This window comes from Tympanuchus pallidicinctus, unplaced genomic scaffold (genome assembly GCF_026119805.1).
Source record: "Tympanuchus pallidicinctus isolate F22 unplaced genomic scaffold, pur_lepc_1.0 scaffold8, whole genome shotgun sequence".
Classification (NCBI taxonomy): domain Eukaryota; kingdom Metazoa; phylum Chordata; class Aves; order Galliformes; family Phasianidae; genus Tympanuchus; species Tympanuchus pallidicinctus.
In genome coordinates, this window is record NW_026294802.1 from 46,169,367 (window position 1) to 46,241,455 (window position 72,089).

Below are 72,089 nucleotides of genomic sequence, written 5' to 3' on the forward strand. Positions count from 1 at the left end.
TAATAGGAAATGGGGCCCTGGGCAGTCTGGTCTTGTATTGAGCGTGGAGGTTGGTGTCCCTGCATGTGACAGGGGGGTTGAAGATTCATGATCCTTGAGGTCCCTTCCAACCCTGGCCATTCTGTGATTCTGTGACTTTGTGGCTAAGGGTAGCCATTACCGCTTCCTCAGCCTTGACTTAATGAGACATTTAGATATGCATAGCTACTTCCATTTTGCAGTAACTTCTTAACTCTCGCACTTCAGATATTTCTGTCAAATCTTTGTTTTTAAGTCACATTTTTTTTTAGTAGAAATGCTTATTATACTAGATCTTCTAAACAAAAAGAAGAAGCTAGACATGATTTACTTCAGCGAATAATTCATTCTTTCTTTAAAATTAGTAAACTGGTATGCAGTTTAAGTATTCTTTTATTTTTGGAAACTAAACTTAATGTTCAAGCATTTTTTGATGTAATAATCAAATTAAGAAGTAGAAGTCATAGTGTGAGTGTAGAATTTCACATACTCACCTAAAGAAAAGAAAGTTATAAGGAAGTCTTGATTTTATCAGAATAGTGTGACAAAAATTTCTGTTTCACTGTGGGGATATTCAAAGTGGGAAGCATGGTCTTAAACCAAAGCCACATGAACCCATTAATTGTGCTTCTGTTGAGATCTAAATAGTAATACAAATCAGTCCTTAATTTTTTAGTGGCTTAGGAAATATGAATTGGTTTTGAGCACTGAAGTCCTAAAAAATAAATAATACTGTCATTAGATGCTACTGACCGTATAAGCATGTAAAATAATTTTAAACTAAACAAAGGATGATACAAAGGCAAATTATTAGGTGCTGCTTTCCCATGGAGAACAGTTGCTAACATTAAAAAAATAACCTCACAGTTCTTAAAAGGATAACAGCAGCCCCTAAGCCATCCTGAAAGTGAAGTACTAAAAGCAGTTTTCTCTTTTTAAAATTAATATCAATTGTTCATTTGGCCTTAAAGTCTTCCTGGACTTTTTAAGCCTATAAGCCACTTTCTATTTTTTCAGTCAGTGAGAAGAAAAGTAATTCTTGTCAGAAATAGTAAACTCATATTAATCACAATTACAAGCAGTAATGTCTGATTATAATTTTTAATCAATCATTTTATTCTATGGTTAATTCACTAATGTTGGGACCACTAGAGTGGACAGCCATCTGTGCCTCTATAAAATTAGAAGTATGATGAATTATAGCTACTAGTAGATTGAGGCTGTCCCATGAATACGAATCATTAGTAGTACAATTTTAACATACTACCAAATAAATAAATAGTAAGAGCTGCATTTTTACCTCTTCTTATCTTGAAAAAAATTGTACCTAGACAAGAATCTGCATTTCACTCATCAGCTTTTCATAATGATTTACAGTAAATGAGAAGACAAAGTTTTAACTTTTTATTTACTTGGAGCAAATCATTTTAGTCATAGTCTGTGCTAAAGTCTAAAGATCACCTATTTTGCCCTTTTTTGAGCTGTTCACTATCTAGAATACATATATTAACTTCTGGAAGTCTCAAATAACATCTTTCTCAAGTATTAAGTTCGGTGGAGGTACTTCATATGCATGACTAGTACATCTGAGAGCAGAAACAGATCCCTCAGGAATAGCTGCATTAACTGATTTGCCAAAATGATACATTTTGGCCAGTAAGAGAATAAAATGGTAACTCCTTTGAAATTGAAAATAAAACATGACAAATTCCTTACAAAATTGATAGCAACATATGCACTTTAAATGTATCAAAACATGGATTTTCTGGATATACTTATATAATCAGAGCAATAATGCAGAATTTTATTTTTATGCTAAATAGCTTATTTTTTGTTTGTTTGTTTGTTATTAACAGGGAAATTTATTCACACTTTATAAAAATAAAAATAAATAAAAGTAATAAATACAAAAGAAAAAAAGAACCCTTAAAAAACAACCATAACAAGTAAAAAAAAAAAAAGTAAATAATATAAAAAAAAGACTTTTATCTTAATAATTCCATATAAAAGTTGTGTTCACCCTTATGTTTAGGCTTATTTTATATATCAGCCATTTATGTGCTATTCACAAGGATAGAAGAATAAGATTCCCAAGATTTCCAGTCCAAGCACATGCTCAAAGCACAGCCAGCTGTAGGTTCAGACATGATTGTTCAAAGCTTCGTGATTCCATGAATGGCGATGGGGTGCACACTCCTACGGGCAGCCTGTATCACTGATTGTTTTCATGGGGAAAAAAAAAAATAATAATAATAAAAAAATTCTGTGAGAATCTCTCTTGGTTCCCTCTATTCTCTGAATGGCATCCCTTCCTTCCACTGTGTCAACCGTACCACTCACTTTGGTGTCATCAGCAAACTTGCTGAGGGTAATACATTCCAAGATGCAAAAGCCTTTTCTCGTACTAAACCAAATACCTGTTCACAATGTGTATAAATACCTGTGGTTTAAGTTTTCAAATTCATGCAGTCATGCAGAACCATATAATAAAAAACTACGGTGTTTTTATCCGTCAGTCTTCTCCTCAAAACAAAGGCATTACCTTATTCCTTTCCAGACCACTGTGATTTTTATTTTTTTATTTTTTTTTTTGTCCATATTCTCTTGATTATGTGAATTTCTTGAGTAACTAATCTACTTTAAAAGCTCACTTTAAATACATGTATAAAATAGGTACGGAAGGCGAAGATGCAATGAAGAGACTTTCTCCATCTATATTGTTTCAATTCATTGGTTAAATGTCATTCTCTTGTAACAGATTGGCAATAATCTATGGATCACCTGGTTGTTTGTGTGTGTACAACCCAAAATGGTGGCTTTACCTGAAGTGTTAAATGTTCCTGTTATTAGCAGAAGCCACAGCCAATACTGCTTTTCAGAATAAGACTCCTAAGCATCACTGTTCCTGACATAAACAATGGTTCTCTTTGAAGCTTTTAGGATGATAGAACCAAAAAGAGTTGGAAATGTGTGATTTTGTGCTATATGAGAAAAGACTGGGTTTGGCTAAAAGTTAGTAACCAAAGAAGAACAACTCCAGTCTTCGCTCTGTGAGTAAACTGATCTGTTAATAGAGATCTTTGGTCTAAACATATCTGGTGTTGGAGACATTACCATTTAAATCCAGATTTGGTTCCAATCCTCATGCTGTTCAGTTAGGTTGATATATCAATACAAAGGGGGAAAACGGGAAAAAAGCATTTATTTTGAAATAATTCTTCAATGATTCTTATTTATTTGACATTTTAAGAAACAAAGTAACAGAAATGACATCTTAGTTCTTAGTAGGACTTGCATATTATATTGTCTTTGTTTTCCTGAAGTATCTTATAGCAACTTCATGGTAAGCATAAGGAATCACAATACATGTGTGCTGTGAGAATACATGAAAGGAGCAACAAAACAATAAAAGAGCCTAAACCTTTGTCATCACTGTTTTTAAAGCCTTGCCTCCTACTATGAAGAAAGACGTTTTATTTGCAGGCTGTGTCATGTTTCACTATAATGAGCACCAAAAAAAATGCAAATATGTATTGATTTTATACAGAGGTCAGTACCAGTGACAAGCAATCTGTGAAAAAGTTAGCTGTTCTAAGTAAGAAAAGTAATTAGAAAGATGACTATAACCTTTCTTTAATGAATAGCAATAATAAATGACTTCCACAGTGTTCTTGTGACCCTGTCAAGTTAGCAAGGTGGTCTTTCCTCAGTCAATTCTGTGTTTCGATCCCTTTTGTAATCACATTCTCACAGCAGTAGAAAATAGCGTCATTCATTAATTGATCGCTGATTATTTGTATGTGTCGTGGGAAAGCAGCATTCAGGTTCATCTTCCTCTGAACTAAAGGGTTATTGGGAACAAAAATGTGTAACATTTATCATCCTTATGTCTTCAAAGTTCTTATTTATTTTTTGTATTGTTGCTTGAATCGTTCACTTGTCAGTGTCACAGTAGTGATCGAGAAGATACAGCTTTTTAGCAACTGGCTCTGATGCATGAAACACATGGAAAGTATCCTCTCAAAACTAGCACTGGTATTTAGAATGTCATTAAAACCATAATTCAGTGAAATATATATTTATTAAAACATACTTGTGTGCATGAATTTGAGGTTTTGCTTCCTATCACAAGCATCTTGTATGAAGAAAAACCACTGATTAGTAAACATTAATTGGCATGTAGTATTCTGAGGCTCTTTGTTCTTGATCTCTGTGATTCAAAATTCTTTCCTGGGTATGGAAGAGGAAGTTTCTTATTCCTGTGAGACAAAATCAAACAGCTATTTTAACACTTCATTGAAGAGTAAGCATAAAGGAGTCAAAAGCCACTTTCAATTTACTTTTAAGCAGTACATACACTGAGGTAGTATCTGAGAGGAGCCTATGAGTTACCACTTCTGATAGATGAATTTAGCTATCATGATTTCCATAGGAATACTTGTCTATGGATGATTATGTAGAAACTTTTATAAATAGATTTCTTGACTATGTCTCCTAGGCATGCCTACAGTTAACCTCCCTCATAAGTTTTTATGGCAGTTCTTTTTCTTGGCATTAATAACAGTATGAATGCCTATAGCTGTGTTGGAGTAGCTAAACAAACAGAAAACACCTGAGAAATTTCAGAAATCCGAAAATCCTTTTTTTTTTTAAAATTAAAAAAAAAAAAAAAAAAAAACCAAAAAATTAACAAAACAAAATGTTTCCACTGAATATTCATTTTGAAACATGATTTATGTAGCAACATTATACATTTTCAAAAATGTCTCCCTTAGAATATAGAAGTGGTACAACAGCTTCTGAATCTGAGATCATATCTCTGCTTGCATTCAAAACCAATATACTCTGAGGATTATATATTCATACTATAGTTCTAACATACTAATAATGATTGGACTGTTATCCATGAAAACTCACTTAATAACTGTCAGTGATTACTGGAGGAAGCCTTCAGTTCCACTTATCTTTCTGAAAATAACTTCAACAAACAGATTTTCAAAAACCTATACTATATGTATATACTGTTTTTCTTTAAATAAAACTTTATATTGATCACTAGCTACTACTCTATTTTCTGATATTATTCTGATACTGTTTGTATCTGAAATCAACACTTACAAATATTTATTTTTCAGGTGACATTGAATGTAAAAGATTTCCACTACTTAGAGACAAAGTTTCAGATGAACAACTCCTGAGACTAATTTGGAAAGAAACTGAAGTGCCATTCCTGTAGAGAAATTAATTCAGATTCAAATAGTTCCCCATTTGGTTCTCCCCAGCTTTCAAGATGGGACAGGAAAATCTAAATCAAATTCTAGGTTTGTATAAGGAAGAAATTGTGTAGACTTTAAGTGTAGTGTCTTCCCACTCTCAAATTTTTTATTAAAAAAATGTATATAGGAAGATGAATTGAAAGATGTGTTTCTCCTCAAGCCAGATCCTCGGCCAAATAATGACTAAAATGCTGAGTCAGATAAACATCTTTATTGTAGGCTCTGTGAATGACCTGTAATAACAGCCCTTCAAAATACAACTGTTAAATACTGTAAACATCAGGGGACTGAGAATCTAGATTACCACTTATCATATGGGTAGAGTCCAGAAGCCCATCGAAGATGTAGTATTTGTGTTCAAAGAGTTGCCAAAATATAATTAAAATTCTTGAATACTTTTATGTAGCACATTTGAAAAAAAAATAATCATAAAAGGATATGCAATTTATCACACTAAAATAAGTATGCTAAAGATATGTGGGTCCAATTTTAGAGAGACATTGCCAACAGTCATGTCTATTCTTCTGATAGTTTAATCTCACGCATTAATCTCATGCACATTTTCTTTTCTTTCCCTTCCCTTTTTTTTTTTTTTTTTTCCTGAAAAATATTTAAGAATGTAGTAGATGTGTGTGGAAACAAGCAGAGAAGAAACAGAAGAAAAGTGTAATGACATTATCTCATTTTGCTTCACACATTCTGACACTGGGAACATAGGAATACACACAGCAATATTCCATCACCCAGACCATTCTGGAAATCTTGAATAGTTTACTGTTTTGTTTATCTACTGTGGTCAGAAAGACTGTATATAACTGCTGTATGTTCCTAGCCAAATAGAAATTATTTCCACTGTCATAAAAATTGCATTTTGAAGATAAAAGTTAAGAAATATTCACCTAATATTACACAGCTTCGTCTTTGATTTCTGTAAAAGAAGGTTTAAGGTCTACCCAAGAGACTTGGGTGACCTTAAACCTAGTAGAGTTGGGTAGAGGCATTATCATTTTTGTCCTCTAATTATTTTATTCATGCCATTTACATTGTCAGTCAACAAAAAGCTGCCTAGTTTAAGTCTAGCCTAGTCTCTGACTATAGTAAGGAATAAAGACTTCCATATAGCATTTCATTTAAGCAATAGGAAGGATATATTTCTTTTGTAACACATCTTTGTTCAGCAACTACAGTACTTTGAAGTGGTTGACTGGAATCTCTGAAATAGGAAAAGTAACGAAGAAAGCCTAGATAAATATTTAGAAAAAGTCTGTGAGAAACATATCAGTATTCCACGCTTTTAAAATACGGCACTTAACTGTTTTGAAAATAATAATAATAATAATAATAATAATAATAAAGTTTAAAAAAATGCAGTAGCATTCCTTTGTGGCTTTGTTGTTTTTTTCCTTTGGTAGAAAACTTAATATGTACATGGTATTATCAGAATAATTGCATTTGTATCAGTCTGGAGTTTACACTTTCCTTTTCTGCTAGAATCAGAGGTTGGGCTATTGCTATCTTTTAACAAGAATAATGATCAATATTTTTTCCAGAAAAAACTCCCAAGAACCAGCAGAAAAGACCAAGCTATTAATTAAATCTGCCAAGCTTTCTGACGCTGGTCCAACTAACCAACATTCCTAAATAAATGCTCAAGCTTGAAGTGTTCTGTCTCTCTGTCTTTCTCTCTCTCTCCATGATTTACATGACTTCCTACCTTGATCTAGATGTAGATCATTCAGATCTACTTCAGTCATCTAAATAGTCAAATACTGAATGTTTCTTACAGTGTAAGCTCATTGTGCCCTAAAAGAAAATAATTTTAAAAATGCAAATGTATTTTGGTTGTATATAGTTTACCATTTAGGAGTCCAAGCTAACCTTTGCAAAAGATCAGACATGAATCAATTGCTGGAAGTGATAAAAAAAAGTCATGGTATGCTTTTGTTTTGGCAATAGTTCCTCTCACAGCAGCAATCCCTCTATGATTGGCACTGGTGATTAAAGAACGGACAGTGTGATAAAGCCATTGGATTTTTCCAGAGCACCTATCATTAATTACTCTGACAATGCTAGTTCTATTCCTAGTGGCAATGATGACAACTTTAAAGTTTCTGTCTCTAGCCAGAATACTTGCAGGCTACCCTAGATGTTTAAAGAAAAGTTTCTTTTGTTGAAGAGGAACAAATTAGTAAGGCTGATACATGGTTCTCCTTGGTAGCACTGAAAGTTGGCAGAATAACTAGGAGAGAAAGAAGACAATTGGAGCAGATTACAGATGCAGCAACAGCAACAACGTTGTAAGCAATTATTCCACTGAGCTGTCAGTGCATGACAGGAGATGCATAACAGAGAATCTCTGTTAATCTCAGTATACTGAATGACAACTTTGACATTCTTTCTTGAAGTTGTTTCTAAGGGGGAAAAAAAGAAGTATAGATGATCAAGAACATGTGGCTTTCCAACAAATGTAAACGTTTGTGTGCATGTATATTCATTAAATGAAACTAAATCAGTATATTGCATAATGGATTTGTCTTGTTTTAATGAAAATATGATCACAATAAAATCCATCTTCTTGTCTATAATCTGTTCAATTTGTGGTGAAGTGTTTGATATAAGAGACCACTAAAAAAATAAACTAAAATAGAGAATAAAAGATGTTGTCTCCCTTACGGATGTTATGAAAGGCCTATTCTTTTTCTGGTAGGGAACATTTCATAGGGAATAGGTTTGCATAAAAAAATAATACATAGAAGTTTTAAAATCTGATAAATGATCCAAGAGATCCAAAGGATTCAATTTTTACCTACAAAGCTGGGGCTGTTCAGCCTGGAGTAGAGAAGGTTTGAGGGAGACCTGAGAGTGAACTTTCAGTGTCTAAAGGTTGTGACAGAACTAAGAGAAATGTATTCATACTAAAAGAGGACAGACTTAGATTGGATATAAGGAAAAAGTTTTTTACAATAAGGGGGGTGAGGCACTGGAACACATTGCCCAGAGAGGTGGTGGATGCCTCATCCCTGGAGACATTCAAGGTCGGGCGAATTAGGCTCTGAGCAACCTGATCAGCTGTACGTATCATTACAGGGGAGTTGGACTAGATGACCTTTAAAGATCCCTTCCAATTCAAACAGTTCTATGATTCCATCATTACATCAGATTTAAATATAATGGCCTGTCTAATGTGTGGGGGTGTTTTGTTGGTTTCACTTGGTTCTGTTCAGTTTTATTGCATATATGGCCATTTATGAAGTACCACTAGTTCTCACTGAGAATATGTAGAGGTATCAGACTTTTTGTACTTATTCAGTGTGGAAGATTTGTACATATGAGGAAAGGTCACAGACAAATTTGTTGCAAATATACAACTTCCACAGCACTTTTTTGGTTAAATTACATCATATTTACCTATCACTCACTGGAAGATACCATTTTTTAACTTAAAAATATTGCATGTAAAACAGACAGTCTTTAAATATCGCTGAATATTCCTCAATCTATTATGAGGAAATTTTTTTTTCCAAAAACTTTAAGTACATTGATTTTTAATTTCACTGAATATCCTTGGGTTTGGTACTGTCAGAAGTAAAAGCAGAATGCAATTTGCTTTGTCGGTAGTTTTCTATAATTTGTATTTTTCCAGCACAACCAGCATTGCTTCACCAAAAGCATTCACAGTCTTATCTTACATAACATCTTCAGCTTCCAGAAATACATATATTTTATAAATACTTTTATTCATCTATAAACTAAACTATTCTACTTCATCAGAAAGTAACAGGCACTTTGTAGAGCATAGTGCATTTAGCTATAAAGAAGGCAGCTGAATGATATCATGAGAAGTGCTTATTTCCTTCTGCTGACTAAAAACTAGAATAAATTGACTAGCTTAGAAATACGCGATCAGAGTTTGAGTGGATTTATTCTGCTTTTTCAGCAAAATACAGGAGAGTTCTACTTGTCTTTGGATTTTAATACTGAGGTATGCAATACCCAATGTATTGACATCCTAAAGGGCAGTAATGTTTGGCTGTCATTGCTCGTGGGTTGTTTTGCTACTTTATGCTTCTTTAATAAATCAACAAAGAATGACAGTGAACCGAAGGATGGAGTAATTTGATGCCTGTATTTAATAACAAAAAAATACTCCTTCCAGAGGGTAGCATACCTGGTGGTCTTTCTGCACTGACATGGTTGGTTGGTTGAACCACTTGAACACAAAAATATTGTTAATTTGAAGATCTGTGGTAATGGCTGTACATGGGTCCATTTCAGAGGAAGACGGAGATAGAGAGGGTGATTTTTTTGTTTTGTTGTGTTTTTTTTTTCCCCATACAATTCCATCCATCAGAAAATGACAGGATAAATGAACCTTCACTGAAATATAGTATACAGAAAATTCTTAATAAATTACTGCAGGAACACACAAGTGTGTAAGTTTCTATTTTCCTGTGTTTCTGATAAGATTATCCAAGAAAAGCTCCACCAATCCAGTAGCACTGTTCTTACACTACTAAAGTTAGTAGATTACATTAATTGAAAGATTTCAGTTCACAGAAAATGTCTGTAGATCTGCTGTAATTCCCACAGTATGCACATTTAAGTAGCAGCTTTTATCAAGGAAGCTCTTGAATTCAGTATTTATTTTTTCATGAGAAACATCTAGATAAATAAGGCTTTCATGAAAGCATATATTCATCCAATGAAAGATTAGAAATGAGTATTTCAATAAGAAATGTCAAGGCCAGAGACTATCTTTCTGAACACTGCAGATAAGCAAGGAATAAAACAAATGAAACAAATAATGCTAGAATAATTAGCATGATTTTTAAAATATGCAAAACATGAAAAAAGTAGATCTCTAAAGCAAGTAAAAGAAGGAAAAATTGTTGTAAACACTATAAGTATAATGTAGCTTTTTATAAAATTTTATTATATTCTGAACATGTGAGTACTCTGGATTAGAGAAAGAGAAGTGGAAATAGAACAGTAAAATTTCTACTTTCATCTATGCTAGATGACCAGGAAAAAAAGAAGAAAGCCATATACCTCATTCTTCCTGCTTTTTTAGTTACTGAATATGGTAGAGTAACACTCCCAAAAATATGCTGTTTTTCTTATCTCCTCAGTAAACATGCAGTGTCAAAAGCATTGCTAGCCTGAATACATTCCTGATAGCTAGCCCAAGACTGATGTTATTCAAATGTGGAAATATATGGGAAATGTGAATAAGACAATAAAAAGAGACCTCCGAGGATCAGCATCTGACAAGAAATTTATTTACTTTCCTGTTATTTGATTACCCTGAAAAGTCATAATATATTTTTAGCATTTTGTGAAGTTTGAAGATGCTGATAAAGCAGTGATAAAGTGGTTGTAGACTATAGCACTAAAACTACTAAGGGTAGAATAGAAAAACACATCTGGGATTATTAAAGATTCAGCCTCCTCATGTCTCCTGGCAGCAAACTTGAAATTTCTCTAAGAGCAGTACATACTGGAAGTAAAGTCCTATTCCATATTGATAAGCCATTAATTTCATTTTTTCTTCAAAGAAAAAGCATGAGTAAACAAGATAAAATCTTTGAGTGAGCTGCATAAAAATGCTACATGATGTACTAATGGGGAAAGTCAAGCAATATCGTGGCTGGAAGTAGTGATAAATTGAGGTAGTTTGAATTATGCTGATGTGTCTATTCCACTTTTTTTAGCAGAATATGAGCAGCATAATCAGATTGTTTTTGCTCTGCATCCAAGGGGCATTCATTCCATGTGTCCTTCTTTCTTACAGAAAATATCTGGGAGTGATATCCTCTGATACTAATACTGTCACTGGAAAATGAAATTTTGACGTGCTTTCAGCCTGAATACAACTTCTCTCAAATAAAGTCAGTCAAAACGCCTAAATACTCATAATGATTTCAGCTATCCAATCAGTTAAAGGTATTGGTCTCAGTATTCCTTCCACAAATACCAGACAATACTTTTCATTCTATTGTCATTCTATTTTATTAATAATTTTTATTCTATTTTATTTTCAGTATCAATGTATTACAAGGTTTAGTTTAGAGATTACTCAGCTGTCACAGGACAAAAGAACAGCTTCAAAAAAACCAATTTTAAATCAAATACACTTATTTTAAATCAAATACAATAGCACTGGCACACTATTGTGAAACCCCTATTTGAAAAAAATAAAATAACAGAGGCTTAGTCTTTGAAAATGACAGGATTGATTTAGGTGCCTGAAGATCTGTGTTGAGGATAATTTGAGATGTTATAATGCGTAACACACAGTTCCAAGATGACAGTCCAGAAAGCTGCAGGTTTTCCAATGGCCCCAAGTTGAGTTTCAAGGATCAACTTAAATTTCAGATATCTAATCTACAGTATTGGCTTGAAGGTGTCTGCAAAAGAGCTAGCTGATAAGAGATCTACTCAAGTTAACCAACATAGTCTGAAAACCTATACAAGTGACAAGCCGTTATGGTATGGGTTAGTTATCTACATCTTGTGCTCCCTAGAGTACCTGAGATAGTTACATGTAAAGTAGAATATAGAACAAATGAAAAACTCATTCCCGTCTCAAGGTCGGACAAAGTACATTCTGATACTATGGCTGGCATTAGATGACAGTGTTTACTCAACAAATGGTGTTCTGGAATTCTACTTTAGTGACATCTGACTCATTTGATATGCTCCACTGATTGTATTTACTAGATGTAGTACAATTGGTGTGAGAACTTGCAAACTTCCCTTCAGGTATCTGCATGAAGACAAAATGTACAGGTTTCTTTTGTTTGAGCTGAATCGATTCCAGAAGGATGTTCAACCACTTTTAATACTGACATGTTACTATTGAAACTTGACAAATACTTGTCACTTCTCTGTTAAGAGCTTAATCACTAAGTAATTGGTTCAAATATGCCTGAGAAATTTACTTAACTGGTGAACTTTTACTTAAAAGAAAACAAAGTTCAGTCACATTTTCTACTGGATAAGTGGGTCAGATGATGTGCAGAAAAATCTGGAATGATTTTTTTCAATGAAAAAAGTAATCAGAATAAAAATTGGTTGCAAAATTCAAGGAATAATGGTCTAAGATTTTAGGATACCTTTCATGTTTTACCATAACTAGTATAGATTATAACTGCTGTCTCTCTTCAACAAGTCAGCTTCATAAAATGAAACCATTTTCGACCTTGGGAATAATAATGCACAAAATGATGTGTGTCTGAAAAAAAAGGTAAAAATGTTTGACTGCTACTCATGTACAGGTGTGTGTACAGGTACATGTGACATGTGCTGAGAGAAGTATTTCTTTTCAAGGAAACAGAAATTCACCATGTGAGAAAACTCTTAACTTTTAGAGACTCTATTCCAAACAAAACACTGGAAGTGATTCCAGCAATAATTTACAAATCCTTAACAGATACACAATGTATTAACTTTTATATGTACATATATATATTACATCTTTTCAGGATTTGCAGATATGGCAGTGTTTTGATTGTGTTACTGACTATTTTGATTACATTGTTAAAAAACTTAGTTTGACTATAAACATAATGAAAAAAATAGTTCTGTTCCAGCTTCCAGCCATGATCTAGAAGAAAACCTGTCAAGGCCAGCATCAAATACTTGTGGTAAAAAAAACGCTCTCTGCCAATAAATTCTGCTGCTATGACCCCGCCTGTTTCAAAATTCTGGGACTGATGAGAAAATCACCCAAAATAAACAACAGTGAAGCTTTTGAGGAGATAAAAATATCTTCTCCAAAGAAGGTACAACTCAAAGCAAAAATAAATGTGCATTATACAGAAGGGCTTTCCATTCTTTCACACAGCTAACTTGAACAATTTGTTGCTGTATTAAGCTCCTCAGTTAATTCTAAATACTCCTTTTTTGTTGTTTTTTGTTTCTCTGCACTTCCAGATATTAAATTACAGATTAAGATCCAAGATCCTCAGGCCTTAAAGCACTATTTCCCTTTGTGTAATGCTTCTGCAGGTCAGCTACATAGCTTTGGGCATACAGTGGGTATTTTGATAAAAGATTGCCCAAAACTATTCTGTACAAAAAGTTAAAATATGGTAAATGACTGAAAGGCAGGAAGAGGAAATGTTTCAGACACCCACAAGACATATCTTTAACTCTTGTGTTTGTTCTGCAATGGGGAATCTTGCAGCAAGAGATGATCTGCCTAGAGAAGATGCATCAAAGTCTGTGATTAAAATATGTGAAACCATAAAAGGCACCAGAGCAATGTGTGTGACCAAGACACCTGTGGTCACAGCAAAAAGCTGATTTCCCGGAGGTGAGAAAGTTGACTACTTGTAAACTGAGCTGATGAGAGGCTATCATTTACAATGAAGTATTTTCATTATCAAAACAAACTTTAGACTGTAGGACTCTGGTTTAATTTGCAAAGAGCACTTACCATAAATATACAGTACAGTGATATCATATTAAGGCAGAAATATGCAAATAATTTGGAGTTTTGTTAAAGTTCATCTTAAAACAGTGTAGCCTGATATACCTCTTCTGGAATCAAATCTAAGGAGAAATGAGGCTATGAAAGACAAAATCTGCTGTAGAACTTGTATTTGATATTGCAGTTGTTATATAGAATTATCCTATTTTGATATATTTTAATGTTTCATATATATTTACAGCTTTAAGATTTTTCACTAGCTTTGCAAGCTGGGATATAATATGAAGCAAGTTTGCAATATTGTTTATTGGTATCTTGACATGTAATGCAGCACTGGGGTTTTGATTCCTGTTACCACATTCTAAGAATTTCTGAAAAATAATACAGTGAGCATATGGATTTAGGAAGTTTGAAGATATTGAGAGTTCAGATGTATTCACTTTCATCTGTTTATTCCTTCCCATTAGAACTGCAGCATCTCAACATCTTGTATACTGGCACAAATAGAGGTGGGAAATTTCGTACCAAGATATTGTGATGAAGATATTGTAGTGCCTCATTGCACTCTACAACTTCCTGAAGGGAGGTTGTGGTGCAAAAGGGTCTGGCCTCTTCTCCCAGGCAAATAGTAGAACCCGAGGAAACAGCCAGAAGTTATACCAGAGGAGGTTTAGGTTGGATATTAGGAGAAACTTTTTCTCTCAAAGGGTGGTCAGGCACTGGAATGGCTGCCCAGGGAGGTGGTGGAGTCGCCGTCCCTGGTAGTGTTCAAGAGGCGCCTGGATGAGGAGCTACGAGATGTGGTTTAGTGCTTGTGGTACTGATAGGAATGGGAGGGTGGTTGGACTAGATGATCTTGCAGGTCGTTTCCAACCTTGTGATTCTGTGATTCTGTGATAGTACTATAAGTAATAGATCATTCTTGGAATATTGGTATTATCAACTTGAAACACTGAATGAAAAAAAACACAAGCTCTTTCAAAACAGTAGTGTATGACGATCAAATTAATAAACACTAGAAAACACATAATACATAAATTAATATACCTAAATTACAGTTACCCAGGCAGCTAGATTTTTTTATTCTAGATTCTCAGTGTTTGATTTCACAATGTTTGGTTGTTTTCCAAACTGTATCTGGCGTGCAAACTTATGTAAGTCAATTATATCTGATACTAACAATGATTCCTGGCTCTGGTCATGTACGGATATTTACCATACACAATGTCAGAGTTCTGATGAAGGTAGGGTTCCTGTCTTCTATCTACAAGATCCTTGTAAAACTTCTTTAAGAATCTAGTCCCATAAAATAACTTCTGGTATTTAGCAAGCACTGAACTAGTTGTTTTATCTTTTTGCAATTAAAATTAGTAACCATTTTCCTACGAAGAGGAAATCTTTGATTCCACCTCATCTTATTTCCCAAAAGTATGCAGCACCTCCGGAAGTAGAGTGTGTACACAGCTCAATTATGGGGCATCAGAAATGAAAATAAGACTAAATTTATGTAAATATGTCGTTTCTTGCCTCCTACAGAGAAATAAAAATGATGGTGTTTATTCTTAGAGCTGAAAGTGTTAACAGCTCCACTTAAAATATCTTGGAACTTTCTTCAGTTGATGGATTGCCTGTTCATAGGAATATATTTTTTTCTAGACAGGTACTTCAGAGCTTTCCACAGAAACGTCAAAGCTCTGTTTCTGTCCTAGTGTTACAATGGTTAAGCAGGGGGTCATACAGACTATGACAGTTTGCTAAGAGCTACTGTTTTGAATTTTTTACAGTTACGTTTAGTGAGACAGAGCTGAAACTGCAAGAAGACTTGTATCACATCACTGTACACTGCAGAGCCTGAGCATTTTTGCTTAGAGGAATCCCAGAGCCTGGAGTTATGCAATCAGGTTCTCTAAACAGCACCTAAAGAAACACAGGCAGCTCAAAGATAAATCTACGCTGCAGTAACTAGTGTGACTGCAACTTATGTAAACAGTCAGGAGTTAGCTTTAGAGAAACTTGAGCACATACAAGACTGTAGCCATGGCAGCACAGAAGTCAGGGGTTGCTTCTGCATTGTGAATTTAAAAACTATTGGATAAAATTAATAAGTAATATTATGAACACAAATTAGAACCAAAATCTCCCTTCCCAGAATGTTATTTGATATCTGAGCCATGGAATCATGCTCCCATTTGCTTCTTCATTCATACTCTGCTCTTTGAAATTTGCATTCTGCGATACTAATGTGTAACATGAACAGAATAGTACTTACCTTTCTTCCAGCCTGTTATCACATACTATGCTGAGAGGTAGGAGAAATGTGGGGCAGTTCACAACATGGAGAGATTTTTCACTTCCTTAACGAGTATTTTAACAATTAAGCAATTGAATCATGTACATATATAAAAGGTGGATGCTCACTTAACTCCTCTAGCTATGCGTAGAGAAAAAAAATTGAGTCTGGTTTTGGATAACTTACACAGACACTTTGACTAATGTCAGTAAAGCATCTAAGTCCAAAAGGGAAGTAGTACTTATCTTCTGCTATTTCTAAAAGTACTGTTATCTCCCACTATTGATTATATTACGATCTATGAAAATCTTAATACAAAACTGAAAAAAAGAGTTATTTCCTAAAGTGAATGCTAGTGACAGCAGGAAAATTTCATTATAATAAAGTGTACGTAATCTGCTGTGAGTTAGCTTAACATAGCCCTGTTGATGTTCTGGGCATTTCAAATCCCTCTCTCATGTTGACAAGCAGGACTTAGTAATTATATTTACAGACAAAATTATTGATATGAAATGACTAAGAATTAGAAATAGCAGATATTGATCTACTCAAATGCATGGGTGGACCTGGACCTATCCTTCTGAATCTAGGCTTCTGGAAAGAGAAAATTGTGGTAATGTTTCAACAACTAGACAAGGAAACAAAGTGCATGAATATTGTCCCTCCTATCAGTCCTGTTTTAGTTCTCCAGACAAGAATAACAGAAGCCTTAGGGCACCGCTCATGCTCTTTGTGCAAGGGCTCATGTCAGTGTGTTCAGACTGTTGTAAGAACATACTCTTGCACAGGCTGAAGTAGTTAGCTGGATTGTCACAGAGTAACTTCAGCACAGAACAAATGGGAACAGACAGTGGCAATTTGCATCTTGCTGTACACAGCAGTCTGCTGCCCCATGTCCAGGGCAAAGCTACAGTCATGCCAAAGGCAAACAGCATTTCCAAGTAAGGGATGTTCTTTACAGTCCTGACAAGCAACATACAAGAGAGTTGAGGTCACTGACAGGTAGCTTAGCTAAAAATGAAAGTAACTTACAAAATCTACAACCAACAGAAGATTTTTCCTACAATCACTTGGTAAAACTGGGTGAAGCTATTCATACTTCAGTCACTTAAAGGTACAGAAATCATGGAGTTGTACTGTGGGTATGTTGAACTAACAAGCTAGCCATATATTTGAACATATATTAGAAGAAAACGTTAAACAGTACAACTTCCCTAAAAATCCATTTTGTTCCATGTTTCAATTTAGAAGATTGCCCTTTAGGATCATGTTTGAAGTCATCAATTACATGCCATGTTACATTTAGTGTCTGAAGACACATACAAGCTAACAGTCTTCTGTCTATTCACTATAGTCATAAGTAATTTCAGTAAAAGTATCCATTGATTTTCTCCTTCACAATCACACTTTGCAGGGGTTTTTTAATCTTTTTTTTTTTTCTTTTTTCAGGGATGATCAGGCAATCCTGTTTATAAACTTTATTTTTATAATGTGGTGTTCTAGTGAGAGAAAAAAAAACAACAAAGTTAACATCTTTTAAAAAAGAAAAGTTTCACTTCTATCTTATAGTTGCAGGAAAGAGAAAGCAATTTTTTGTTGTTTTTTTAATCAATCAAGTGTCTAGTAGATTGCTGAATAGGAGCTGAAAAAGCAAAATTTTAGTAAAATTGTCAGTACATATTAGTGATTATTGTGTTACTGTTTTAAGAAAAATCTTTATCCTTAGTGATATTAAGATAAATAATATCCTTTGTTTATTATTACAATTTTACTTTGTGAATTTATTCAAGCAAATTATTATATTCATTAATACAATGAATCAGTGTGAACTGAAGAGGTAATTATCAACTGTAGGAGAAATGAGGGAAGAACATGTCCTGTTAGTCAGAGATTCAGTGCAGGTGGTCACCTTTGTTTAAGTTAAACAAGTATCTCCAGAAGTCATAACATTTCCTGAACTAGGAAAGAAACCTTACTTACTGAGATTCAATCTACAACTTGACATAGAATTCAAGCTAGAACCTAGTTAAAAAGGCAAAACAGACAAGACAACTGCGAAAGAAGATAGTATTAAAAGACTAAATTCATGTTGCTGTAATCTGGGAAATTGTCACCAAGATGCATTTTTCATATTGTCTACAATTTCAGTTGCTTTCCATTTCTCTTTTCTAAAAGTAGAAGTCATACAGAAGCAAATGTAGGAAGCTATATGGAAGAATATTTTGTTCTGGGTGTCTAATTAATTTGAGTACATTTGACTAGTACATTTATGCAGAACACATAGAATAATGAATTAAATTTTAGAACTTTCTAAGTTCAAGTTGTTGAATAGTTTGCTACACCATGCTGACAATATTGAGTTTTCATTAGGTTTTGCAGGAGACAACTCAGACAGAATTAAATCAAAGAAAAATAGGCTGACCTCCTACTGCTTACACTAGCCTTCACTTTTGTTTCTGAACAGTGGGAGAAAATCCATTCTGAGTGCTTGGCTTTGCAACGGCCTGTTATATTATTTCATCTGTGCAACTGCTATTCAAACAGAGAGCTCTCTTCTCAAAACCAGGACGAAAGCACTTAAAATTGTCTGTGGGAAGCCCGATGAAAATTTACAGCCACCTCAACTTGGTCACAGAGATTTGCATGTTTACACAACATGAAAGGTGTTCTAAGCCAAGCTTCTACATTTGTCAATCCAGGATATATGCCCAGAAAAGATTTCTACTTCTCCTTTGAGGCCACAAGTTTGTGTGCAAAAAAGTCTAAAGAAAATTCTTATAATTGCAGTCACACTGATTAAAAGTTTATAACACTTCACAGGATGCCAGCTGTTTTTCTAGAAATCTTGTAGCCTTGTAAAGGCTGCTAGAAGCTTCCTGGTGTTTTATTGCTTTATTGAAATAGGCAAAAGTCTGAACTGATCTCCATAAATTCAACATTCATATATGATTTATTTTATTAAATGTTATTCTCAGCTCAGCTCACCTTTCCTGTCATGTCCACTTTGGAAACTCACTATGTCTTTAAATTCAATAACCATGCAGAATTAGAGCTGTGAGTGTCCTAGGCCAGTTACTTTGCTTCCCTCCTCCCCCAGAGACTCAGAAACTGCTCTCTTGACAATAGTTTCCTCTAGTCTTTCTAGTCTTTCCAACTCTTAACTAGCCCTTACAGATCTAAAGTCATACTACGCAAGCAAAAGCTATATTGCATACTAATAAAGCCTCTCAGCTAAACAAGTATGTATGTAATGTCAGAGAGTTAGCATTTCTTAGTTAATTTACTGGTAGCTCAGTAGCGTATGTCAGGCAGAACACAAACTACAGGATATGTTAAGATACAGTAAAAAAGAAAACTGTTGGCCAATTGGGTCTATTGGGATGCTAGGCCAATTTCTTCAAGCTGTCCATAAAAGTATGGGACTATGGTGCTTGATTAATTCCCAGGCAGAGTCCATATTAACTTATTTGTGAGGTACAGAGTGTTTTTTGCGTGATCTAGAGATTCCAGTAAGGGTCCTTAGAACTGAGTGTTGCCTACAAATAGTGGAGAATTTATCAGTCATTGCAGTTTCTTTCACTTTGTCATTTCTCCTCTATTACCCTATCTTTCCTCACACCAGAGAATTTTTCGCTTAAATGCTAACATAGCTTCTTTATTCTTCCAACAGCATCAAAGGATGAACCTCATCACTAAACTAAGGCAGCAGTGCTGGTCAGGCAAGCACTGAGATATGATATTTATCTTATTTGATATCAGACAGAATGGACAAGAAGATTCAATGTATCAGAGACTACTGACTTGGTCTAGCATTTATGGAGATACTCCTCTGTTACAGACTTATAGAAGATGCTTCTTCTTGTACATTCCCAGTAATCCTGTTGTTTTATGGCCTTTGTCTGCTTCTTGGTTTAAGGTCAGCAAAGTTTCTTTTTTTTTGTTGTTTTGTTTTGTTTTGTTTTGTTTGTTTGTTTGTTTGTTTTTGTTTTTTGTTTTTTGCTTTTTATTCCTGACAATATGTGATGCAAAATTTCCACAGTTTCCTGTTGAAAACATAAAGATTCCAGCCAGTACTTTTTAATGACTTAAAATGAAGTGATATAAGAGAGAACCCAGCTTCATTTATATGCAGGAAGCATGAATACAAGGCAACGCTACTAGTATTTTATAATGGATTTTGAATAGAAAATGGCAAAAGCTGTAGAGCTTAGTAGTGTATTGTGGGAAAATATTATGATGAGACGTTCTACTGGAGTTGGCTGGAAGTAACAAGTCTCTGGTATACAGCATAGCATGCTTCCTTCCTGCAGAGAGTTAATGGCCAAGATGCACACAGTATCAAAAGCCAAAGTTAGCATCACACAGCACTTGTGACCATCAAGTAAACTTGATCAAAAAACTACGACTGAAATCAGCATTTAGACATTTTTCTACAGTTACTCTATTTTTATATCTCATTTTTAAAAGGCAATTTGTTGTAAATCCCTTTGTAGCACAATTTCTAATTTTTTAGCCTCTTTAAGTACATTTCAAGAAAGTTTTTCTACTTTTCTTTTCTTAGACACACGCTGTTTAAGAAGTTATGAACAAAGACATCATAATAGTTGCCATATTAGATTAGATCAAATGTCAGTCCAGAAATTTTCTTTCCAACATAGAAGAGTGAGAACAAAGGAAATACACATTACAGTAGCACTTAAGACTCTTCTAACATAGAACTATTTACAGCAGTTATTTCCTGCACTTGCTGTTCAATCTCCCCATGAATCCACATAAACATCTAGGATACACAGCATATAGTATATAGGAGTTCCATAGGACTACTAGCTGGTGCACCTTTTCCTTTTAAGCTTAGTGTCTGCTAGCCTTTCACACCAGGGGACAATTACATGCTAGCAGAAAATTATTAATGGCAAGATTCACATCAGACAGACGTAAAGGAGTTCATAATGAGCATTTCAAGATTTTCCTATATAGCAACTATAATTCAGAAATGTATAATTCAGTGACTATAATTCTATAATTATAAGGCCATTAAATATAAATCAGTAACTAGAATTGCTATTCTTTTTCTGTATAAACAAAATGAGATGCAGATTTCTTTTCTTAAAAATCTTTATAATATTTCTCTCTCCAAGAAAAATAAAGGAGGAAAACCTTAAACATATCACAGAGAGATCTACATTATTGCATTTCAGAAATACAATGGATTGACAGTATTATGTTACCTGTGACGGATAATTCTGTTCTAACTCAAGGTAAATATAATATATGAAAGTAAATATAAAAGTTATTTACAAGCACAAACACGGAGTAATTGATAGTAATTATTTGAACACCATCCTTCATTTGTTTTTGGAATGATAATGAAGAAAATATAGTATGTTAAGAAGTATGAATGATTCCTTTGAAATTATATTTTTGTCAAAAGATTTATAAAGAAATAGACATATGCTCCAGTTTATCACACTTTATGAATAAAGTTAGTAGATGCAGCAAATGCAGTACAGTATTCTCCCAAAGATAAATGACAATAACAATATGAGCTTGTTTTCAGCATATTCCTTTCTTAGACAATTAGCTCTTTAAATTTTAGATGAAAAGATTATTTGCAAAAATTTAATGGAAGAAATGAATAGCATGAGTTATAACTTAACCTATGCACCTCCTGAAACCAACCAACCATTGAAAGAAAAAACAAAGTGAAGTATTAAGGTAAATAGTTTTGAACCTGAAACAATCATTCAACTGCAGTCAAAATGCTCTGATTTGCTCTATCAACTTTTACTGAGTACTTCTCTTCATGATTTTGGAACACAATTAATTTTGAACTTCAAGAGTTAGTAGGTGGAACTAGTCGTTGAAGTAAGCATAGAAAAGAAAGGACTAGAGACAAGGGTAAAAGTTCTTCACAGAAGTTAATTAAATGTTTTAGTCTACTGTATCCTAGAGTCCTGGAGAAATGCAGTTACAAAATACGTGCTCACAAATCATCAAAAAGATTAGGGGAATTTCTAACAAACTTGACATACGTTTGAGTACAATAAGGTGGCAAAACAGTTATTGCAAAGACCTGCATGATCTGTCATGTTGCAAACAGTTCTGTCTTCATGATGAAAGTTCTAAGGAACTGCTCTCAGTTCTTTCTTAATGACCTTTTTCTGAACCAGAAACTGGTTAGTTATCCAATGGAGATATTTGTGATACCAACTAGAAGCAAAAAATAAGATTATTATTGGAATTACTATACACATACCAAAATCTGAACAAAGATATACAGGCAGACCTTCCAGGGTGTTTGCAGAATAGCTGTGATGCATTGTCAGTCTCCAGGCAACATATAAGATAATTTGACTTTATATCAGTAAAAATTCCACCAAGTACAATGGTTATGAACCATTCTGCTTATCCAGCTCCATTTCTTTCTTCTTCCTTTCCCTAGCAGACTTTTACTCCTGTTGTTATTCAATAACAGAATCTTGGCTATACTAGCTATCCCATCCTGCAAATCTCTGTGCCTCTCAGAGTAAACAATTGCAGATATAAAAAATTGTTCAGTCCCTCCCATCTTGCAATAGTAAGTAGAGAACATTATTTACATGTAGTACAAATAGCCCCTCTCTTCTTCATCAGAAAATACATTGCCCAATCCATACACTCAAGATTTAATCTAATCTTAACACCCTGTTAAACAGCTTTGCCAGAATGAACGCAGTTTCTACCTGAACTGACTGTAGCTGGGATGAAGTTATTTTTCTTCATAGAAGCCTTTGTAATAAACATCCAATAACTTTAATAAATCAGAGGAAGTAACAACCTCTTAACAGGAAAGAGCAATACTTCAGCCTGTTTCTATAACAAAGTCTTCTTGCATTACCCTGTAGTCTACTTTCACTTCACTGTAGGCATGTGATTTTGGATCACATAAGGCTACCTAGAACTTGCACTTTGTTATAAGACGATGAAAGAATGGAAAACTTCCTAAAGAGGAAACACTTTGGAGAAAATGACATTATGACAATAATATTTTATTGCTACCAAGTTGTCTTTTTCCTCTTGAAAGATATAAGAAGACTTTGCTAGTCTCATAAAAGACTAGTAATAAAAAAGAAGTAAAATCTGAAAACTGCAGCCACAATAGTCCTGCACAGGAGCAGCACATAGCACTCAAATTTAGATACCAAAGTGTTCTCTGGTAACCTTGAAAAGTGCACCAAAAGCTAGCCAAGAAAAGTTGGCTTTGAAAACCACAGTTTTTTTTTCATTTTGGAGTAAGACATGAGCTTGGGACAGAGAAGCACATTGCTCGGGAACTGTGCAAACTCAAATATTAAATTGCCTTGTCAAGCAATAGAAAAAGAATCTGCTTCAGGTCTTTACCATTTGGGAGCTATGATAATAATTCATTTTTATCTGGATTGTGGGTCAGCATAACTGGGGAAGGAATATCGCATTTCACTTTTACTTCTCCACACTGGCCAAATTCAAGCATATATTTCCTGTCAGTTCAATCACTTTATCTTAAGATAATCATCTTTTTACATATTCTCCTGAGACCTCTGATACTGAATACTTTTAAAGAATGGATATGAAGCTAACTAAACTACAGACTTGCCTCAGAATAAGCATTTTACATGTCAGGGTAACGTGACTATTTTTGACTATTTGTAAACCAGATGCATACTAAGAAAGAAAAAAAAGAGAAGAGAGTTAGTATGTAGCATTCAGAGTAGTTAGAAGTACTAATTAGAAAGAATTGTTAGGAGGAAATGAAAATTGAATATCATGGGGATAGAGTTGCTATAACCACATGTAGCAGACTGCGTTTGTGAAGAGCTGGTGAAGTCCAATTACTTCCATTATGTTAAAACTAACTCAAATGAATACCCAAGGAAATACTCAAGGGAAAACTCTGTATAGGCATAAGGAAATGGACAAATCAGTAATTTTGAACTGTAATTTACAATCTTCAGCAATCTAGCAAATCAAATTGCATATTTATTTCATGGCATTATGTTACTAGAACTAGAAATCTCCAAGGTAAACAGTAAATAATCTACTATATACCATACTTTAAAAAAGGAGGGGAGAAGGGAGGAATGTTTGTCAAAACAATAAAAGCACTCCAGGTGGAGATCATTAGTAGGAGTTACAGTCTTATGCTAGAAATATGTTTTCAGCAATGCATAAATGAACAGGCTAGTCACATTCTGGGTGACATGCTAAAAGCTGTGCAAGTTATTCTATGCAACCTTCTTCAAAGTATTGTTGATTAAGTTAAAATTGGATTTCTGTTCAAACTGATTATCTAACATGATAGAAAAATGCACAGTCCACAAACAAATTTAGATTTCTTTGGAAAATTAAATGTAATGTGAGGCTATCCACTGAGGCATTAAATATAGCTGTATATAATTGTATCTGTAGATAACAACTGTGATATGAATGCCACTGCAACTGGCTTCCAGTGAGGACTTACAAGAAACATGTACACAAAGAATAGATACTTCCTTTGAAATATTAGGAGAGGATAATTGATTTTCACAGCACACTTTTCATAAACAAGCATTGTACTTGAAGCTGAAGAAGTACTTCAATTGTAAAAGTCTTTACCACTGAATAACAAAGGAAAAAAATTGTGTGTATGGTCATTTTTAGGAAAGAGAGAAACTTAAAAGCTGTAAGAAATTTGAGTAAACTTAATTCTATATAATTTAGAGCATTTCAACTTCATTTATTTATTTATTTAAATGGAAGATTGCCAAAATATATTATTTTAGAAGCATAATCTTTGCTTTCAGTCCAGATTAAAATTCATGTAAAACTTTGAAATTAAAATGTAGGGTAGTTTTTCATTTGTTCCACAACACAGTTAAGAAATATAATAGAATAAGTGATTAGCAACTCATATATAATTAATTTCTACTTATGAACAATTTAAAAATCTACACTGTATTTTTGATGTAATAGAAAATTGCAAGGATTTTGACTACGGATATGATTGACTGCAAGAAGTCTGCAGATGGACACTTTACTAGCTGTGTTAGTTCAAATTATTTTGTCTCTTCTTTTTTTCCTGCAATGGTGACCTCCCTAAATGCAGTGATGAGGTAGGCTCCAAATGAAATTTGGCCTCCTGACTCTTTACAAGAAAAAGACATGTAAAGAAGTATAGCAACCAAAAAACAGTGGTAGATCAAATCCATGAAATTTGCGCTCCTTATGAAATAGCCTTAATATGTTAAAGGAGTGGCCAAGGCAAGGATGCTATTTCTACCATAAAGTTGCAAGGTATCAGGGGATGTCATTTTGGCAGGACAGCTACCAAGCAAATTTCTAGACAAATGTGCAGTGTTTCAGCAAAGTTAGAATACCATTCAAAAGATTTATAATCCTAATTGTATACTCAGTGGCTAGGCAGATGAATGTTGATCTTCCTTTAGATATAATGTCCCTACACATCTTTCAATGTTTTCAGAAGTTACAAAACCCTTTAGCTATTAATGCACAGTTTATCATAAGTAAAGCTGTGTCACTCTTACTCTCTTAAGACATCTGTCTGTAGAATAACCTATCATGATGCAATACAACCATATACATAAAAAAAGCCCTTCAATGTGCTACACAAAGGGAAGAAAATAGGTGTTGGAAAGTGAACCATGTTCTGGATGCTTCATAAGTTTTCCAGAACAATTATCTTTTGCAGTAGAAAAATAAATTTAATTCTGTAATAATACTGTGTAGTTCAGTGATAATGTAAGGCAGAATCATAGAATGGCCTGGGTTGAAAATGACCACAACGATCATCTAGTTTCAACCCTCCTGCTACGTCAGGGTCGCCAATCAGCAGACCAAGCTATCCAAAGCCACATCCAGCCTGACCTTGAATGCATCAAGGGATGGGGCATCCACAGCCTCCATGCTGTTCCAGTGTGTCATCACCCTCTGAGTGAAAAACTTAATATCTAACGTAAATCCCCCATCTCAGTTTATAATCATTGTCCTATAGCTATCCACCCTCATAAACAGCCATTCCGCCTCCTGTCATACTTTTTTCATAGTATTATCAAAGTCCGTATGCTATGTAAAAGTAATGCCTACATCCCACAATATTTTGATATTAATATTGCAATTTTTGTAGATAACTACATAGATAGGTAATAATAAATAAATCGTTGTATGCCATTTTTTGTGAAAAAAAAAAAAACAAAAACCAACAACCTTTCTTTAAAGCACCCATGGAAAATTAAGTGAAATATCTTAAGACAAAACTCATATGGATTAGAGCCTGATTGCTGCTGAGTAAGTTGAAATGATATCATTGCTTTCATATTGTCATGTTTCAGACAGAAAATCTTGTTAACTTACAAATGACTCCTACCTTCTAAATCTTGAGTGGTGTTCCTGACCTTCAGTTGCTTGTGCAAGTCTTATCAGCTCTGTCAGACTACCTTTAGATTCAGGAATTTTAGTATCTCACCAACTACATTGGAGTTTTCCATGCTTTTCCTAAAATGGTAATGTAACTCAAACTCTTCACATTCATGGGAACTCTCATTTCCTATAAATGAAAAAAGAGTTCCTATATTTCAAATAAATCTTTAAAAAAAAACAAAACATGGAAATAATAAAGATGTACTGCATTTTTTTCATCTGTTCTCATTGAATAGCTTTAAACCATCAGAATATCCATGATATAGGAATAAAAAAGACCTTTCTCATTTATGATAAATTATACCATCCAAACTGCTTGATAGTTGTTATTTTTCTAAGAGAAAAGCTTTTTATGTGGCCACAGAAGACAAAAGTATTATAATTATTCTACTTAGACTTTATCTCCAATTTTTTTTTTTTTTTAAAGTTTTTGGACAATTTATATTTCATAAGTTGAATTACCTTGTTCTTCCCTATACTTTCAAGGATTTATCTCAGGCTATCTTAAGCATAATATAAAATTTTGCAGAATATCAAACAAATGAAAAATACTATATTAGAACAGATCTGATATGTCCACAAATGTGGGTCATTAAGCTATGCATATCTTATTTTGCTGCCATTCTTAGTTGCCTCACATCTGTACTGTGTGATTGTTTATTTTTAGGAATGGGTTTCATGGGAGGTCATCGACTGGAAAGGCTCAAGCTGATGTGGATTACAAGAACACAATATACAGAGTCTGGGCAAACTATGATCGCAACAATATGCAGTTGTTAGTTTAATACTATTTCTCAAATTCACTGCTTTTGTTAAATTATCAAGGATTTTGAAACACCTGGTCTGTTTTTGCTGTGATTTAACCTGGCAGGAATCTGAACACAGCCATTCACTCACCTTCACAAGGAACTTTCCCATACCCGTGTCAGTGAAATGGGAGAGCAAATCATGAAAAATATAAAGCTAATAGTTTAAGATGAAGATAGTTCAGTAGGGGAAAAAACAACAGCAGCAGTAACAACAACAGCAACAAAAAAACCACAAAATAAATGGTATACACTCAACTGATACTCAGCTAGGCCCTTGATAAGCAGCAGCAGCCCTCCAGACAGCTTCCCCAAATTTTATTGGTAAGCATTGCAGTGTCTGATGCACAGACTCAGATGTGAATGATCCAAATCGTTTATTACAAGTGCTCGCATCACCTATATTCCTTCACAAGTTTTCTTTTTCTAGCTTTCCCATCCACCCCTAAAACTTTTCCATCCACCTTTACATCTCAACAGAGCATTCTACAAAACACTCTTCAACCGTTCATGCAGGTGCTTATCCAGTTAGAGCTGTGAGATGTTCTTTCTTCTTCTAGGGGTGTCCTTGGTTCTCATGCTGCTTATGTTGCTCCACAGATGCTGCTCTGAACAGTTTCTCTTGTATTCCCACAAGCATGATGTCATATGGTATGGAATAAACTTTTGAACATTGTGGATCAACTGTATTGTAGCATCAGCTGCTTGTGCAATGCCAGCCTCCCCTCCCACAGGGCAACATGAGAAGGCAAAAAGTGCATGACTTAGTGTATGCACTGCCCAGCACTGCAAAACAAAAAACAGAGTGCTGTCATTTTCATCCTAAATCCAAAACACAGCACCATATCAGCCACTATAAAGAAAATTAATTAACTCAATCCCAGTCAAAACCAGGACAGTTCTATTGCAGAAAAGTTTTCATTACAAGTCAGATCACACTATGCCTTTGGACACTTATCCTAGATTTAAAATGATAGCAATGCTCTTAGTACTCTCAAAATCTTAATAGAGAAAACATTTTAATTAAAATATCCACATCTGCACATCTGCAAGACTGATGGGCATATTCTGTCAAGTCACAGCTCTTCTTTTTGGGAAATGTGGCAAATACTCGTTCAATTAAGGTATTGTGAGAATCCTTTGTTTTTTGGCTCACAGCTTGCTTCCTGAAGTATTTCTTGTGATAAGATTCTGATTGATTTGTTGAGGAGGCAAGTGATGGGTGCTACCGTGTGACAATCGACATCACTTTGTGGACATTTGAAAGCACCTTTCTCCAGAGCTGCTTGCCTCTGGAAGAGAGTGCTCAGGAGTGTTTACTGGCGGAAGATCTGGTGTGTGACTAAACAGCTCCAGTTTGGTATGGGAAAATTGCGGGATGATACCATCGTGTCCTGTGAAAAACAGGATGCAGGTCAGCATCCCTGCTCTTATCTGCTGGCAAGGCGCAGCAGATGGGAACAAAGGAGTTTCTGCTTAGATAGCAGAGCCAGAAGCTGCCACTCCAAGGAGAGCTGACTCAGCCACTTTGGATCTGAGCTGTCACTCCAAACACAGCTGACTCGACCACTTTGGAATGGAAAAGTTGCCATCCTCACATGGTCATCGTAGTCATCGGCAGAACAGCAATGCCCAATGGCCCACCACTACTGAAGATCAATGACTGAACGTCGCTGAACTACTCTGAATCCATGGTGGTGACTATCTCTCTCTTGCTTCCTATGCTCCCTCTTTTCTATCTTTTCTATCGCCCTCCTTCCCTTCCCCATTACCCTAATTCATAATAGTGTCCGTCCTCCCCTTCCCCATCTCCCTAATTAAGATTTGTAATAAACTGGCCGGATCAACATTTGAACCATTGTTTCTTAATCTCACGACAGGTATACAGATATTAAAAGAACCTCCTCTCCTTCCTATAAATTGGAGCAAGACAGGTATAAGTCTTGAGCTTAGTCTCTGGCCTGGTTCCCTTTCTCTGTTCTCTGTTACTTTAAAGCCATGTCATAGTGGGCTAAAAGCCTATGAGAGCTTTGTCAAGAACTTTACTGATCAATAACTTTCTGAAAATACATCTATTTTAAAGGGTAGTCTGAAATGATTAAACTGATACCAGGTCAGTCACACCAGATCAGTAATATAAATCATGAAACCCTGGAGTGGCTGCAATAATAGATGAAATAGTTAAGTGCTTCAAGTGGCATAAAATATGGTCTCACTGAAGAAAATTGTGAGCACTTTAAATATAGGATGACTTAATATATTTCTGCTTGAGGAGTAAGGGACTGGAACAAAGAGCGTTAACTTAGAAATTCTTAATTTTTATTTCTAAAGGAATTAATTCCAGATAAATCAAATAGTTAATCCAGGCTTGATGTTTCAATCTAGAGAGTTCAGATTGTGAGAATATCAGTCCAACCATATAAAGGAAGTCATGCTGTATGATAGGAAAACAAGTCAAAACAGAACACAGTACACTTAAAATAAATAAACAAATAAATATAAATGTTTCTCAAAACAAATTTAATCAAAAATCTAAAAGACTTATTTTCACCCAGGTACATATTATTCAAATTGAAGAATCTTACTTAGCAGAGGAATTATTTGGGATGAAAGCAGTCTGTTCAATTCAAAATAATACATAATCCTTACTGACAAAACATAAATAGAACAGCAGAAAAAAAGAGTAGCAAAAAATGGAATATGTTTTTTTATTAATGTTCTCAGCATACAAGGTACATTTATGATCAAAGTGAAGAAGTAACTACTAATGTAGTCATGGCTTTTCTTTTCAGACTTCTTATACAAGCCAGTAATTATACTAATGTTTAGCCTATTTTAAATATGGTTTATCTTCAGTCTGAATTTGTAAATAAATAATTTCTACATATACACGAATGTATGCGCGTATGTAAATTATTCTCCAAAAAGGGAGAACGTTATTTTTGATGGATGTTTTTCCACATAGTTTAGAACACCTGAACACTGTCATCCAGATCAATGCAGACAGACAGTGCTGCATTTAAAGAGAGCTGCAAGTGATTCTGATTTTTGTGCACCTTCCAAATTTGTGCATAAATATTCACTAGAAGGGAAGAGTGGAAATTATGAATAAGCTTATTTCACTTTCATGCAATTGAATTCCAGATAGATGGATGTCTGCTGGGACTTAGTTATTACAACTGATCAAGGCATGGAAAAGAAGTAATGACATTTAGGCAATGCTATAAATTTGAACAACCCCTCCAAATTAAGTACTATGCTTTCTGCAAACAATGTAAATACTGTAAAGTTCAGGAGGAATGGAAGAGAAACAAGCTCTATTATTCTCAATGTCACCTCAGAATTTGATCTAAAAACAACTATACATGAAAATATATTCTGCTCCATGAATATGAGCAGAGATAAGGATGTCCAGAAAAGACATTAAGCATTACATGCAATAATGAATCAATTTTCACATAATTTCTCTAAGATGTACAGTATTTATTATCACGTTTCCTTTTCTGTTCCCCTTACAGTATTTTAGATACAAAGCCATCTGGTTTTTCAAGATCTGCATTATCAGTTATTAATATTATAAATTTAATAAGAAGGGTTTGTTTTTTTTTTTTGTTTTTGTTTTTTTGTTTTTTTGTTTCTGTTTTTGTTTGCTTGTTTTCATGTGCAATTTAGGGAAATTTAGGAATGTTTGTAAACGTATTTGTAAACGTATTCCTAATGCATGGATTTTCAAATAGTTATTTCAAATTACAAACCTGTGCTTAGATAAATAAGAATACTACATTCTTCATACCATAACCTTATCAGCAACTGATTATTAGGAATCTCTCAAATAGATAAGCAGATTTAAATATGTTTTGAGCCTAATATTTCGGCCACCAAACAAAGCCACTACTTATTCCAGTTATATGTTGAAGTAGTGACTTAGCATGTTAAGTTAATGAATTCAAGTTCAGTTCCTTTTCTGAAAAAAAAGCTCTTCCGAATCTTGAAAGAATTTGTCCTATTATTGATTGAAGTCCATAAAATAGACGAGACTTTAAACACTTCCTATCAAAGTTACATTGTGTTTAAAATTCAGGAGTCAGATACAACCTGGATGAAAACCGAAGGTTTATATGTGCTAGGCTGAACAAAATTTCTAATTCTTTAAAGACTACAGTGTATACTAGTGTACACAGAAATGCATGACAGAGGATCAGATCTTGCATTTAAACTGCCTCTTCTCATGTGAATGAGTACCCAAAGTTTATGAAACTAAAGCGATTCAAGCTTTTTTGCTTTGCACTAACCACATCATCTTTTGCAGAAAACATCCAAAATGAGACAACAGGGAACGGTGAACTAACATCACCTAACAAAACCTACCATAAAAGGTAGAAGTGAAATCTCTTTTATTAAATATTTTCTGAAAGAAAGAATTGATCCTTGCTTTCAGGGGTAAGGAAAAGTACGGGAACACAACTTTAATCAATTTTCATTGATTAAAGGACCAAGGGAGAATGGTTATAAATTAAGACAGGGGAGATTTAGATAAATTTAGATATTAGGAGGAAGTTTTTCACTCAGATAGTGATGACGCATTAGAACAGGTTGCCAAAAGAGGTTGTGGATGCCCCATCCCTGTAGGTATTCAAGGCCAGACTGGATGTGGCCCTGGGTAGCTGGTCTGGTGGTTGGCAAAGCTGCACATAGCAGGGGGGTTGAAACTAGATGATCATTGTGGTCCTTTTCAATCCAGGCCATTCTATGATTCCATGATTCATTCTACATGATACAGAATGAGAATATTCATTTAAGTGTATCAAATATAAACTTTTGACAAAATACCGGTAATATTTTAAAAATTGTGTTAGACAAAGAAGAATTTCAATAGGAACTTAATATTAAAACAAATACTTTTCAAGATCTAGACCATGATGATTAAAATTCTCTCAGGGCATTATAATAATTATTCTTGTTTCTTATCAGTCATTTTCTTAATGCTTTTATTTAAATTAACTTTATCTTACAGGTTAAGATTGATTGTAAATAAACAATGGCCTTTTACTTAATGACCCTTCTTCTGAAAGATACCAGTTTCCTGATCCAGTACTCCTATATACAGCCAGTTGTTCATGATTCATTTTTCCTCATTTGATCGATTTTTAAGTTAGCATGTATTCCACATGAATTTGAAGCAAAATATGATTGTACAAAAAAAAAAATGTGTTATGTCCTTATGTACTGGATTAATGTTAGCCCAGCTTCATCTTATCTGAGGTAAGGTGCCATCTGAAAAATTCCTCTGTTTGACTATAGCTACATATACGTGTGTGTACATATTGGACCTTTGATTTCTTGATGTCTTGGATCATTTTTTAAAATAAGGTGGGATTTTTGCTCCTCAGGTTTTGTTGTAGAGTGCCAAACAGAATACGATTTAGCTGACTTTAAAAGCCTTCAAGATTCAGGACACTCAGAAAATAGCAAAGGACAAGATTCTCTCATAAATATTGTGCAGTCCATGGAGGAAACTCCAGTTTAATGGTTTATCTCTTTTCCTATTTTCTTTTACTTTGTATCTTATTCCATCTTGAAAATTTCAACTTCATCCTCCACTGATCTCTTATTCTGCAGTGTTCAAAATCTTTTTAGAAATGTGGTTAGCATTTCTTCATACACCTATCTATTTCAATTTTATTTTTCTTTTCTAATATCCTCTTTATCTGTTTTACTATTTTCCATTATTCTTCTTAGATTCTGTTCCATCTCTCTCTGCATTTATAATATTATGTCTTTCTTAACATTCTTTTCAGAGTCTGCAATTCACAATTCTCCTTTTCATTTCATAACTCTTAAAGGAAGATTTACCTAGTAATTTTAGAGAATGCTTATGTCTATTAACTTGATGCACGTGACATTAAATTGTTCAAAATAATCATGCAAACTTTTTGTAAACACTAAAATTTTCTTATTACTTAGTTCCTTCCTAAATACAATTACATTTCTATGTAAATATTTCCTTCAGACATGATCTCCTTGAAATCAAACATTCATTTTTGTAGTTACTCATGTCTAACTGTAAACAATTTCAATAAATAGTAATCCAGCGACAAGAGAACAATTTATCATTTCAACTATTGTTTTATAGACTACATTCCCTATGAAAGTGATAACCTTTACTTGTGTCAGTTTTCTGGTTTCCAGAGCATATCACCTTAGCCTTTTCTCTTCCTTCTAAAACTCCCAGTGTTAATATATCCATCATTCACTTTTTCATTTCATACTATGTCTATTTCAATAAATGTCTATACTTCTAAAATTGGTTGTAACCTAAACTGTATTATCTCTATAAACCATCAGTACTTATGTGAAGATATCATAGTCTTCTTTATATTTTATACTGCTCAATTCATAATTCACCTCCATTTGTCATTTATAAGTATGCCTGTTCTTTCTATGATACATTTCATAAAATTCTTCCCTATCATTCTGTCCATGTAACAGTTCTGCCTTTAGATCTTTAATAGACCAAAGTATAGCACTTGAAAATATTTTTTTTTGTATATATTATGGATATCTTTGTTAAATTTCTGTAGCTAACAAGATGTCCCTCTCTCACTACAGCTGTCAGTGCAACTTCTAAACCCTTCTGCAAATAGTTGTGCCAAGTCTTATTATGTTCATTTATTTCATCTGTATTTTTATTTTAAAAAATGATTGGTGTTTTTGTTCTCTCCACTTACAGTCCTTGATGACTTGGATCTGATCTGTACTCTCCAATTCTGAAGACTTACACATGTGCTTAATCATATATACAGTATGGATATTCACACTGAAACTAATGTATAAATCACATCAAAGGCTTTGCAGGATCAACAGCATAATTTTTAACATCAGGTGAAGGCCCTTCATGTGTTCTCATCTGCTTCTTTATACATTCTTTAGCCTTTTTCTAGTGATCTGATCTAAATGCAAATAATCACCGAGAGGCAACCAAGAGATGTGGAAGAGTGAAGGCCGTTTTGACTTAGATGATGATCATTCATTGCTCCTTCTACTGAGTTGCACTCTTTGTTTAGAATGTGCTCATTATCTAATTATATGCATTAAACCAGAGTAGTACACTTTTATTCATGAGTTAGCATAAGTGTTGTGGAGAATATATGGGAGTCAGTCTGAGTTCTTGAATGATAAGCTTTGTGTTTGTAGCCAATGTGAGAACATAAGGGAAAGGTTTAGATCTAGAGTTCCAGTTGAGAAGAAAGGACACTGTTCAAAGTGCTAGTTCTTAAATTTTTACCCAGTTTTGAAGTGATTGATACTCTGATAATGTTTCACAAGGCCATAAATATGGGCAAAAAAAACCATAAGATCTTCTCTGAAAATAATGCCTCCTATTTTGTAATGTTGGCCCACAACTTCAAAGGTAGATGTTGGTAATATGGCAGTAGAGGTTGAACCTTTCCACCAATATTCTGTTGCTTTGCAGAAGAGGAGTCTGACAAAATGTCATCTGATATGGAAGTGCATATCAAGCAAAGGTATGGAACTGAATTCTTTCATGTGGAAAAAATTACTTCCATTAACATCTATCAACATTTTCTGAATGCTTATGGAGACCTAGCAGGAGCAGAGTGTGAGCAGAGTGAGGCAGTGAATGGTGCACTTGAGCATCAGTGATAAAGACAGTGGGTCACTTCCACTGGTGCAAATTTTGTGAGCTTGACATTCAGACTCTTGTTCACCACTGGTGAAAATGAATAGTAATGGTGATGACTACATTAAAAAGAGTGTTTTGTAGCCAAGAATTTGCTATATCAGAAAGTGTTATTATGCTCTTTGTGTCTGTTGTAGTTTCCATGGATATAAATAGGAAGCATTACTTTCAGAGCAAATTACATATTAAATTATTAATGTTATTTTAGGTGGCTTCCCGAACCAATAGCAAATAAGGAAGTACAGAAAGGATCAGAATGTGGAAAGAGAGAAAGGAAAAGACTATAGGCTGGTTTTACTTTATCAACCTCTCCACTGTTGGCATCTTATTCCTTTAAGTGAATGCTGCCCTTAACCTTCATAGAGTGCAATTCATTTTTGCAAGAGCTGAGAAGCCTGTAAGTTGGTCTTTTCATGCATTGTTGTAAGAGGAAATAACAGAAGACTTAGTCCAGAATGCATCTGAGCAATAGAATGATATGATCACAGAAAGGCTGAGAGATCATCTAGTTCCAATCTTCTGTCATAGTACGGTTGCTAACCATGAGATCAGGGTGCCCAGGACTCCATCCAAACTGGTTGTGAACACTTCCAGGAACAGGACATCCACAGCCTATCTGGCCAGATAGTTCCAGTGCCTTATCACACTCTGAGTAAAGAATTTCCTCCTAACATCTAACCTAAATCTCTCTTTGTTTTGTATAAAGCCATTCACTTTTGTCTTATCACCACCAAACCATATAAAATTTCAGTCTCCCAGGAGATGCTTCAGGACTTCTCTGAATCCCGTAAGCAAGTCCTATATCTTAAAGGATCAGGTCAATGTTCATATAGTCAAAGCATATAAGCCCAAAGAACATCTAAATTCTCTGAGACTGAAAAAACGAGCTGGCAATATATTGCTCCAATTTGCCAACTATAGAGGAAGTATAAATAATTGATCTAGCCTAAGCATCTATTTTTTAAATTGCAAAAGCTGAATTAAATGAATACATCTAGCATAACTAAAAATCTTTGTTAATATCTTGTTTCTTCATGTTCATTTACAAGTGAGATAGGGGGAAAATAGGAAAAATTGGGGGAGCTAATAGTTGCTGATAAATGGCAGCAAATTGTAGGACCAACATTGGCCAGAAAATAAATAATATGCGAGATTAAATACCTTACATTTATTTTTCCTTTTTCCTCATGTATACATACTTCAAAAAATCATAGATCTAAAATGTACTTCAAAGGAATCAAACTTTCTGTAAAAATTCCCGACAGTCATATTTACTGAGGTATAGGGCTATTCTGACTGCATCTGGGTAGTTTTTCTTCAGACACTGTTTATGCCCAGCAAGCTCATCTCCATCAGAAACAAGTTTGTATACTTTATAAAGTGTATATACTTATATATACTTTATACTTAAATATACTTATATATACTTATATATACTTAGTATACTACATATATGTTTAACTCTTAAAGAATTAAAGAGTGGCAGGAAATACTTTCAGCTGGTGTCAAATGTACTTTTTTTCTGTACAAAAAGTCTATCTAGAATCAAGCGTCCACAAGCATGTTTTAATTTCCTCTTCTTACATGCTGTATCTCTGAAACTGAATTATTTCAACTGTTTAGTATGTTTACTCATTGATTTTTAATTCTGCCATTAGAGATTTCTAGTTATCATGTAGAACACAAATAGCAATATTAATACTTTTTCCTTGTTTAGTCTACTGTGAATGTGGCCTATGTCCGAATTTTCTATGTATATTTATTCTCCTTTCAAACAGGAAGAAACAAAAATACTATGTTATTCCAAAATATTTTGTTTTTTGCAGTGCAGGACATTTTGAAAGATTGTGTCTCATATGGAAATACCACTTTAAAACTCTACCCTCAACAAATACCTTAAGAAATTAGCCTCATTAACACTATACAAATGTTTCTTGGCTTCAGAAGGGGAAAAAAAAAAAAAAAGTTTGCCTTTGGAACCAATATGTATTTTAGTTATAAAGAATATTACATCAAATACTCTCTAGAAATGAGGCCTGTTTGATTAGTTAGCTAGCCCCAAGAGTACTTCATGAAAAATCCTAACCCTTTTTCAGTCCAAATAGTTTTCCAGGAATTCAGCGCAGTCTAAAATCCTAATGAGGTCTTGCTCTTCTTCCCTTATAATCCTATAAAAGCAACTACTCTTGGTGACTCAGGATGTCAGCATTTCCAAATTTAAGCATTAAACATCTCTGGAAGACAGGCTGCTCGTAGGTTTATTAACCTCTGCTCTGAAACTATCAAGGCCAGATACCTTTGTTGACTTAAATAAAAGACTAGGTTTATTAATCTATTGTATAGACAAAGATTAATTGCTGTTTTATGCTGAATCCTCTTGGAAACCAACATAAATTGATTTATTTAGGAATATATTAATATTTTGTGAGTGCTCTGTCTTATTTATGGTAAATCTATGCCAGGACAAAGAAAAAGTGTCAGTAGTCCCTGTCTACATACATGTTTACATAAATTGTGTAAGTAGTGCAATATACTAGAACAGCTTAATAAAATACGGGATATTTGGGAGATATGGTTTTTCAAACTGAATTGAACTCATCCTCAAATTTGAAATTTAAAAAAATCATTGCAACTCTACTGAAATAATGGATTATATTAGCAATCGTATTTGAACAGGCAACTTAAACTGGTTAAGATAAACCTGTTAAATGAAAAGGAAAATGAATGCAGACAGAAAAGGAAAATGCAGATGCTGAACAGTTATTGTGAGAATGGTGTCTTCTGTTTTAACATAAAAAGATAATCTTCCCTATCAAAAACATTTTCAGTTGCAATTGCAAAAAGAAAAGCAAAATAAACTACCTTATTCTGGGAGTGGTAAGGATGAAGCTGAATGAATGATTTGGTGATAAAGATGCAAGATAGAAGATAGTGATGCACATTACTACTGCAGCATTTAAAATCAACTTATACCCTTTGAGTTTTATTTATTCATAGATATGCTATTACAAAAGAGATGATACAGAAGAAAAAGACTGAAAGTGTTTAAGAGTTTAACATGATAATTACACTTAAAAGTTGAGAAAGTGCATTCTATTTGAGCAGTAGCAAGTGAGCATGTGATGAAAATTAAAACAGAATATTTATTATTGATCAAAGGACTGTACTTCATAAAAAGAACATGCTACTTGCTATTATTCAAAGTCATCACTGTGACAGTATGCTCCTCCAGGCCACCAGTTCCCTCCTTTGGCCTGGCTGCTAGCCCAGGGAATTGCTTAGGACTGATGATGCAGTCTTGCTAAACACTATGAGTCAAGCATCTTACCCTATGAAGACGGTGAAGCCCACGAGGCTCTTGAACTCTAATCCCCATAAGAAGGCCTCCTGCGATCTCTCCAATTCCTTCTAAATACTGGTGAAGCTTAAGTGACTGTAGTCTCAGCACAAATAATGTAGAATAATTATTGGAGATGACTTACTGAGATGTCCCCCCCCCTTAAGAGAAGTTACAGCATTGAGAAAGTCTTACAAGTGGAATGTGGTACATATGAAAGGAGTCTGTTCTCCAATAGCTCCCTAAGCAAAATAAGAACTTTAAATTTTAGATTGTAAGCAGCACTAGGGGAACTTGGTATGCTGACTATTAAAGATCAGCAGGGAGAATGGAGAGGTATGTAAACATTCTGGCCAGGTTCTGCAATAATTTCAGAGGGATGGGCACTTATTTGTACAGTAGCATTGATTAACTGCGTAATAGTCATGCTGAGTCAGAAGCTTTCAAATTTTCTGTCACACCAATCTTAACAAAGAGTCATTCAAGCTGCATTAGAAAGTAAGAAAAGAGTATAAAAATAAAACTTAAGAGAGAATATATTTGAGGGAAGATATTGTTGCACTGGTTTTTGGGACAAGCCAACAGGCTTTGCCTCTCTTTTCCCCTGCCACAGGGACAAATATTGGGTAAGATCTGCACAATCAGCTTTACTGAGTGCTCCTCAGGAAGCTTAGAAGTCTCTATTGAGTTATTCCATAATTTAATATATATGTGGTTAGTTGCATTATTCACATTACTGGTACTTGCACATAGTCTGGAAACAGTGTATTTATCACTGACAATCTAAAAGAATCTGTAATTGGTTGCTTCAGTTAAGAGCACTATTCATTAAGCAAGCCCAGATCATACTTGACAGGGCCACCTTAAGGGTGGCCATAAGAACCCATTTGAACACAATTAGACAAAGATACTTCACACTATGGATGAATCCATGATTTGTGAGAGTATATTGAGAGATTAATTCTATTGGTTTATTTTCAGTGGTAATTATTTTAGAAAAATAAATAAGAATCAGGAACCAAGCTATCTGGCATTTCAGGAATAACATATAATTCTACATATTAAAAAAATGGTCTAAAATAAATCAAACAATGAGCTTGCAGTTTTTGAACTCAGTTACTTAACTTCTCTGCTTCTATAAGTTTAATTTCATTAGGCTCTCAACTATATAATCAAAAATAAATCATTCCTTACTAAATTTATCTATTCACCCAAAGTTCTCTCTTCTGTCAAAGAAGACAGCTATCTTAGAAGATATCTTACATCTGCACTGTTGGATAAAACGGGGGTAGGAGGTAGAGTCAGCATTGAACTGCTGATCACCCATATTGTTTAACTGTTTTTATGCTCTCTGACAAATATTTGAGCCATTCCAATTAGGCTTTCCAAGATATTGCCTGAGCATGATTTAGGTTTTAACATATGCTAGGGATCATTTGCCATAGACAGTAGAGAGAAGTCTGCACCATCTGTCTTTTTATGCTCTACAAGGTATTTCAGTACCCACCCATTAGGCTTTATATCTTCACATACCCGCAACATGACTTCAACCCACACACCAGGGCTGGCCACAAAAGCTACTGGTTCATTACTGTGAAAACTTCTTTGCAATAAACTATAGCAGATTTCTTCATTTTCTTGACTTCCTTTGAACAGAACCATCTCCTTCACACCCACAGAATTATAATTACTTATAATGGCTGTAGAGACACCATATGGGCCCTGAAGAAGCCTTGGGCCAAGTACAGTAAAGTGTGGATTTAGTGAGCCTCTGCCAGCTGTCCTCTCTAAGTCATCATCAGACATCATCTGATGATGATGATGTCAATCCATCTCTTTTCACAGTGGATATGTTTCAAACTCACATAGCAATATATACACATATAGAAACATTTAGGTGTACATATTGTAGATAAAGAATTAAAACTCACTGGGTTGGGTGTGTTTAGAAAACTGATAAGTCAGACCATTAGAACCTTAAAGAAAAATGAACATGTTATACTGACATTCTCTTACAACATATTTCATGCTTATAGATAGATTTTACTCACTATTAAATATCACCAACATACATTAGTTCTTATACAACACTATTAATATATTTTTGAAACATTAATCTATTACATCATACATTAGCTGCAATACCATGGAGTTGATGCTGTGTATTTAGCTTGATGGATGTATCCCTTGATCTTCTCAATCACTGAAGTCTCCAGGTCTGAAAATTTGTCAACATAGCTACAATAATACAAAAACACAGGACTTCATTCTACCACTCCAGTTCTCATATCTGTTCTTTTTATTAGATGAATTTCTAGAAATTTTCTGTTCCTGGCACTCATCCTCGGATGACAACCATCCTCAGATTACATGCACAGCTTGGATACCACCTCCCTAACCTGGAACAGCTGCCTTATCCTGTTGTTCAGGTCGTTTTTGTGTGTTTCCTTTTGCTTCTGTTCTTAAAAGAGAAACAATCTTTCCCCACATGCAATGTTGTGGGTTTTTGGTTTTCTGTTTTTTTGTTGTTTTTTTTTTTTTTTCCAGTGAACAGTAATTACCAATTAGTGAGTTGTCATGGCTATGGAGCTTTAAAATTGTTCCTATATTTCCAAAGCCTTTGCAATTGCTACTTGTTCAAACTATACATTGTAGAATATCCTCAGCATCTGATTTACAAAATAGATTCTTACAGCAAGTTGGTAAAAAAGCTTAACAAATGAGCCCTGAGTCCTTGTAGATCTTTGCACAAATAACTTAGGACACAGCTGTTGTAAGACCTTTTGATAGCTACAGATAGTACTATTTTCTTTAGGCCACTGGCTACAGATGCAACTCTTCTTCATTAGTGTGGTTATTTTGGGGCTCAAAACAAATTAATTTTAATGTTTGCTGGTGGCACTTCTACTTTTATGAGTAGAAGTGTGGTGCATTGAACTTGGCAGTTTACAAGATGCCCACTAAGCTGTTCTCCCATTCCCCCATCAAGACAGTGAAAAAAATTGCAGTGAAGATAAAGACAGGGAGATCACTCACTGGTTATCACCATAGGAAAAACAGTCTTGGGAGAAAGATTAGTGCAACTAAGATTTTGCCAACTAAGAGTAGGATAGGGAGAACAAAAAACACTTTGCCCTCACCCTTTTTCCTTCCCAAATCTCAGCTTCACTCATTCACTCAACCTACCTCCACTCTAGCCCTGAGCTGCACAAGGGGAATGGGAAGTAGAGAGAGGGTCAGTTCAGTACATTTTGTTTTCGCTGCTCTTTTCTCCTTACACTTTTCCCCTGCTTCAGTGTGTGGTCACTTTGTGAAATATATTAGACAAAGTCCTCCAGAGTCAGGCCTTTTCATTGACTATAGTTTCAGCTTCAGTTTTTGTTTCTTGCCCTGTTTTTTGGAAATGTAATTCTTATAAACTGAACAACAATAAAAAATGACTAGCTTTCAGCTTCACCATTAATTGTGCACTTTATTTTAATTCTGATTTTGGTTGCATCATATTAATCAAATAGTTGAATAATTTGTGGTCTTTAATACTTTTTCAAACTTAACATTAATTGCACTGCAACTCTTGGAGCAGAGAACAATCCTACTGTAATTCAATGGGGATTCAATTATGTATGGGAAAATGCTCTCTCTCACTTTTTTAAATATTACCGTACATATTCAACAAATATTTTGGAAGAGTCTAGAGGCAGAAGTAATTTTTGTCCCAGCTTACTGGAAAACCATTTCATGTAGTATAAAACTATTCACTCTGTGATTTAAAATAACTTAAGTTCAATTAGATGCCACAGATTGTCATGTCTGCCAGTATCATCCACATTTGATTATGTCAGACAACACAGAGTGCTTTCCAACAACCACAGGCTCATTGTGCATTTTTGAGTGAATTGACAAATGCTTACAACTTGACCATCACTAATTAGGGTTAGTTCCATGATTGCATGATCCTGAATTCTTCATATTACTCTTTATTGGATTTTATGCAATTTAAATGCTATTATATTAAGTTTAAATTGAGCAGATGGATTGAGAACGGTATTTCACCAGATCTGGAAGCTTATAAAAGTAATCAAATTCTGACTGATCACTGAGAATAAGTCAGATGATAAATCTGAGATCTATATCTGTGTACCAACTTTTTATTTATTGTAGTGCTGAAGCTCTGAAAACTTCAAACAAGAAAAACAATTGAAAGAAAAATATATGTTCTACTGACTTTAAAAATACCCATGAAGTGGTGATCTGTCATCAAGTCTGATGCCACTGTTTCTGTGTTACTTATCTTTTGGTATTCATTTTTATTAGTTAATTAACTTATTTTTTATTTGGTGATCATAAGGAGGAATTAACTTTTGTTCCTTCATGTTTAATCAGATATCAGGAGAGGAGTTATGTGAACTAATTTTAGTTTTATGAGAAATAGTAAGAAATTAACAAAAAAGAAAAAAGAAAAAAAAGACAAATCCTTCAGTCTTTCTTAATAGAATTGTTGTTCCAAATAAGCATTTTGTCACAGAATCACAAGGTTGGAAACGACCTGCAAGATCATCTAGTCCAACCACCCTCCCATTCCTATCAGTGCCACAAGCTACTAAACCATCTCTTGTAGCTCCTCATCCAGGCGCCTCTTGAACACTACCAGGGACGGCGACTCCACCACCTCCCTGGGCAGCCATTCCAGTGCCTGACCACCCTCTGAGAGAAAAAGTTTCTCCTAAGATAATCCTTAGATAATCATTTAGGCTGTTTTATTTTTGTTGCAACTGTGGAAATGTTGATACTAACATGACTTCCTCATTTAACCATGGTAATATACAATACATTTCAGGAAGTGATTGTATCCATCAAACAGGATTTTCCAGAAGTTATTATAACAGAAACATTTTTCTCTGAAGCTTGCAATCAAGAATAGTGCTTGTTTCGTCAATATTAATAATAATTATTATTAAATTGTGAGTCTTGCTATATAAAAGCTCCGGGCTGACCCATTGCCATTAATATTTCATCATCAGGATATTAAAGATCAGTGCTCTTGTATTAATTCTGTGTTTATGAGATGGGAAATGTCAAATAGAGGGATAGCTGTTGCCAATTACTGTCATGGGCAAAATGGACTCAACTTTGGGAAAATTAATTTATTGGCAATTAAAAAATCTTGGATATAAAGGAAACAAAATATAAAATTAAAACTGCTCCTCTCTACCCTCCTTTTTCCCAAGTTTCTTCTCTACCTCTACCTCAAGCACTGCAGAGCTTATGGGCAGTGAGGAGGTTGTGGCCAGTCCACAACTGTTCATCTATGCTGCTCTTTCCTCCTCACACTTGTACTCCAGAATCCTCCTTCCTCTGGACTGCAGTCCTCCAGCAAAAATCTGCTCCAACATAATGCCTGTCTCAGACTGCAGTGTAAATGCTTGCCCCAGTGTGGTCCTCTCTGTGGGCTGCATAGGAATTTCTGCTTTGATCCTGGAGCACCTCCTGTGGGCGGTCATCGGTGTGGGCGGTACTTGGGCTGAGGTGAGCGGTAGTCATAGGGGGTGGTTCTGGGTGGTGCTTAACGGTTCACGGGGCGGTCGCGTGTCACAATATATAGGCAGTTGTTGCGCAGCATTAAATTGGCACTTGAGCTACTCTGGTGTGTGTCTCTCATGTACCTGTGCCAGGTAGGGATGCAGATGGGAGCGGTGCTGATAAGGTGTTGTAGACCAAGCTGGGATTGCGTGGAGGTTAGCAACACCTCCGGACTGTCCTTATTATCTGTTTGTGTTCACAGGTCTGTTTCTCAAGTTTTTTCATCATTCTTCACTAAATGTGCAGTATTTTGCCCTCAGTTGTATTTTCCAGGGGGCACCACCATGCAGGCAGAAGGGCCCAGCCTTGACAATGGGAGTGCCATTGGAGCCAGCTAGAACCTGCAGTTTGGCTTGGGGAAGCCTGTCCTCTCCTTACAAGCAGCCCTGCAGTACCCTGCCTGCACTTGGGCATATGCACCTTGTACAATATGTATAAGGAAAGGCAGAAATTGCTTGGTTTTATATTATCTAGAGAATAGTTATAGCAAGGATGTAATCCGTGCACTGAATTTATTTGGAATATGAGAGATATACTGGTGTTTATAACCAATGTTATACAAACATCTCAGGCATTTCTTTGCAAACAAAGATCCACTTTTCTGTCTTTTTGTATATGTAACTGGTACAAGGAGAATTAAAGTAAAACTTGCTTTGCATAGGAAGAAAAAATCAGTGTAATTCCACCAAGCTGGATGGGGATATTATTTGAGAGAAATGTAGTCTTCAGTTACTCCTACTTCTTATTTTAAGGAATGTTGATTTTTAAACTAGAATGTAAAATACATATATATTTGATGTAAAACACATGTATATTTGGAATTGATTCTTTGTTTTTATCTTGAACTGATTTTTGCCACAAACTCCTGTAATTCAGGAATATGCTTGAAAAAATATGTATTTTTTTTCCGCTTAATTTGTGTCTCACTGGAATGACAGACTGCACATACAAAACTATGATGAGATGTAGTTAGTAGCATTGGAACGAATCTTATGTACTAACTGGGACACCAGTTTACAGGTTTTGTACACCTTTGCTCTTTCTTTTCCATTTAGTTAACTTTCTATGTTTTAAGCATATTCCTACATTGTAAATACTTACTGAACTAAATATAAATCCAGTCTTATAACTCTGTTCTTATACTTATAAAGCAGAATTATCTTGTCTTAGTCCATTAAGAAAAAGGACCTTTTTTGCAGACATCCATCTCACTGCCATCATCCAGGATGGCCCCAGAAAATAAGATTCCTTTGGACAAATTATACCTAAGATAAAGACCATTCTTTCACTTGGCATGACAGCTTTCAGATGGAGAGAAGATGTTGGTTATCATATGAACTAGTATAACTGGCTACACAGCTTTGGTAAGAGGAAGCTCTCAATATTCCAAGAATAGTGGTCATAGGTAAAGTTAAGTCTTTCTGAACCTAACAGACAGCTGCTTCTTGGAGTTTGCTGGTACTTTACATGTTTTTCCAAGGTATTTTTCCTTTACTCTAAAAATGCTTCTATGTATGAAATCACAATATAAAGTGGAAATAATGTAGATATGAACTAACATGCTTCCTCCAAAACTTGTGGAAGGAGAAACCTGACAATACTAATACTAATGTGATGTTTTGCATTGGATAAGAAGTATAAGAATTGAACATGCACAAAGGATATTACATAGTCCATTAAAAAAAAAAAAAAAAAGTTAATTGTTATCTATTAACTTTGAATCCTTTTGCATCACCTTATTTCGTTAAGAACCATATGACATTGTTCAGAGTTACATTAAACTGAAACAAACACTGTAATCTCTTGCTTCATTCACTTGTTGAGAACTAGGTACACAAAATAGCATTTTCTCCTTCACATACATATTAGAACAGTTTGAAAAAGTCACAGAAGTTCCATGGTGTACTATTTTCTTTAGCTATTGAGTAGCATACTGTATCTTGATCTCTATTGTAGGCTGGACAGTTTAGGTATTTATTTTGCTTAGGTGTCTTTGACAGAATCCATTTTCTAAAATAGATTTGTTCCCCATTGATGAACTGTCAAGAGGTTGCAATGCTGAGGGGAAAACTGCACTGAAAATGCAACTTTTCACTCTCAAGAAAAAAAACTAAATCAGAAACAAATCATATCTGGCATTAATATCAAGGAATTAATGAACTGAACTGTCACAGGAATATATATTAATTTTTGGTTGCTGTAAGAAAGTAATTTGCAGCAGTTACAGTACAGGAGTAATTTTTTTCTTCTATCTATAGTATTATCTATATTTACAGCACAAAATAGTAGCCATCAGAATATTGGTTTTTATTTTCCATTACTTTGCTTCTTGTGCAGTTCACAATTTCATAATAACCGTAAAGTACAACCAGTGTAATTTGGAAATATCTAATTTGATCTTTGCACTGAGGTGGACAACAACGAAGTGTCTACAGCTGTTTGTAATCACTGAAAGGTTTGACAGAAGGTAGACTCATGCGTTAACTTAATTCCATTTGAAACACAGCGCATCTGAAACAGAAACATTCTTTTTATTAGATTTGTAACTAGAAAAATGTCTTTGTTCCTAGAATTACATTTATATACCAGCTGCCTTTTACCAGAGTAATTTCTTCAACTTGAAAGTCCATCACTTAGGTAAGTAATCTTCAATCTATTTCTCAGAAAGTACTGGATTTGTAATCTCTTTTATCTCAAACTCTTAATTAAGAATTCTTGTCATATATGAATCCTAACATATTATGATTCACATAAATATTCTAAAAATCTGGTGTAACTTATTCTGCCTAGTAAAAAACTCTCTTCATAATTGTTTGTATAGGATTGAGCAGTTTCAGTGTTTAATCATGTTAAAATATATTTTGAATTTTTCTAAATAAATAATTTTGACGTGCATTTGGTAATGCTATTATCACACAGAAATAGTTTCCTAGGATATGTGTGTCTACATTCTTAAAAAACTTTTACAGTCTTTGTTTAGCCAAATTACAGACAAGAGTATGCCAAGAAAAACACATTTCTAACAGTCAAGTAAAAAGCATATATGGAACTGTCTACTTTTATATCTTCATCTTCCAAAGTTGATTTTGCCTTTATTTTAGTCAGTTAATGAAAGCTGGCAATGTCTTTCACTTGCTAGCACCCCATATGGGTGCTGAATCCAAACATTTATTTTCTTCTCAGTAGTATAAAAGAAACAAGTCATCTTTGATTCCACGACAAAAATTAGAGTCATCACTCAACAATGTTAAAAAAATTAAATAAAAAGAAATTAAGTATTGCAAATTGTAACATCCAGTGACTTTTATTTATTTATTTGTTTGTTTGTTCATTTATTTATTTATTTATTTTAAGGATAGCAGAATTATATTCCTTTCATAATTAAATAAGCACTAGATTTTATTAAAGATCATACTTGTATAGTATATATGTATATTTCACTGGAAAGCAATTTTAAAATTCAGTTAGACAAAAATGTATTCATGTGCTGTATTTGTCTTTTAGGATAAATGGAATTTTGTTCTTGTCTCTAGCTAGCCTTTCAACATTAACAAGGGAGTGATAATCACCTCATAATAGAAACTATGATTATATCCCTATGATCAGTAGTGTAAATATTTTAATCCTCCCATAAGCATTATTAAATGTCCATTTAAATTTGCAGAACAAAGAGATATAAAAATCTCCTATATATTAAGAGATGACAAGCCACATTCCTTTCTATTTTCTATATAGAAAATTGAATAAAAACAATGAAGTCAATTATTTTAATTTCTTTTTCACAAGAATTTAAAAAACAAACAAACAAAAAAATACCCACACAATTTGATTAGGTTAAATCAAATCACTTTTCAGCTTGTGAAAGACATTTTAAAGGAGATCTCCACTTAACACTTAAAAACAGGATACTGTAATCAGAAGCATCACAATTAACTTTCTCATTTACCAGAATACAAAATAAGTATTCTTTTTTTCCTCAAATTTATAAAATGAAAATAAATAGTATGTGTCTGGTGACTGAAACAGAAAACTGAAAGAAAATGAGAATGCTATTTAGAAAACTGTGATTTGCATACAAGTTGAATTCAATGTCATGATTTTTGTTGGGATGGAATTTATTTTCTTCACAGGTGCTTGTATAATGTTGTGTTTTGGATTCTTGGTGGAGATAGTGGTGATAAGACACTGTTATTAATTGTTGTCATGCAGTGCTACATGGAATCAAAGACTTCTCAGGCTGCACTGTAATCAAGAACGCTAGGGGTGTTAAAGAGGATGGTGGAGTCAGAACCAGGAAAGCTGACTCAAACTGGCCAAAAAAATATCCCATACCATATGGCATCACATTGAACAATGGAGTGGAGTGAAAGGAGTAAGGGAGCAGAGAGCAGAGGGATAGTAAGGGAGCAGGGAGCAGAGGGATATTGTTCGGAGTGACAATTTTTGAATTCTCAGAAAACCATTATGCATGATTCCTTGTTTTGCTTTTGCTTTTGCTTTACCTACTAAACTATCTTTATCTCAACTCATGAATTATTGCACTTTCTGATTCATCCCACCCTGGGGAGAAAGCAAGTGGATATGTGGTGCTGAACTGCACCAACTGCACTCTTTTTACTGTGAACATTGTTAAACACTTGTACTGATTGTCTAGCCATGTTGTGGAATCTTTGGCAGCCAAACTTCATTAGCTGATTCTGCTTAAGTAGGCAAATTGAACTATAAAGCAAGAGACTCTTTTCAACTTAAAGCATTCTGTGACGTGTAAATTCTTTAAAGTGTGTACAGTACTGGGAAATATGAGGCTGAAGTGCTGCGGTGTAAAAGTGCCATCTTTCACATATTCTACTAACCTAACAGATAATTACTACCCAGAGTTGTTTACTGAAAAGAAGATATAAGCACAAATGTGTGGGTTTTGTTTTTTTGGTTTTTTGGTTTTTTTTTTTTGAGTAGATTTCTCCTCACCACATACACTTCACTCAGCCTATTTTAGTAACAAAATGGAGTGAATTATCCCAATGAAATCCATCCATGTGTTCTGAGGGATCTGGTGGAAGAAAATCTCAAGCTGTTTTCCATCATATTTGAAGGTCATGACTGTCTAGTGAAGTTCCCACAGATTGGAAAAGGGAAAACATAGCACCCATTTTAATGAAGGGAAAAACAAAGATCCAGGGAACTACAGGCTGGTCATTCTCAGCTCTGTGCCTGGCAAGATCATGCAGCAAATCCACCTGAAGACCCTACAAAGGTACATGGAATATAAAGACAGGGTGATTGGTTGTAGTTGTCTGTGTTTCAGCAAGAGCAAGTCATGCTTGACCAATTTGGTGGCCTTTTATGATGGAGTTAAGGCATCAGTGCTTAAAGGAAGAGTAACCAACGTCATCTATCTGGACTTGTGCAAAGCATTTGACACTGTCCTGCATTAAATTCTGGTCGCCAAATTGGAGAAAAATAGATCTTATGGAAGGACCACTTGCTAGATAAGGAATTGGCTGGATGGTCACACTCCGAGAATTGTGGTCCGTGGAAAGTGGAGCTCCTAAGGGATCAGTGTTGGGACCGGTGCTATTTACCATCTTTGTAGAAGATGTGGAGACTGGGATCAAGTGTACCCTCATCAAGTTTGCAGATGACACCAAAATGAGTGGTGCCATTGACACGCTAGAAGGAAGGATGCCATTCAGAGGGACCTGGGCAGGCTGGATACCTGGGCCTATGCCAACTTCATGAAGTTCAATGAGGCCAAGTGCTAGGTCCTGCACCTAGGTCGGGGCAATCCCAGGCACAGATAGAGGTTGGGCTTGAGAACAGCTTGAGAGCATCCCTGGGAATGATTCGGAAGTGTTAGTGGATGAAAAACTCAGTATGAGCCAGCAATGTGAGCTGGCAGGCCAGAAGGCCAACTGTATCCTGGGTTGCTTTAAGAGAAGTGTTACCAACAGGTCAAGGGATGTGATTCTGCCCCTCTACTCTGCTGTCGTGAGACCCCACCTGGAGAACTGCATCCAGTTCTGGGACCCCCACTACAAGCAGGACATGGAGCTCTTGGAGTGGGTCCAGAGGAGGGCCACAAAGGCGATCAGATGGCTGGGACACTTTCTCTGTGGGGACTGCCTGAGAGAGATGGGGCTCTTTGGACTGGAGAAGGGGAGGATCTTATAATGGCCCTCCAAGACCTTGAAAGGCCTACAGGAAAGCTGGAGAGGGACTTTCTATGTGGGCAGATAGCAACAGGATGAGGGGAGATGGTTTTAAACCAGAAGAGTGTAGATTTAGACTAGACTTTGGAAATAAATTATTTACTGTGAGGTTGGTGAGACAGTGGCACAAGTTGCCCATCAAGGTTGTGGATACCCCCTCCCTGGAAGTACCCAAGGCCAAAGGCAATCTGTTAAAAACAAACTGTGTAATTCAGTACAATCTCAGTAAAAAAAATGTCTTCCTCACAACATTTCTGAAGTAACATATTTGTATCACTGAATCAGAATTGTCTGCAAAACAATTCTGAGTGCATTTTGAACAACAACTTTACAGTAGAGACATCTCTATGGGCCAGCACCATCTGGATTCATGTTGAACCAGGTGACCAAATTGTAAATGAGCTTAGAATTTTGATACAAACATTGAGAAGAATTAGCTACATAATACTTCAGAAAGCAGTCTGGCATGTAGTGGATCACAGTCTGAGTTTGTTTTATAAAAGAAGAAACTCTGTATTAGGTTACTTAAATAAGAGTAAAGATGACATAGAACATGAAGAAAGCCTTTGATAACTATATTTCCGAGACTTCTCCATTCAATTATTGTATTCAGTCTGGATCAACTGGGTAAGTCATTGTAGAAAGCCCTGGTAGATAGCTAAAGACGACAACTGCAGTGTTTGTATTTGTTCAATCTAAGGAAGATACAATTCAGAGATTCCAAGAGAATCCACCATTATAACAGTCTTTCACTGTGTAAAAATCTGTTTTGGAGTAGAAAGGCAATGAGCTATTTTGGAGGACTGGAAAATATGTACTGGCCTTAAATTACAATAAAGATTCACATGAGAGATTAATTAATACTGTTTACTGAAACATTTGATTGCCCACACAGATTTTAGAGATTTTAGGGTCATTTAAGACTTTTAAGAATGGTTTATCTAATGTCATGGCGGATCCAGCTTTAGGAAGGAAGGGAGATAGCAAAAAATTATAAGAGAAAAACTGTAACGCTTCTATAACGTAACTTGGAAGATAAATTTTCTAACACACTTTGAAAACACAGTTCCTGTGCTAAAAAGAAAGTATACCCATTCTTTTCCTGGGCTCAGACATAACTAACTAAGAAACACACACAAACAAACAAGCAACAAAACAAAAACACAGTGAATTTTTGTTTACATCTGCTCTTTGTTTTATCTTACTAATACCTCCTTCTTAGTGTCTCTGAGTCTATGATCCAAGCGCTCCTTTTTCACTCAGCTAGAAGTGGCTCACAGCAGCCATTAACAAACTTGTCTGTCAACTTATTCTTGGCAGGTATACTGCATTATGAAATACTGAGTGTATTATTTTGTTACCAGTTCTTAAGAAGGATACTACAAAGTAATGAAAATATTGAAAGCTATGCTGGTATTTCCACACTCCTTATATCAGTGAAAGCCAGCAGCATGTAGTCCAGATGAGCAGAAGACCTGTGGCCTTTACAGGAAAAGTTTTAGTCAACTGAGTATCTTTATTCAGTCTGCAAAAACAACCTTTTTGCTTCTGTAATTCAGGAATTCTTAGTACGATTGCTTGTAGAAGAAATGAAATTACTAATAATAATTGTTCAAAGTTCACATTAACACATTAAAAAGGTAAGTGATTTGGGAAATCAGAAGGAATAAATACATTTTAATATCAAAGTAAAGTTGGATGAGGAGAACTGAAGCTGCAGTTTGATACTGCTTACTTCAGATAGATGGATTTAAAAACAATATAATAATGAATGACGTGAATAAATATATCTGAAATATTTTCTTTTCTGGTTTTCTTTTCTGGAAAATAAAATCAGCAAAATATTCAAGGAGAGGTGGCTGTTTTGAGAGTGTTATAGAGTGTTTTTTGAGAGTTATTTGAGAGTTCCAGAGTGGCTGGACTACAGAATTCTAAAAATGGCATTAATTACCACACAGTCTTACTGCTTTTAAGTACTTGGTACTGATTGTACTTAGACTGAAATTGAGTTTCAAAAGTAGCAGTCTTTTTTAAAACAGTTTGACAGTTTGACAGTTGATCTTTGATATATGCATCTTGGGCTGCATCAAAAAAGGGTGGCCAGCAAGATGAGGGAGGTGACTTTCTCCCTTTACTCTGCCATAGGGCCTCACATGGAGAATTGCATCCATATCTCAGACTTCCAGCAGAAAGATGTGAAGTTGTTGGAGCAGGTCCATAGCAGTGCCACAAAGATGATCAGAGGGCTGGAGCACCTCTCATATGAATTAAGATTGAGGGAGCTGATGTTATTCAGCCTGGAGAAGGCTTCAGAAAGATCTCCTTTTTGTCCTTCTAGTGCTTGAAGAGAGCTTAGCAGCAAGAGGGAGGCTGACTTTTTACAGTCTGATAGAGATTGGACAATAGGAAATGGTTTAAAACTAAAAGAGGAGAAATTTTGATTAGATATTAGGCAAAAAATCCTTTATTCAGAGGATGATAAAGAGGTTGCCAGAGAAGCACTGTCTCCCTGAATGTGTCCAAAGCCAAGCTGGATGGGGCCCTTGGCAGCTCGATCCAGTTGGTGGCAACCCTGAACATTGCAGAGGCTTGGAAATGACAGAGGTCCCCTCCAACCCAATCCATCCTATTATTCTGTTAATGTGTGATAAGTCATTTTTTCAGATTCTTTAAGAATGACACTTAAGGTTGGGCTGATCTGAGAATTAAAGAAATAGTAATTTTAATTTGTTCAGACATGAACATCCCTTTTATCTCCTTTTACAGTTTTAACATTCATTTAAGCGTCATGGAAAACTGCGTTGTTAGGCTACTCAGATATTAGGCTGTTGTACATAGGTCTGTCATGCAAGGATGTAGGGCAACGTCACTGAGGATTGCTGTGATGAAAGATGATTGTATCCTACTCCATTCAGTACTCAGGGAATTCTAAAACAGTGTGCTTATCTCTTGAGCACACAATTAGAAGCAAAAGAGTAGCTAGCAACTTCTGTCAGTTGCATTTTCTTGAAATCTTATGTTCACATTTTCTTCTTTCACTCCTATCTCCCCTGCTACATGTCTCCCCTTCCAAAAAAAACACATACAGAAAGCTTTGTGTCCACAAGCGATAGTAGAAGCATATCTCTCATAGTGTCTTGGCATGCCATCTGCCATCTGCTATGGCTATGAATCTGCATGAGCGGATTTATTTCTATGAACCCAGAGCCTTGTGAAGGAGAGCTTGCAAGACTTCTCATGGATCTCTCATATTCGTGTACTTTACCTCCCATCTGAGCATCTCTCCATCTTAGACCCTTAACCCACTGGGGAAGAAACTAGGCCTTACTGCTCAATACTACAAATTAATTCACTCAGTGTTTCTTTGAGCAGCCTGTGGCTGATTTAACATATGTTCAACTTCCTGCTCTATCAGTTCACTTGCAGAAAAATACTCCACACTGATATTAACAGGAGTGGCAACCTCTTTCTGGATGCCACAGATTGTCAATTCTATTCCCAAACCCCTTGTTAACAATATTTTTTTTTTTTGCCAGAACAGTATTTTAGGGTTCATAGAATTGTAGAATTGCTTGGGTTTGAAAAGAACTTCAAGATCATTAAGTCACCTTCAAGATAATCCAATCAAAACCTAACCATTGTACCCTAACTCTAACAACCCTTCACTCAATCATGTCCCTGAGAAATCCAGATAGTTTTTAAACACATTCAGGGATGATGACTCAACTATCTCCCCGTGGAGCCCATTTCAGTGCTTAATCACCCTTTCTGTAAACATGTTTTTCCTGATATCTAACCTAAACCTCCCCTGGTGCAACTTGAATCCATTTTCCCTTGTTCTGCCACCCATCACCAGTGAGAAGAGACCAACTCCATTCTTGCTGCCATCACCTTTCAGGTATTTGAAGAGACCAATAAGGTCTCCCCTCAGCCTTCTCTTTCCCAGACTAAACAGCCCCAGTTCCTTCAGTCTCTCCTTGCGGGCATATTCTGCAAGCCCTTCACAAGCTTTGTTACCCTTCATTGGACTTGCTTCAGCACCTCAAAGTCCTTTCTGAATTGAAGTGCCCAAAACTGAACACAGTACTTGAGGTGAGGCCTCACCAGTGCCAAGTACAGGGGCAGGATTACCTCTCCAGTCCATCTTGCCACACCATTTCTGATACAAGCCAGACATCTTGACAGAATGAAAAAAAATTTACTTCGATGTGTGTGCAATTTCCAATGACCAGACTTAAATTATGCTCACTTATAACTGAGATGAATTTGAATGACTTATTTATGCATGATTAGAATGATTTATTTCATAACATTAAGTTCAATAAAAGCATTTTACTGTTGTAAGCTTGATTCTGTGAATATCCACAATTCAACTTACAATTCACTTCAGTTGGTTTTGCAGACAGAACTGCAAGGGCAGTATGAAAGCACAACAAGCTAGGTGACTGTCATGATTTTATGTTTTTTGGCTTTCAGTATTCCTCATCATAACATCATGTAGTGCACTGGTAGTTAAAGTGTTAATGCTCCTATTCTGGGTACCTCTCCCTGTACATCACTGAAGTCATAGAATCTGGCCCTTCCAAGTGGGGCATTCTCTTACTGTCTTGCAGTGGGTGCTGGAGGATGCTTTCCTAGCCGTTCCAAGCTTTTCAGGTTTGACTTTGTCTCAGGAACTCTCTTTCTCCTATTCTATTTGATTTATTAGTCTCAAATTCAATTAGATTGTATTATATTGTGTTATCTTGCATTCCAATATCATAGTAAAATAAGTTTTCCTCCATAGATCTTTGCTGCTGTTTTTTTCCTTCCTTTCTTCCCATTTCTATGGGGCCGGAGGAGGGTGGGGAGGCAGGGGCCTACTGCCCCCCTGTCATGAGCATAGATTGATCTAGTTAACTCTGTGACAGTGACATACCCCAAATGCTGAAGCACTGCTTTTAGATGATAAACATGAGTGAAAATTGAAGATGTATGCTGACAGCTGGGACTGAGTCTCAGACTGAGGTAGAACTTTGCATTTTTGTAATAACTAAGAAACAGGAACAACAATTAAATTGATGCACAGTGCCTGCTGTTGATTTAGAAGCATACATACTGCCAAGTTTCAAGTCCCATCTTGCATACGTACAGGCACATGGTTTAGCACATTATCAGAATTAGTATGAACCACCAAGGCCTCTTACATGGAAGCACTGCAGGAAAACAGTGCCATGTAGGATTACTGAGTGCCAATCATTGCCCTCCCAACTACAATAGATTACTGTAAGAAGCAGCCACCTAATAAACTGATAACATTCCTCACAACAGACAGCTCCTCTCCGAAGTCAAATATAATAGAAAAAATAAAGCACAAGGAAAAGCAATTTAAATGTGAATCGTATCATCACTCCATTACGTTAGCACTCACATGAGACAGCCCATGATCTTATCTGGTGATGGTTAACCACAGGCAAGATTGTAAACATGGATTTAACTAGCTGAGAGATCTCAGTTCTTTTCATTTTGGCATCTGAGTGTACAAGCAAACATTTTTTCCTGCAATGACACATGCTTCTTGAAACCACATTGTGGTAATTCACCATGGTCAAACTGCACTGACAGCCCAAAAAGCCAAACAGGCAAGTTTAATATGTCCCTTCCACCTCACCATGTAGTTCATATCCATACAGAATAAGCAAAACCCACTGCAAAAAGCCTGATGCAATCGGGACTCCTGTGATCTTGCTTGTAGTGTGGTATTTTTAGTAATATTAAAGAAGATGGAAATATATTTCAAAGGAAAAACAACCATATCAATAACTAGAGGGTTAGCTGCTTGTGCTTTACAAGATCAGAAGTCTTTGGGCATATTCAGAATTCCACTGTGAAACATAATCAGGCGGGATATTAACACAATGGATAACACAAAAATAAACAAATAAATTAATAAATACTACCATGCCAGTATAAGAAGTCTATCAGCACTATACTCCTGAAAACATGCTCAAAGCCGGCAGCATCCTGGATTCTTACCCGGAGCAAGGTCTTTCCAGTGTCCAAACCCCACCTGATTTGAAATACCCAGCTGATGGCCAGCAACGGGAGCACCAAGTGCCCACCTTCATGAGTTTTAATAGCTTTATTTCTATTTCCCTGATAAGCAGCTGAAATGGACCCAGAGGACATTCTTCCTTCAGTCAGAGCTGTCCTCAGAAATAGCGCAATGCTGACCAGAGCAAAGAAAGGAAACTTTTTTGTCCTTCCATGCTTCCTGAAATTACCGCATCTCTGTAACTACCAAAATTGCACAGTGTGTGTTCACTCAGCCTTCCAAGTCCCAGGACCAACGTGTAATTGCACTTGCTCTGGCGTGACAGATGATACAAAGAAGGTTCATAAACATGTTCACATGCCTAATAATATTTTCAGGTGTTTGGACATCACAGGGCATTTTTTCAAGACCAAATAAAACTTAAAAACAACTAGAAGTGGTCCAGTTGCTTGTTGATTCTCTGTACTTGCTGTTATTTTATTTCTGTAATGATTTCTCAGAAGATCTGACATCAACAGCTGATTTCTGTTAAAAACACATTGCTCTTCAAATGTTTGATACAGCATGAAAGCTGGATGTGGCTCTGGGCAGCCTGATCTGGTGGTTGGTGACCTTGTTCATGGCAGGGGGGTTGAAACTAGATGATAATTGTGGTCCTTTTCAACCCAGGCCATTCTATGCTTCAATGATTCTATGATATTACAATACTCATACAAGAAAAAGGGAGGTTTGGTGGCACTGATCAGATTCAGACAATAGCCCTGTGATTGCCAGGTATGTCTGGTCTGACATCAGACCAAGAAACAAAGTCAGTGAAGCCAAGTCAGGGACAAAAAGATGCAATGCCAAGCAGAGGCAGAGCTGCAACAAAACTCAAGCAAGGAGCTAGGACAGGGGCCAGAGTTTAAATACAGTTTGGAAGCACAAAATCAGGCCTCACATGAAGCTCTCCAAAATTCTTTTTTACAGCTTGTCTGTTCTCACAGCACTCTGATCCCTGGTTAAAGAAATGTTTAAGGATAATTAAAATGGACATCAAGATTTGTGGACCCTCATAGGATGAATTCACAAGTGCTGAGGAAGATCAAATTGACGTTTTTTGCTTTCCAGACCTTATAGATCTTATAGAAATTCCCTATTTCCCTTGAGAGGAAGATATGGAGATAGGGGAGTTCAGCCAATGAATACAGAGTCAGTGCCTTGGGTGCTGGAAAGCTCAGTCAGTAGCATTGACGTGTTATTTTTTATCAGAACATTTAATCCATTCAGAGGCATACTAGAGAACACGCAGGAGATGACCATATATAAAAACCAATCCATAAGTGATGAAAACAAATTCAGATTTGAATGATGCCATTTAAACCCCATGCACTGAAACTGCTTATGTTTCATGGCTGTTAGACTGTCATTTGGTAATTTGGAATGGTTCAGTTTTAGTAGTAAGAGCCAGTGGGAAGTGCTGAAATAATTGGTACTGAATCAATTCTCACATGGTTTCATCTTACAGTTCATTCTCTAAAGTCAGAAGCACAAATCAGCAGTGTTGTCTTTTGAGCAAGTTCTTGTTGCTTGTAGCATATGTTTAATTTTGTTTTTGTTTTTTAATATTAGATATATTTAAGTCAGTTTCAAATTTTTGGAAGATTATTTAAGTAAGATTTCCTACTCATTTTGGTGCAGCCAGTTTTCCCCCAAGTAGCGGACAAATGAAAAAAAAAAAAAAATGAACAGCAAGTGAATTTGGTGCTTTTCTACAAATTTTCATTACAAAAGAACATGCAGTGTAGGTGAACTGGAACTAATATTGCTCACAAGTGAATTGGAATTAATAATATGCATGCTGTTGGACTGTGCTTTTGCAGGAACAGAATTTAAGTGATGAAAGGTCACTCATTGAAACATCAACTTGAAAGGGTTCTTTTAGTAGTCCTTTTAAGTAAGTACTTAGTACAGAAGCAAATAAATATTCATATTTGCATTTATACTTGCATCAGACTTCATAGGATAATTTCAGGGCCTAGTAAAGACTGAATTATGTCTTATCTATATTGTCAATGCATACATTTGTTGATGGTTATTTAAATCTAAATCAGATTATCTTTGTTTTCACAAGAACATTCAGAGAGTATAATTACTCTTCAGATTGCTATTTCACAGTGTCTCCATCCTTCAGGAGGCTTTGTCACCTTCTTATCCTGTTTCCTGGGACGTGCTCAGATGATCCTGATCTAAAGAAGGTAGTCTCCAGCACTACAGTCATACCATGATTTTCCAGCTAATTTTAATTAAATATCTCAATATTTACTTGCAGTTATGATTGTATAAAACTATGTTCAAAATCTTAAAATATAAGACAATTAAGACTTGCCAAAAACCAAAAACAAAAAAACAAAACAAAACAAACAAACAAAAAAAAAATCATTTAAATTGGATCCAATCAGCTTTTGCTTTTATGCCTCATGTCTACATTTCTTTGCAAATATATTGGTTAATGAAAGTAAAGATGAGGGGTTTGGATGTCTGTTTTGGCAACAGTTACATCTCTTCAAAGTAGATAGTACTTAAAAATATAAATGGAAACTTACTTTAAACGTGGGAAATATATTTCTCATCTTATTTATTTAACATCAATAGTATTAACTATGTTTGTATATTAACTTTATCTATTTCAGCTGTTTTGTATTGTTGTCAGTTACATCTTTAAATAGCTTCTGAAAATGAATTCTTTCATAAAATCATAGACTCATAAAATGGCCTGGGTTGAAAAGGACCACAATGATCATGTAGTTTTAACCCCCCTGCTATGTGCAAGGTTGCCAATCACCAGACCAGGCTGCCTGGAGCCACCTCCGTCCTGGCCTTGAATATGTCCAGGGATGAGGCATCCACAACTTTATTGGGCTGTTCTAATATGTCACCTCCCTCTGTGTGAAAAACTTCCAAACTTCCTTGGGACTCGTAATTAAAAAAAAAATCAAACAACAGTAAATAATCACAACTTTTGACAAATCAAATTTAATTTATGGTCCCTGTGATGGATTTTTTTTTTTCTATATAAGTTTGTAAAAGTCTTAAATTATATTTCTTCTTCTCTTCCCTTCCCTACCCTTCCCTTCACTTCTGAAAGATTCTTATGTGATATCATTCTTAGCAGAGCAATTCTATCATTAAAATAATAATAATAAATGAATAAATAAATAAATAAAATATTAAGATAAATATATTTTCCTTCCTTCCTTCCTTCCTTCCTTCCTTCCTTCCTTCCTTCCTTCCTTCCTTCCTTCCTTCCTTCCTTCCTTCCTTCCTTCCTTCCTTCCTTCCTTCCTTCCTTCCTTCCTTCCTTCCTTCCTTCCTTCCTTCCTTCCTTCCTTCCTTCCTTCCTTCCTTCCTTCCTTCCTTCCTTCCTTCCTTCCTTCCTTCCTTCCTTCCTTCCTTCCTTCCTTCCTTCCTTCCTTCCTCCCTTCCTCCCTTCCTCCCTTCCTCCCTTCCTCCCTTCCTCCCTTCCTCCCTTCCTTTTGTTCTTTCCTATGAAAAAAATCAGAGGAAATTCCCAGAACAAAATATTCAGCAATCACAATTTCAACTAAAACAAGAAAATATTTCATTTGTTTTTCATTACTTCCTTTCAGTTTTAACCACTTCAGGGGCTCTATTTTCCCCTACAGTGAGGAACTCTCTTCAGCTTACACACTGAGCTTTCTTTCATCCTGTAAATGAGAATTGGGTCCCAAGAAGTCAAAGGCAAAAGAAAAAGAAAGGGTAATATTTATGTAAGATTTAACCACTTAACCACAAGATTTAACTTGAATTCTATATTATATTAGTCAGAGAAACAACAAACTAACCCAGAAGCTGCCTTCTGCTAAAATCTGAAAGCACTTGTAATGTGTTACAAAAGATTCAGAACAGAAACAACTCTACTGAATATAATCAGATCATGGAAAACAATTCCTCGGCAAAATAAGTTTTTTTACAGTGAATCATATAACTCATCTTCAGGTTTTTCTTTTCAATTAAGTAGGTTGAATTTGGACGTTCCTAGTGAGTTGGCTGTTTACAATGTCTGGACAAATTTCATCAGGTAAACTGAAAGAAACGTGTCAGCTTGCATGTCACCACTGTCACGAACAGGCAAGGACTTTGATTTCACCATGTCAACTTTTCTTAGCTCATTTCTGATCAGTGTTCACAACAGTGACAGGTACCTTCAAATCCAGAAATAAATACAGAACCAAAACACAACCTTATATATAAAACTTTCAGAGGTAGCTATCAAAAAATATATTTAAGAAATAGTATCCTTGGACGTTTTTTTCTGCTTTCTCAAATTATATTGAGAATTGGAGACTACTGAGACCAGCATTATGGCAAAATTATTAATTAGGCACTGAATTCAAGTTTATGTATGTGGTTAACTGGCCCACTACGTTGAAGGAGTACATGGAGAGATCCAGAAAATCTCACTCTTCCTCCCTGTCATTAGCTGACTGACCTTGCATTTTTTCAAGTTCTAAAGTTAAGATAATACACTGTATTGCATGTAAAGCAATAATATGTAAAACAATAAAACAGTATCAAGTAACTGGAATGCCAGGATAGGCTGCCATAATGATGTGTAGCTGTTGGATAGCACTAATACCATAATAGAAATAACAAGATTACAGTATTCTAATGTGGATATAGTTTTCTTTCATAAGCCAAGAAGTCTTGCTCAGATAGGAGTGGAAGACATTAGAGCTTTGGCTGATATCAGTGCATTTCTCCTAGTAATTACACTCTTAGTTTGATGATGATACAAAAGGCCTGATTCCTCTAGGATTTATCAGATGAGGGTGCAAAAACACCAAAAGTCTGTACCAGGATACTGATCTTAGTTCATAGATTGCACTGATGATCAAAGAAAATATAACAAATATGATACATTCAGAATGTCAGATTCCATATATAAGCATGATAGAGTGTACCTGGACCAACTTTTGTCAGTGAAATCCCTCTCTTCAAATTAATTGAATACATATAGTCTCAAGTTTTCTTTGTGATAGTAACTAATCTTTTCACCTTCATTATATGGATAAATGCAGAGGCAAAGATGGTTTTGCATTACCTTAATTACCCTCCTTGTATCCCATAGATAACAGGTTGAAAACATAACTCCCAGTGCTGGCCATTACAATTCTGCATGTGAAACAGTTTCAGAATAAGTTTAAACAGAAAATAATTAGAAAGCAGTACAGTGTTTCTGAGATAGAACTAAGCGAAGTCAGAGAAAACCTCCCTGAACAGTATAGTCAGTATTTAATTCTGAGCAAAAACAACAAAACAAGACTGGCATCAAGCGTGATCTTCTCAAACATATCTTTGAATGTTGAAATGGATTCATTTTAGTTCGTCTGTGAGTTTATCAGAACTGTGTGTGATAAAACACTTGCTGGGCATCATAATGAACAGAGACAAATACAGTGTAAATGAAATCACACTTGCAACCTGAGAACTAATTCAAGAAAACTGCCCTTTAAAGGAGAAAAACAAACAAACAAACAAACAAAAAATTGTATTTTGTTTCATAACAGTGAAATGTGTTTTCAGGATTAAACACAAACTTAAGTGGAAGAAGAATCAAGATTTTTTATATTGGATTGAGGAACATTCCCTAACAGCCCTACTGCAGTCATACAAACCAAGGAGAGTTTAATACTACCCTCACTACACTACAAAATATTAAAATAAGTGTGTTACTGGCAGACAAGAGGATTTTCTAAGGAGGGTATTTAATTCTCTGCTGATATCTCTTCCAACAGTTTTTGGGTGCTGTTTTTCAGAACAAACACTACTGTTCATTCTCACAAGAAAAACAGGACCATAGTTCATTCAGGTGGTAAAGAAAAAGGTGTAAACTAGTTTTTATTGTCCTATTATCCTCCGTTTAATCAGATCTGGAATTTTCCCAAGTTCCTAGGTGGGAGCAGATCAGAAAGTTAGAAAGACGTTCAGTCTTATGTATAAATGATTTGGGGTCCCCTACTTGTCCTTGAGAAACAAGTGAAAATTAAGTGTTAAATATAGTCCCTGTGGCCCAATGAGACACTGACTAATTACTGGTTATTTGACAGTACAGCTGAGCGATCATTTTGAGGTAATGAAATAATCAGTTCTTGTGTCAAGCAACACAAAGACAAGATATTCTTTCAGAACTTATTAATTTCTTTCAATGAAGCCTTCTAAGTTCAAAAAGGAAAGGAAAGCAATTTACAAGGCCCTGCCAATGAATAAAGAAATTGAAAAGTTTGATTGTATTTACACTAGTTACAGAATAACTGTGACCAATAGAATGTTTAGAAAAAAAGATGCAATAGCAGACTAAATGCATAAGGAGTGATGTTTAACTACATAGCAGCAAAGGAAAAATACGTTCTGCTAAATGGCACATCCTTACGTATACTAGAATATAGTTTTGTTTATTTTGTCACTTTTCACTAATGATATTTTCAGAAGTAATTTTGTTTCATCCTAAGGGGAAATAGTAAAGATACCGTGGTAGCAAGAATGCTTTTTAAACCCAAGATAATCAGACAGGAATGAAAGTGCCAACCTATTTATTCAGTAGTCACTTGCTGGTGAAAGAAGAGAGTAGTGACAAAAATATAATTAACTCCCTAAAAATTATTGTTTAGGGACAATGTTGCTCACATAGTTACCTACTAAACCATAGTTACTATGCTTAGCTATGCTTGGAGCCTGGAAAATTAGGGCATTTTCTGTAGCCCTTCAGTAAAATGAAGCCTCTAATTGTCCTCTGTCTGAAAATAGTAGATCTAGATGTGCAAAATACCTCTCCCAATGTGGCATTCTGCATTATAAGCATGAACTGGAAAAAAAAAAAAAAAAAAAAAAGACCCCATAATTCATAGTTTATCTGCTTGAATGCCAAATCTGCACAGAATGCACTGAACAGAGATCATCAAGCTCCTCTATTTTTAAAGTTAGCTCCATATCACAGTGGAGTATATATAGTTGCTTTCTATAAATATTCATTTTATGCTTTCCACTGATGTCCTGCATGCAAATCTATCATGTCATTTAATTATAAGAAGCAGAGTAATAGGTGTGAAGATAAATATTTCACAGACTTAATTAGGAATTATCCTTTTAAATCACTGTTATATGTTGGGACTATGATCAGCAATCAATATCAGGCAAAACCATATAAAGGATAATTAGAACTGTTCATACTATTGCATGCCCATTTTAGACACTGGCATCATGTCTAAGATACCCAAAAACTGCCAGCAAATAATATTGGTTTTGCACAGACTATTGCATTTTCTTTTAAATTGAGTAAAATATAGCCTTCTTTGTAACACTCTATTGCTTTTATAAAAGCTTCTGTACTTTTACCTATCAGGAATTTAGATGATCTTCTTTTCTCCTCTTACAAGCTTTATTTCCAGAATAATGTAGTAAATCAATTAAATAATAAAATGTTGTATTAGGTAATTATGAAGTGAATTTTATGAATCTGGCAATTTAAAAAAAAAAAAAAAAGAGGAAAGAAATGTTGCGTGTAGTTTAGAAATGTTGCCTTATTCCAAGTACTTTACATAAAAGTTTTCTTATGTATTATATTTCATGGGTTACTACTATCCTCCAGGATTTTGTCTTACCCTGTTTCTCTTAGGACCATATATTTTTTTCCTGGTCACCTGTCATGGCTACTATCCTCATACAACTGAGAAACTCTCTGGGGAGGTCATCACTGTCACTCTTTCATCTGCCAAGAGATATGAAAGAATTCATATCTCTCTAGGGCAAAGCTCTTTCTTGGTTACTAGTAGACCTCTTTTTGGAGTGTGGATTGAGTCTTGAACTTTTTCATTTGAGGATTTTTTTTTTTTTCAAGGCATAAAGTCAAAAGCATCTAGAAAGGTTAGTCATTGACAGGAGCTCTACTCGAAACAGTTTAAACTATATTGCATTTTCTCAGCTGTTCTTAAATGGCATTTACATGTAATATGGAAGTAGGAAAACATACTTACCTAATATTTAGAATGAAAGGGAGGAAAGGTCTTAAGAAACATGAAAGGGAAGACACTAATTTTATTCCCTAAAATGAATGGGTTGAAAGATTGCCCTGATCTTCAGCTTCAGAAAATTGATTTCTACATCTTTCCGCTTAGAAAGCAGAAATAACATAAAAATACTATGGACCGAAGTAAATTAAACACAGATTTTTAAAGGAAATGACAAACCTCAGGAAAAAAATATTTTTAGGAAGTTGGATAACAAATAGCTCAAGTGTTACAGTGTTCGCTAATGCAATGTTTACACAGTGGTAAAGATTTGTATAATGCATGCCTTGGCAATAATTAAATGCTTAGTAAGCTAATTATTTTGTGAATAAAATAAAAGAAAATCAAGTAATTAAACAATAGGCAGAGAATATGTTCGGACTTGCACTAGTAATCTTTGAAGTTCTGATTATAGCAGGGTACTTTATGCATGAATAATATAACATTGTATGTCTGTGAACTGTGAGATCTATAAAAAAATAAGGATGTTTCTAAGAGCTAGTATATAAAAACATATGCTTTTATGATAGTATGAGATGATCCATGTTTAAAATGTTATGTTATGGTAATGTACAAGAAGAAGAAAAATACAAGAAATTCTATTTAAGTGAATTTTAAAAGAAAAAGATCTTTCATAAGACCTTGTTTTCTATAGTGCAGCTCTTTCTCTGTAAAACGCTTCTGAGAATACAAACAAGATTATTTATATGTCACATAAATATTACTGGGCAGTCTTGGAGTCTGACAACATATATTGTTCTGGTAAAATAACTGTTATTCCTGCAGAATGTGTATTTTTCAAACCATTTTCACTAACCTATAAAGTGTTGCTTACCTGGTACAGTATATTGAGTAAGAATAAATAAAACAGAAGGAGAAAAAAATGGGACTGAAGAAAAAGAGAAAAGCATCTGAAACACTGAAAATAATAATACCCATCTAAAAATAAATTCTGTACTCTGAAACTCCACTATATCCACCTAGATTACCCTCAGTTAAAAGTTTAAGATTCTCTAGCTGGACAAGGAGCAACAGGTACAAAAAGAAATACAAGAAGTTCCATACAAACTTGAGGAAAAATCTTCTTCACTTTGAGGGTGTCAGAGTGCTGGAACAAGCTTCTCAGAAAAGATGTGGTGTCTCCTTCTCTGGAGATTCTCAAGACCCACCTGGGCACTTTCCTGTTTTACCTACTGCAGGAATCCTGCTTTACCAGGGGGTTGAATTAGATGATCTCCAGGGGTCTTTTCCAACCCCTACAATTCTATGATTAGGGGAAAATAAAACTCCAACATCACTACATAATTCTCAATCATAAATAATTGAGTTCCTGATAAACTATAAGGAATTCATATGACTATTCCCTTTTTTAGTAATCAGTTTAAGTCCTAGTAAGATCAGGCATGTGTCTTGATCTTCATGCTGTTGTGCTATGTTAGTACCATGTTATTAGTTTAAGTCTTGCCCCTTACCATTTAACTTGAGTTTGAACTGATCTCTGAGCTTGAAGCATTTCTATATACAACAAGAAATATTAGTCAAGTGATTTAAGTTTAAGTTTCAAAATTTATCTTGGATCTCAATAATGTACATGCAAATGACTTCTTTCAAAGGTATTCAGTTGCTTAGCTCCTTGATTTTAACATGAACTTTTAAACTGAATTTTCCAATATCAACATTTTGCCAGTGTGTTTTTAAGTGCCTAATTTAAACAGAATAAGAAATAGTATCTTGAAGTATACATCGAAGGTAGAAAATAAGAGAATTCTGCATAGAAGTATAAGCAAATAAGCAGGTGGATATCCAGGGTAATGGAAATGAGAAGATTTTACCTCGCAGGGAAGTTTGTTACAACCCAAGACAGTGTGAATTTTGTTAAACTGAAAATACTAAAGAAGGGAGGGACATATTTCAGGAATACATGGGAGGAACAGGGGATATCTGTTGTTGAATTTTCTATCATAACTATCCAATAGTTCTGGAGATTGGGTTGTCCTCTGTTGTTATTTGGTTTGTTTGTTTGTTTGTATGTGTGATTGTATTTTTGTGTATTTTCTTTCTCTTTTTTTTCCCTATTTTTCTTTCATTATAACAAGCTGCATAACACTGTAAGAAAATCTAGTTTCTGTTAGTTTTCACATGATCACTTTACAAAAAATAGATGGGTAAGATCTGCCTCAGGAAATTCTGTAACATTCATCACACTTGTTAAGAAATGTAATCACATTTTTGAATGAACAACTAATAATTAACTACATGGAGTTAAATGTATTGACATTGACAGGTTTGCCAAGTAGTATCACACATTCAGTTCCATTTAGTGACTATTGGAAAACCAGGTAAAATATCTATTCTAAGAAGAATCAGAAAAAAATAATAGTATAGATCATTGCTTCTAAAATTCTTCATATACCATGCTACTGCTTTCCAGTTGCTTTGATCTTTGCCTAACATGTATTAACATGTGTTAATACATGTTATTTATATAACACATATTATGCACCATTTTTTATTTCTGAAGAAAAAAAAGCATACCATTTTTGATGCTGATTTGGCTTCATTTATGTATTTTTTTATTTCTCAAAAGAGCAGACAATATTGTTTGGAGTGTTCTGCTGTTTGCCACTTCACTATGATTCATTCTCAAAAGCTATTTTAATGTAGTTTGCTTTTTGATAAACTTTCTGGGAAAGCGCATGTTTCTAAATTTTATCTTATTTTGATACTGATCTTTTGTGAGACATGAAGTAAAGCAAATTAAAAAGTGACATTAAATTGTGGGAAAAAAAGAAGTTTCAAACCTTTTATCCATGTTTGCAAAAGTTCACAGCTGTGGTAACATTCTACTGAGTGACAGAAAGAAAGATATAGATGTTGAACATAGAGGAAAGACTTTAAACACTGTAAAGCCTGATCTGATGCTAAGAAAATAATTTAGAAAACATAAATTGCTCATGATAACCTTCTACTCTTCCAGAAGAAAATTTGCAACATAGGAGGCATGTCTTCACTACGGTCAAAGTGGTGCAAGACAAATTAGCCCATACTGAGTTTTAGGCCATTGCAGCTAGAATAAGGCTAATAAGATATCTATACAAAGAAGTTCTCTGTTGATTTACACTCACAGAGTTATCTTCAAGCAAAGAAGTATCTACTGTTGGTGAGGAACACATTCCACTATGACACATGGCATAAATTTAGAGTCATTCAATTTATTTCAGGTTATTCCAGATCTATTTGAAAGCATAATTTGCCCTTGCTGAATGGAATGCTTAGAAGCAAATTGGAAAAATCAGTTTTATACAGACTTTGGACTTAGGTACGCGGAGGAAAATTTAGCATATGGCAAGTAGGATGATAAATGGAAAGGACAATTGACAGGGACTGAGTAATTTAGAATCTCTCAGTTCAGAGAAGAAGATTCTGAGAAATGATAGAAATAGATCGTGTTTACTGACTAAGGTGTGCCTGGATAGAATAAAGAGTATTTTACTGTGAAATACTAGCACTTCTCAGTTGGCAATAATGATACTTAGGCTAGTACTCTTCTCACACCACTAATTTTAGGCATGGCAGTTTCTCAGCTCAGTTCACAGTTTTGTTTATTTAATTCAATGATCAGGCACTGTGGTTATAACCTGCTGAAGTATAAATAGCCAATTTCTTAACAGTACTGTAAAAGAAAATGTAATAAAGTAATGGACACTTAAAAGAACTCAGAAGCAAGTACCTCTAGCAAAGAAAATCCTAGGGGCAAAGGTAGGGAACTTATTCTATAAGTACAGTGATAATCACTGGGATCCACATGTGCGAGGACCTGCTGAGAAAGACCTCAAAAAGATTTGCAAGAAAGAATGTGAGAGGCAAGGGATAGGAACCAACAGTCAAAGTGTTTAATGACTAATGACTACAATGTGTCCAGAGGCTGTAGACGGAGGAGTGAATGAAAGGCAACAAATTCAAGTACTATAAATGTTTTGCAGAAAATGTAGTTTAGGTATAAGGCAGATGAGGGAACACTGAATATATTTTCCCTTCAGAATTTGAAGAAAATTCTAAACGTTATCAAGCTAAGAATAACAGATAATATAGATGTATATAGAAATAGTGGGGAAAAGAGAAAGAGAAGGAAGAGTAAGCAGTGATAGATAAAGAAGTGACTCCCTTTTCAAGGGAGTCTGTAGAGATAGTGAGGAAAGTGAGAAAGATTATAATGTCTTCAGTATTAATCTTAACAGTTTTAATGTATTATGGAAATAAAAGTATAACAAACTAGAACTGAATATTTCAGTAATAAGGATAGACTACAGTGTCCAGGAGCGTGAAGGCAGATCATAGAAGGAAAAGTAAAGGAGTTTGAGTAGTAAAAAATGGCTGAAGGCTCTGCGTTAATAATTGAACAAAACTCCGGACTGAAATATCTGGTCAAAAAAATGGAAAAAAATTGGGTCAGCAAACAAAAAATAATAAATCTGAGTGCTATGGAAGCCTACCAGAATTCTGGTAACCAATATTTTCTGTGTTCACAGAAAATGACAACTAAAGCATATGGTTCAGTAGCTGTTTATCTGCAAAGTAATATGTGAATCAGAGCACTATAACAGCATGTTATAGAAAACAACATAAGCTATATAATAATTTAGGAACTAGTACTGATCATAGTTACATTGCAATAGCACAGTTTAATGAATTAACATAACAAAGTCACTTTAAATAAGTGCTGAATTAAACACAGCAGAAAGAAGCAATGAGGACTCAGAGAAAGTAGAGGTTATATATACATATATAAATTTAGATTTGAAACTACATTTATGTATCAAAAAACAGGAAGACAATTGATTTTACAACAAAATTACTCTGCCTGCTACCACATTCAACTACAAAGGCTCCTCCAAAAGTATTGCTTTTTATTTTATTTTGTTGGCCCACATCCTCAGAGGCAGATGTTGATGCTATGGCAGTACAGATTGAATCTTTCCAAGAGTATTCTGTTACATTTTGTCACTGCATGACAGGTGGCAGCAGTAGGACAATCTGACAAAATAGCATCTGACCTGGAAGTGCATCTGAAATTGATGTGGAATTGAATTCCTACATGTGGGAAAAATGGCTCCTACTGACATCCATCGACACTTGCTGAACATTTATAGAGACCAAACAGTGAATGTGAGTACAGTGAGGTGGTCAGTGGTGAGTTTCTTCAGTAACAACAGTGAATGAAAGACCAGTCACATTTCAAATGGCCACGCAGATTTTTACAAGCATGGCATACAGGTTCTTGTTCATCACTGGTGAAAATGCCTAGTTAATGGTGGTAACTGTGTTGAGTGATAGTGTTTCTTAGCTGAACATTTGCTTATCCAAATCAAAGAGTGTAAACACTAAAGAGGAGAACCGTGACAGAGGAAGGGGAAGCAGCGTCCATTTACAGTTTATAGGCACCTCTCCTTTTTTCTTTCCTCTTTTTTTTTTTTTCTTTTTCCTTTATTCCAGGTGAAGGGCTGAAGGAATAGCAGACACTGCAATGTTCCAGAAGAACACAGTATTACGATAGTTTTCTTATTTTCTCCTACTCTCATTAAATTAATGATCACTGGCAACTAAAAACAATTTACAGAGCCATCTGCTTAACAAATTGAGCATTTAATCCCTGTAACTGCTTTTCAGACAGGGGTATATTTTATGCATTATAAAGTCCATAGACTCTTCCATGTTTTTTGTGAATACAGAGGAAAACCAGGAGGAAATAAAAAGAAAAACTCAGAAAAGAATTCTTAAATTCATAAAACTCCTGGCTGCATTGGCCAGTATGTAACTGGTTCCCAAAGTCAAGTAACATCTTCCATCAAGTTCAGCTGAATTTTGTCAGAAAGATTTTGCCATCAGATCTACTAACTGCAACAAAACATTTTTATTAAGATCCCAAGTTTCTACATTGTAAAAGCTTCAATTATCTTAACATTCATGAATTATAAACGCAAGAGGATATCCTTCTGTTCTGTAGTTATAAGACAAATGGCAGTACTTCCCATCAATGCTGATGCTGTGATGCTGAGATTATTTTAATATTATGATCACCAGGAACAGAGAATCCACTTGGTCCTTCATGATTCAGAATCATTAATTCCCTATGACAGATTTGATTAAATTATTAAAGGAAGAAATACTTCAAAAATAGTAATTTGGGTATGCTAGGAACAGGAAGTTTAAATACCTTTGTATGAAGCATATAGCGTGCCTTTTCTCTAAATATCTGGTAAATGTGCATGTCATGTGAGCTATTTATCACTGGTTTCTCTCATCTGACTATCTAAAGGGAAGCAGTATTCTGTTCCACTTCTCAGGCAGGATCAAGAAAGGGGATATCGCTGTCATTTGTATTCCAGCTATGAGAAGAAAGACTGTTGTGGTATTTTTCCTGACTGACAGATGAGTGTAGAAGTTGACCAGCTGTGTCCTGTGGCTCAGGCTATTTCAGGATAAAATTGAAAAATAAGTTCTCGCTATAGAACTGGCATAAAATAATCCAAAAATTCTATCATTCTTTTCTAAAATTGGCAAGCTAAGAATCTTTCTATGAGACAGGCTGGTTCTCAGACTATTCAAATTCCCTATTTGTTCCTGCTGCCACTCTCCTACTTATTTCAACTGTGTTTGTGTTTGTTCTTCCTGATAGGGACCTCCTTCATCTTAAAAGAATGTCCCCCTTATATGTTACTTTTACCTCTTATTGGAATTTCATCTGTATGAATCTGAATGATAATAAGAACAAAATGAAATATATATTAAAAAATATTGAGAATAATGGATTAAAATTAATAATTTAATATACAATTATATAATATTCCAAGTTGGAATAGACCCATAAAGATTATGGAGTCCAATTTCTGGCTTTGTGTAGGACTACCCAAAAAACAGATTGCATGTCTGAGGCCATTGTCCAGACACTTCTTGAATTCTGGCATGTTCTGTACAATGACCATTGCCCTGGGGAGCTTGTTAATATCCTGGGAAACCTCTTAATCCCCAGAGATCTTTGCTCTGGTTCTTTCCAACAGTCTTTCCACGTTTGTTTTTCCTACCATTTTTCAGTGAAATCTTTGCTACTGTCTTGTGAATGCTTTCTGTCCCAAGCCCCACGGCCGTTTCCCCTAAAGCCAGGCAACATGCAGGCTGCTGCTCTTTCTGCAAATTTTGATCTCATGCTATATTAGCCTTTCAGATCTTTTCTTAGCAGCATGCTCTGAAAACATCATGTACATGAACTATTGAAATGACAATAGTTTTGTAAAACTAATTACTTACCACTTCTCTTTTTCACAGAGGATTATACTTACTGAAAGATGTTATAATTTTTTTTTTTTTTTTTTTTTTTTTTTTATCATGTGGACAGCAAGTCAGTACTTTGTAGCCACAAAATAAATAAACAAATAAATAAAAGCATTCACCACTCAGCTTAATTGGGAGCAAAAAACATTTCTGAATATTTTGCAGCTGGCATTCAAAGGAGCATGATTAATCCAACATATTTTCATGCAACATAAGAATTATGATAGAAATGTAGCAGTCACTTTCAGCTGTAACATAACACTTCTCAGACAAGCAGCCTCTGGAAGGAAGTAATGATTACTGTTAGTAGAGAGTTTGGACAGGTATAAGGAAAAGGTTCCAGCAATCTTTCTCTACCCTCTGGCTGTTGAATGCTTTACCAGCATCTGTGGACTTGTATATTCCTGCCTGTACCAGAATGTCAGCCTGGCATTTTACGCTGTGCAGCTGTATAGCTGTAATTGATGCTTGTTTTCCTAATACTGGGATTTTATTGGGGAAAAAAAGTATTATCAAAAACTATCATTTTATATTTGAGGAATAATGTTACATTCACTTCAATCTTTTACATATT